The 71,783-nt window shown below is 41.9% G+C and overlaps 4 protein-coding genes and 2 long non-coding RNA genes across 6 annotated transcripts; 3 read left to right on the top strand and 3 right to left on the bottom strand.

Annotated features, from left to right (window-relative positions):
• The first annotated feature begins 5,060 nt into the window (after nucleotides 1-5,060).
• On the top strand, nucleotides 5,061-8,532 carry si:dkeyp-73b11.8 (BPTI/Kunitz domain-containing protein). The gene is made up of 6 exons (XM_062460649.1): nucleotides 5,061-5,157; nucleotides 6,426-6,617; nucleotides 7,360-7,536; nucleotides 7,629-7,673; nucleotides 7,762-7,840; nucleotides 7,981-8,532. Exons 1-6 carry the CDS (start codon nucleotides 5,094-5,096, stop codon nucleotides 8,063-8,065), a joined length of 642 nt encoding a protein of 213 aa, XP_062316633.1. The 5' UTR covers nucleotides 5,061-5,093; the 3' UTR covers nucleotides 8,066-8,532.
• Nucleotides 8,533-32,867: 24,335 nt separating this feature from the next.
• LOC134020631 (uncharacterized) lies at nucleotides 32,868-46,175 on the bottom strand. The gene is made up of 10 exons (XM_062460790.1): nucleotides 45,924-46,175; nucleotides 43,704-43,897; nucleotides 43,485-43,587; nucleotides 43,131-43,362; nucleotides 42,936-42,948; nucleotides 40,235-40,362; nucleotides 39,937-40,096; nucleotides 37,270-37,317; nucleotides 36,482-36,819; nucleotides 32,868-33,065 (listed from the first exon to the last, which is right to left on the bottom strand). The coding sequence occupies exons 2-10, from the start codon at nucleotides 43,894-43,896 to the stop codon at nucleotides 32,943-32,945; spliced, it is 1,338 nt and encodes a 445-aa protein (XP_062316774.1). The 5' UTR covers nucleotide 43,897; nucleotides 45,924-46,175; the 3' UTR covers nucleotides 32,868-32,942.
• LOC134020501 (uncharacterized) lies at nucleotides 33,980-34,851 on the top strand. The gene is made up of 3 exons (XR_009930399.1): nucleotides 33,980-34,363; nucleotides 34,520-34,699; nucleotides 34,788-34,851. It is a non-coding gene; the product is annotated as an uncharacterized LOC134020501 (long non-coding RNA).
• Nucleotides 46,176-47,991: 1,816 nt separating the features above from the next.
• On the bottom strand, nucleotides 47,992-49,883 carry LOC134020500 (uncharacterized). The gene is made up of 3 exons (XR_009930398.1): nucleotides 49,817-49,883; nucleotides 49,664-49,727; nucleotides 47,992-49,207 (listed from the first exon to the last, which is right to left on the bottom strand). It is a non-coding gene; the product is annotated as an uncharacterized LOC134020500 (long non-coding RNA).
• A 1,183-nt stretch (nucleotides 49,884-51,066) lies between these two features.
• On the bottom strand, nucleotides 51,067-52,730 carry LOC134020499 (C-X-C chemokine receptor type 4-like; the record flags this gene model as incomplete). The annotated part of the gene is made up of 3 exons (XM_062460647.1): nucleotides 51,067-51,802; nucleotides 51,962-52,245; nucleotides 52,498-52,730. Coding segments are annotated over 3 exons (1,122 nt in total), but the record flags the coding sequence as incomplete, so codon positions are not given.
• A 935-nt stretch (nucleotides 52,731-53,665) lies between these two features.
• Nucleotides 53,666-55,273, top strand: LOC134020630 (piggyBac transposable element-derived protein 4-like). Its single transcript, XM_062460789.1, has one exon. It carries the CDS (start codon nucleotides 53,666-53,668, stop codon nucleotides 55,271-55,273), a length of 1,608 nt encoding a protein of 535 aa, XP_062316773.1.
• Nucleotides 55,274-71,783: the final 16,510 nt, after the last annotated feature.

Here is a 71,783-nt window from a genome sequence, read left to right as displayed (position 1 = left end):
CTTAACCTTAGTCCCAAAGCTGACCAAACCAAATACTCTGCCCTTTCTGTTCATAAAATATCAACAGTTGGTGTGTAGCAGAGAGGATAAAGAGACTGACTTGTAACCCTATGCTCATGAGTTCAAATCTCCATTCAGCCTACTGTTGTTGGCCAACTACATTAAGTAGTTTTGCTCTCTTGTTGTCCAACTCTTGATCTTCTATAATGTACATTTTTATAATATTTTCCCATCTTGCGGAGGAACCTGCATCGCTGCTTGCAGCTATATTTGAAATGGTATTTGGTCTTCTTCATTGCCTACAAATAGAAATCTAACAATGAGTATGTTTATCTATGGAAGCAAATCGTCACCAAAATTCAAATGCAAATGCATTTCCAGAAATGCATTTGCATTTTAAGAATGTGGCTGCATTATTTGACTCATAAATGAAATTAGTAATCAATCATACTATTTGCATTTTAATTTTCTTCTTCAAGAGTGCTCAATCTTTCACTTAATTAAAATGAAAAAGAAATAGACATTTCAGATTTAATTTTCAAAACATGCCCCAGCAAATAGATACCAAAATTCAATTTGAAATGTAAAATTTGAAAATTAAAATGCATTTCCAGAAATGCATTTTCATTTTAAGAACGTGGCTGCAAAATCGTGACCACAATTCAAATTCAAATGCATTTCCAGAAATGCATTTTCATTTTCAAGAACGTGGCTGCAAAATCGTGACCACAATTCAAATTCAAATGCATTTCCAGAAATGCATTTTCATTTTAAGAACGTGGCTGCAAAATCGTGACCACAATTCAAATTCAAATGCATTTCCAGAAATGCATTTTCATTTTAAGAACGTGGCTGCAAAATCGTGACCACAATTCAAATTCAAATGCATTTGCAGAAATGCAAAATGAACGAAAAAGCATTCTGAGCGGCGCAGCAGAGTGACGTCAGTAGCCGCTCTTCTTCAGCTCCCTGCTGACCGAGCTACCCATCTTGTTTGGTAGGGGGCGGTGTGCACATCTGCATTGCATTACATTGCAAATGTGCCGGTAAATTGATTGAATTGCCGGGTTTTGCCCGTTTGATGTTTGAAATGGAAGCAGGGTTTTCAGTGCTTTAGTGGCAATCTCAGGATAGCCTTCATCCAAAACGCCGATAGAGTTGTTGTCTCAAACAGGCTTCATTGAGTGGTAACTATCACTTGTCATGTGTCAAGAGGAAGAGACGCGCATGATACCGCTCAATAAAGCCCACAAACTTGCTAAAAAATGAGTAAACACACGTCTTTGCAGAGCTTTTTTGCTCAGGGGAAAAGGCCCGCGGAGAACGAGAGAATCACGTCATTTTTCAGAATAAAACGTCTTTCAGACTCTGATAATCAATTAAAAGGAAATAATGTTATTAATTCGTTTTTGTGCGGCCCGGTATGAAATGACCCACGGACCGGTACCGGTCCGCGGACCGGTGGGCACCGGTTGGGGAACGCTGCTCTAAAGACCCGGCAATTCAATCAATTTCCCGGCACATTCGCTATGTAATGCAATGCAGATGTGCACACCGCCCCCTACCGAACAAGATGGGTAACTCGGTCAGCAGGGAGCTGAAGAAGAGCGGCTACTGACGTCACTCTGCTGCGCCGCTCAGAATGCTTTTTCGTTCATTTTGCATTTCTGCAAATGCATTTGAATTTGAATTGTGGTCACGATTTTGCAGCCACGTTCTTAAAATGAAAATGCATTTCTGGAAATGCATTTGAATTTGAATTGTGGTCACGATTTTGCAGCCACGTTCTTAAAATGAAAATGCATTTCTGGAAATGCATTTGAATTTTTTAATTTTACATTTCAAATTGAATTTTGGTATCTATTTGCTGGGGCATGTTTTGAAAATTTAATCTCAAATGTCTATTTCTTTTTCATTTTAATTAAGTGAAAGATTGAGCACTCTTGAAGAAGAAAATTTAAATGCAAATAGGATGATTGATTACATCAATCATCCTTCCATACGTCATGGAAATTTTGGAATACAGTTATAATGTGTGTGTTTCATATATGAGGAATGTGTTTTAACGGAAGTCTAAAGTTGATTAAGAGTCAACTACATTTGGTAGAGATGCCATTTGCAGTTTTATAACTAGGAGACGGGAAGTCTGGGTGACCTGAGAGAGTTCTTGTCACCTGGGGAGGAAGAGACAGTTGGTCTGGAGACAAATGTGGATTCAACTGTATTGTTATTGTGATCTGCTGCTCTGACCCTTCCTGTAGACTTGTTTGAAGTGGCCCACACAAAGGACAGTTGACCATTTGACTGGTGAACCCCTGTGGTTTTACTATCTACTGGTTTGGGGAGAGAGGCCACAATAAAGAACCGTGGGAACTTGATATGAAGTCACTGTCACTGAGCAGTGCTGACCAATCACAGAGTTCAGAATAACCATTTGATCTAAAGTTTATATAAGGCAGGGTTTTGGGGTTGTTCGGTATCACTCTGGCGAACGACCTGTGGCTAGCACCTCCTTCGTTATGACTGATCACAAAGTACTTTGTTAAATCTTGATTTGTACAAGCAAAATAAATTTATTGTAACCGCCATCTCTTGACTATTCAAATCTACACAGTGCCACTAGAATTTTTCCATTTCATTACCAATTCCATTTACGAGTCAAATAATGCAGCCACATTCTTAAAATGCAAATGCATTTCTGGAAATGCATTTGCATTTGAATTTTGGTAACGATTTGCTTCCATATTTATCGGCTATTGTTCCTACAATTTACATGATTCACCTGTGACCATGCACCGTCCTGTAACTGGTGTTTCAGCAAATCTATTTCAAGATTGTAGGCGGTCAATATTGACCAAACTACCGAAACTAATTCCCCTATGGTTTGAAGGAAGATGGGAAACTGAACAGTGTATTAACATTAACCAAATAATGCCAATACCAATGGAATTACAGTTATTTGACTCTATGGGTTCAATCAGAGCAAGAATGGTCAAAGTAAGGTTAAATAATATAATCATTGAATCATATTGCAAATGAATGAAATCAGTGAAGGTTAACTCTTACCTACTCTACCATGATTATTGTAAACCAGAGATAGAAAGCAAGAGGTGAGGAAGAAGGAGTAGGACAAGCCAGAGCTGAGGAGAAGGTCTCAGGAGATCAAGAATCCACAGATGCTTCACAATTCCTTTTATACCCAAGAACAACTAATCACACCACAATCTTGACCCTTACTTATCAACATGACTAGCAATGCTACAGTAAATTAGAGAGAGCCATCAAGCCATGTGAGAGCCATCAAGTTGAGATTCAATCCAGTAACCATAGTTTACCATATGAGAGGTGGGGGCAGGTTGATAGCCTTACAAGATCAGGCTTTATTCTTCTGCCTTAAGTACACCATCTCTTGGTCAAAATAGAAATTCAGCAAATTCAACAATTAATATTCATATAGGCTATTGTTCCTACAATTAACATCACCTGTGACCATGCATCCTCCTGTAACTATTGTTCCAGTAAATCTTTTTCAAGATTAGCCTTTATTCTTCTACCCTAAGTAGGCCTACACCATCTCTTGGTCAGTTTTTGGCACTTTCTTCATGAGGTGCAGTTTGTACAACTCATTTATTTGTAACTGGGAATACATGAGATTGCATTACATTTCACAGTTCCACATGCAGAATTCACCTGCCAAATAAAAGCATTTTCTTTTAACCTTTACAATGTGGGGGTCTGAGACAGCCCGACGGTTAAAAGAAAATGCTTCACTTTGTTTTTGTATGCGGTAAAGTTGTCACAATACGACGGTGGGTCACAATGACTGATGGGTCAGAATGACCCGAAGATAACACAAGGGTTAAATGAACATCTCACTGTATACTGCATCCATACTGCATCGTTTTATATTCATTATTCTCATAATGTCAGTGTAACTTGAGAATAATGAACAGAGCATGGATGCAGTATACAGTGAGCCTGTATACTGCATCCACACAAGCCTGTTAATAAAAGTACATGGAAGAGAACTACCAGTAGCTACTATACATAATTCTCTGCATCCATTTCTGCGGCAGCAGTCAATGTCTCTTTGTCATCTTAATCATCATCATCATCCTTTGATGAAAAGCATTCTGTTGGGGGAAACTGCTACTACAAGTTGAAATAGACACCAATTGATATTTACTTTGTATCATGTCGAATATGATTAAAACCAAGGTGACGTTGAGGCTACAATCACAAGCGTATAGCCTAAGCAAAATATGTCTTACCTGTTCGTAGTATGTTTTTATATTTAATATAACATTGAACATGCTATTTTATTAAGTCCACCACTTTTTCTCCTGTAATATTAACAGACAGTGGGTTAAATGTTCAATGTATGGACTGGCTATTACATTTAAATGTCTGCATTGACTTGGCAGTTTGTCTCTCACGCCAATTGTATACGCTGCTACAGCCGTGTTGCTTTTTTTCCGGAATATGTGCTCAGATTGACCATAAACACGAAATAAAACTTAGATTTGAAGTGTGGTGAAGTAGGACGTTTTTTGTCGCCAGGTGCCATGGTGGATCCTAGTATCGGAGCTCCATTGATGTTGGCTTTTAATAGTTCTCATGCCCGTGCTTAACTCAGAGTTTGTTAAACCCGCTACCTGGAATACCCCCCTGGCTTGCACCGTTTCTGGGGATCTGCAATAAACATACAAATCATTGCTGAGACATACCATAAGACTGCTATGGGCTTCTATAAGTGTGAAGGGACATTTTTTACTTTCCAAGTGGTTATGTTCTTTTAGGTACAAGAGATAAAGTATGTGGGTATGACAACATCAGAAATCCTTAATAATAATAATAATTAACACTGAGTTTAGAGTTTGCTGATAATTGACAATTACCACATGGATTCAGTAGCTGTCATCAGTCTGTCACCTGTACTTTAATCTGTTACTGTAAAATAACTGCAGAAGTATCCAACCTGATTGTACAGAAAACATGAGTACAAAGGTCAACAATGAGGACTCACCCACTCCTATTTTAGTTTATAACCCTTCATTCATTCTGCTGAAGGAAGCACAGACAACAGACGCAAGATGAGACAAGTTCTAGTTTTTGGTGTTGCTTTTGCCTTATTCTTCTTTGTTCAGTGTATGCCAGGTAAGTGGAAATCATACATCATTTAAAGATAACACATTTTTGTCATGCAAACACAATTATAATTTATTGTCACATTTGTCTTTTTTACATTAAGAACTATGCTTGGCTAATTTCTAAATATATACCTGCTTGGATGATTTCTAAATGTAGTAGAAAAAAAAGTTATTTTAATGTTTAATTCTTAAATTTCGACACATGCCTGAATATGGAAAGATTTATGCTCAGGGTCTTCCTTCTTCGCATATACATTACAAACTTTTACATACATTTCAACTTGAAAAACTGATATTTAAATCTAATATTTATTACATAAATACTGTCCCGATATGTATTTATCATTTATATTGTGATTATTTCAATAGAGTTCAAAGGTTCATACCTTTTATGATCCTAGTATCACTCTGACAACAAGACAGTTTCATTGACTGTTAAAGGTTTCACATTGTGTGGTTAAGTCCTGATAAAACATGGACATCATTTTGGTGTAACAAAGTGGACCTGAAGCCTGAATCTGATAAAGGGAGTGACAAATTTTCCCTGACAGATGTATTTATCATATATTTTATAACTTATTCTTTCAATAGAATACAGTCAAATTCACAAATTGTCATGTGATACCTGAATTTAAAACTCCCTCAAGCTTTTAATTATCCAGCTGACAGGCAGATGTTCAGAACACAGATGAAAAAGGCACTGTCAAAGCCGAAATCATATAGAATGTATTATTATGAGATATTTCCTTAAAAGGACCCAATAACCAATCTTTAGCTAATCATTATTAAACTGAAACTAAACTACATCCAGGGCGGCCTCCCCCACACAGAATTTAAAAAAAAAATACCCAGGCATGGAAGGGAAATGTTATGGGATCTGGATTTAATGTATTTTTTAAAATAGAGTTATTAAAACATGTAAACTAAAATCTGTAAAAGGGTGAGTGCTGAAGCCTTGCCATAAATGACACGTTTACTACAGTTATAGAGTAAGGGAGTGGGCCTCTTGGTGACAGAGCTAGTTAGACATTTGTCAAAGGAAAGATACTGCTAGATCATATGCAGAAAATCATAGAACATTGTGTATTGTAATATTTATTCCTCTGACAAATATTTTGGTCTTTAATATAGGTAGAATTGAGTCCTCATGCTGTAACTGTAGCATTTCTTTAGGATACAAATAGTTTAAAGAGTACATCTCCCATTATATGTATATTCAATACTGTTAAGTTATGTTCGTCCCTGATTTGACAGTATCTTTCTTTGATCCAACAGATTTCTGTACCATTCCCAAGAATGAGGGCACAGGCACAGACATCCAGATTGTTTTGTATTATGATGCCATCAGGGACAAGTGCTATCCTTTCAGATACACAGGAGTCGGAGGGAATGGCAATCGCTTTGTAAATGAGAGGGATTGCATGAGGAACTGCTCTGCTAACGCAGAGGATGTGTACCCTATAGATGGTGAGACAACACAAATTGTTAGTCAACTAATGCTGAAAGAAATAAGTAATGCACTATACAAAAGCAAAACTGGCCTGTCCCCATTAACTACAATGGAGTCTACAAGGAGGTGCTGTGGACATGTTATTCAGATCATTTTAGCAGAGAAATGTCAGTTTATAACAGTCATAAACCAAGGACTTTGGCCTATATCTGCAGGAAGAGGTTTTATGGCTTCATGAATGTATGAAGGGAGGCTGGCAAAGACTGACAATACACCTTATGTAGCAGTAAACACTAATAGTATGTTTTCCTAGCTGCAGTGACAGGTTGGCTTGTTTTAAAAAATAACAAAATACAACACAGCTCAGCAAATCAAATTGAGAGAGCAAAAGAGGGGTCAAAAATGCTGAGTTGACGTTTGGGCAATTTACCTCTCAGAGGCGGTGTCATATTTTGCCTGAAGAGCTAGTTCAAAGTACACTCACAGAAACAATTTTATCAGTTTAGATAGTTCCTCCCCCTTCTTTATAGTTCTTTATTAGCAAGACAACTGGTATGGCATATTCATGTACTAGGCTAGTGTGTATTATATCCTCATTACATACCTTGTAATAAATGTTTTAGTGTTAAAATACTTAAAACATTTGGGAAACTTTAGCATTACAATCTGCCACCATGTGTTGAACAAATGTAAAACCTCAAGTAGTGAAATCCTGAGAGAGAAAAAACATTAATATTGCATGAATTATTCCTTCTTTAGAAACAATATCTTGTCACTTTCCGAAGGCTACTGGTGAATGCTATGGCCACTATTTGCGTTTCTACTATGACCCCATCCATGAAAAATGCAAGTCATTCTATTATACTGGCTGTGTTGGGAATGGAAACAGATACTTAAATCCGTTCAAATGCAACGCTACATGTGCTAGTATCAAAGGTAAGGTAAGGTTAAACAACCTTTATACAATTAAAATATCTTCTTAACTAGTACATTTGTCATTGGTAATGTGTTGCATTATCTGTCAAAAGATGACGGTGATACTGATGAGGATTTAGAAACAGACACACCAATTGGTGAGTTGGGATTTAAGATTACTGGCCTAATAGCATTAAGGTTTTTAGTTTTTTAATGGTTTTGTTAAAGAAAATGTTATTTTCTCAGCATTGATTCTCGGAATTGTGTTTGGTCTCGCCGGCGCAATCATCCTCATCTTTGCTATTGTCTTAACTATGAAGAGCAAGTAAGAACCACTACACTGTTTAATGTGTTTTAGTTCATTTCTTAGAGAAGGACAAAACAATACATTTAATATTGAAAGACAGATTTTCCATTTGTTCTACTCTAGCATATCAAGTTCAGTCATAACAATTGTTTTTACAGGAATAAATCAGAAAGTGCTACAAAGAAAAGCAAAGAACTTCAATCTGAAGCACCTTTAAAAGACGAAGGCATAGAAATGGCTTAGTGGTGCCACCAGTTCATCAAATCAACGTCTTCATCCTGGCCTTACTAAGAATTGGTGGTGGGCAGTAACAAACAATGACAGTACAAAACTAAGTGTTGTTTATTGTCACTGTTTTGATCATGGGAGTGTCACAATTTGTATTTTCATATAAATACATAAATAAAAAGGCAGGTGTCCAAATAAAGTTATGTGCACACACTTTCTTACAATGACCGGACATTTGGAACCCTTGCAATGCCTATTTATCTTCCTCAACATTGCATTTTTAGGCCTAAGTAAATTCAGTTTTTGTTGCACACTATATGGCGTAGACTAGACCAACAATATGTTTAATAGCTTCCACAATGTGTTGCATTTTTTAGTGAATTCATGTTTTAGTTTCTAAAGTGTATTGTGGAATGGGTGTTGTTGGGTGCAATAAAAGGAAATAGATAAGACCTATACTTACTAATCAATATATTTTCTAACCGATTGTTTTTAAAAGTTTTTTTTTATTAAGTTTGTTAAAACTTATAAACCACTAAAACTTTCAGAAAAAAACGTTAAATGCAATTTTTATGGGGATATTCTTACACTATTCTGAAATCATTAGGCCTATTATTATGCATAGAATGTAAATACATACGTTACAAAATGTGCTTGCAATTGCCTATTCGCTCCTTGCTTGTGACTGGGTGTGGAGCTGGAATTAGCACATGCATATGCTTCCTTGTTGGGCTAACTGTGTTATGCTTGCTAGTTTAGTTTTGACCGGCAACATAGTGTTGTTGCTGGTCCACAAATGCCCTAATAATAAACGCATAGAATAGTGGTCGCTTCTCTTGCTAGGTGACCTGTTTGCCTGACTCGCATTGCCTTGTCACGGGACGTACATTGAAAATGCCTTCAGCACAGGTTGGAGGGAGGGTTACATGGCCAACCCGCAGAAAGCGCACGCTGTGATACTTCAGTTTACATCGTATTTACCAATCCTGCAGTTCATCGGGTAATCAGCGCCTTTCTCCGCCCACTATATTTAAATATACTATATTTACCGTACATTGCGAGCACTTAAAGACACAATTGAATGGGCCTGCTCTCTTTCTATCATGGATCAGCCACCAAAGTCAAAACAGCGAAAAACAAAGATTTAGTGATAACGAAATAGATGTGCTTGTTCATGAGGTAACAGGTCATTTAAATATTATACAAGGCCGGAATTCCACACCGACACAAAAAAATGCCATCTGGACCAAAATTACAAATTCCAGTAACTAATATTGCATGGTTGCTTAATCTGTAACTGTCGGAAAAATTGAAGATGTAACTTTATTCTGTATAAAATTATACTGTGTTCAGCATTCCTTGTGTGCAGAGAGGCCTACCCCCAAATCTGCACTCTGGGTAAACATACAAGACCCTTATCTTATTTTATTTATTTACTCACAATACCACTTCAGATATTACAATAATACAGTTGGGGTACAAGATCAATTGGGTAGAGTGAATGGGTCCCCCAAAGAAGCTTGGGGCCTTGAGGCCTTCATCAATCCTGTTCCAGATCTGCGGCCCCCTACAGACAACACTCATATTGGCGCGCACATGTCGGCGACATTTTCCTGATATGAGTGGTTTGATTCTCGTTTGGTATGTATGCTGGGGGCTGGAGATGGGAACAAGACTATTCAATAAGGAAGGCATTATGATATTCATTTAGCTCAGTCAGTCTTAGTAACTCAAAACGGTGGAATAGAGGTTTGGTGGGAGAGTTTATCTCTGACCAAGACAGAGCCCGTATGACTTTCTTTTGCAAGGATATACGTTTTTTTAAGATGGCTGGTGAAAGTGTTGCACCATATCACATTACAATAGTTAAGGTGTGGTTCAAAGAGTTTTATACAGCGTGAGAAGGGCAGACAGAGGAAGGAAATGTCTGATGTTATAGAACAAGCCAACATATTTGGACAGTTTGTTTACGAGATAGTCGATATGACATTTAAAGTTGAGCGATTCGTCAATGAGGACCCCGAGGAATTTAGTGGAATACACTATTTTTATCGCCTGCCCATTAATTTTAATCAGGCTGGGATCAGTGTTTATAAATTCTTTACATGATTTAAATAAAATGAAATTTGTTTTGCTGACATTTAATGACAGTTTATTGCATTTAAAACATGAGTCCACTTTGGTTAACTCTGAGTTTATTATGTCTTGTAAAATAAGTGGGTTCTTGTGTGATGTAAACAAATTTGTGTCGTCTGCAAAGATAATTTTATGAAATATTTTAGAAGAATTTATGAAATCATAAATAGAATGAATAAGAGTGTCCCTAAAATGGAACCCTGGGGGACCCCAAAGATCATGGGCTGACAAGTAGAGTTATGATCATTGACATGGACATACTGTTCCCTCTCGTATAAATAACTTCTGAACCATTTAAGTGCTAAACCTCTGATACCATAGTGATGCAATTTGTACAATAAAATATCAAAGTCAATGGTATCAAAGGCTTTTGATAAGTCAAAGAAAATACCAACACCACATTTTCCCTCTTCAAGCAGTAATTTATTTGTTCTATTGGGTCAAGTATTGCCATAGAGGTTGTACTCTTTTTTTCTAAAACCGTATTGAGAGGGAACAAGAATATCCAGTTTATGAAGACAGCCACAGAGTCTGGTGTATACTACTTTCTCCATTACTTTGGAGAAAGTGGGTAGGATTGATATGGGCCGGTAATTGCTCATATCATTTCTGTCACCCGATTTGAAAATAGGAATTATCTTAGCAATTTTTGTCATTTTAGGTACAGTGCCAGCCAGTAAGTAAAGAAAGGTTGATGCAGTGAGTGTGTGGCTCTACAATGACATTTGCAATGGCTTTCATGATCTTACTACATATTCCATCTACACCAGCGGTGTATGAGCTCCTCAAATCCAAAATTATCTTGAGGAGCTCAGTACTATCTGTCGGTATCATGAAAAAATAGTTAATGTAGCTACCAGAAAGAAAATGCTTGAAGGTGACACCCTGAGGTTGATTTATCTTCTTAGCCAGATTAACACCTATTGAGGCAAAATGATTATTAAAACTGTACAAAATCAGCTTTGGCATCACCAAAATCAGGCAGAGTAGTAGGTTTATGTCTCTTGTTGAGGACTTCATTTAACACATTCCATGACCTCCTGCAGTCCCCCTGTGAAGCTTGTAAGAGTTCAGCGTAATGGCTTCTTTTGCTCTTTCTTATGATCTGCGTTAGTTTATTTTTATAAGAAATATATTTCTCTTTATTTAAGATAGAAGGATTTCCCAGAGCCAAAAAATATTACAATGGGAAAATGGTCTGTAATGTCAGACTGCACGACTCCCGTCACCAACTTGGTATTTTGAATATTAGTAAAGATATTGTCAATAATCGTTTTGGATGTCTGTGTAACTCTAGTAAATCTATTAATGGTGGGGAAGAAAGAGGAGGAATGCAGTGTTGTCAGGGTTTTAGGGGTGACCTAGTGGTCACTGTGTTTCATGGCAGCGCTCTTTCTGTTAGCAGTTTTTTCCTTACCACCTTTTCCCTGTTTTGCGCTGATTACACCCCTTATAAATACCCTCTGTTTTCCCTCCTTCTTTGCCAAAGAGTTTTGTTTTGCTTGAGACCTGTTCTGGATCCTGCTTTATGCTTTTTCCCCAGCCACGTTGAGCTGCTGCGTTACCCCTCCCTGGACACTGGATTGCCTTCCCAATCTCGGACCCTGCCTTTCCTGACCACGTTTTTCGGATCATCGCTTTTTGCTTTCCTTCTACGGCTTGTTTTCTGTTTTGGTTTCAGAGCTTTGCTCGTGAAGTTTTCAGTTTTCCTTCAATAAACTTTCCGTTCCGCACTCCGTTTTTGGGTCTTCCTTGCAGCCAGCCGTGACATAACTCTTCGGCCAGATATGGACCCAGCGGAGACTTCTCCTGTTCGTTCTGCGCTGGAGCACCAGGGTGCAATCCTAGGCCGACACGAGGAACAGCTAAACGCTTCTCGCCGCATGACGGAGGCCCTAGTTGATCGGGTCTCGGAGCTCACCACGGAGCTCCAGCGACTTCGGCAAGACCAGGACAACATGCAGGGGACAGCCGCTGAACGTTCTATGCGTACTCCGGAGCCCCGCATTAACAATCCACCGCTGTACGCAGGAGAGACTGCCGCCTGTCGTGCATTTCTCACTCAGTGCGAGGTCATTTTCTCCCTCCAACCGGTCACATACGAGACGGGGCGCACACGGGTGGCCTACGTAATTTCTCTCCTGACGGGTCGGGCTCGTGAATGGGGGACGGCCGTCTGGGAGGCTCACCATCACTGTTGCGATGACTTTGATCTCTTCAAGACTGAGATGACCAGGATCTTTGATAGATCGGTGTTCGGTAAAGAGCCGTCCCGGCAGTTGGCCTCGCTTCGCCAGGGCCGTCGCACCGTGGCAGATTATGCCATAGAGTTCAAGACCTTGGCTGCCACGAGCGAATGGAATGCAGAGGCCCTGGTGGCACGGTTCTTAGACGGGCTGACGGCAGAAATCCAAGACGAGACCTACGCCCGTGGCCCTCCAGATCTGCTCGATGACCTGGTCCGTCTTGCCATCTGCCTTGATCAACGCTTTGACCTTCGGCGCCGGGCCCGGAGCACCACCCAGGTGCGAGCGGAGGACGTTACAAACCCTTCTCCTGGGCCGTCCTTTCCCTCCCTGCCTCCTCCGGAGCCCATGCAGATGGGCAAACTGCGCCTGTCGACAGAAGAGAAAAGCCGCAAGATGAACCTGGGCTTGTGTCTGTACTGCGCCGGAGAGGGTCATGTGGCTGCAAAGTGTCCGTTAAAAGCCCCCGCTCGCCGGTGAACAGGGGAGTCCTGGTGAGCGGTTCTTCTATCTCTCCGTCAGTCGGTTCCCGTACACTGATTTCTGTTACTCTGTCATGGGATCGTTTGTCCCTCTCCTGCTCTGCCTTGGTGGACTCGGTGCAGAGGGGAATTTCATGGACCTTGGCTGGGCCGTTAAGAACAGGGTTCCCCTTCAGGACCTCCAAGAACCTCTCACGGTACACACCATTAGCGGTGAGGAACTTACCACCATCACCCAAGTCACCGAGTCCGTGGGTCTCGTGACCTCGGGTAACCACAGAGAGAACATGTCCTTTTTTGTTCTTGAGTCTTCCTCTGTGCCCATGGTTTTGGGCCACCCCTGGCTCTCCCTCCATAACCCTCATATTAAGTGGTCGGCGTCGCCCATATTGTCTTGGAGTCCTTACTGTCATGCCCATTGTCTTGTGTCTGCCTGTCCTTCTGTGCCTGTTTCTGTTCCTGTGTTACAGGACGACATGGACCTTTCCGGGGTCCCAGCTGTGTACCATGATCTGCGGGTGGTTTTCAGTCGATCACGGGCCGCATCTCTCCCTCCTCACCGGCCCTACGATTGTGCCATTGACCTGCTCCCCGGCACTTCTCCTCCTCGGGGCCGTCTTTTCTCCCTGTCTGCCCCTGAGCGGGCAACCATGGAGAAGTACTTGGATGATTCTCTGGCAGCGGGTATCATTCGTCCCTCCACGTCTCCGGCCGGGGCGGGGTTCTTCTTTGTGAAGAAAAAGGAGGGCTCATTGCGCCCCTGTATAGACTATCGGGGGTTGAATGACATAACGATCAAGAACCGGTACCCCCTGCCGCTTATGTCATCGGCCTTCGATCTCTTGCAGGGGGCAAGGGTGTTCACAAAGTTGGATCTTCGCAACGCTTACCACCTGGTTCGGATACGTGAAGGGGACGAATGGAAGACGGCTTTTAACACTCCTGTGGGGCACTTTGAATACTTGGTTCTGCCCTTTGGGCTGACCAATGCTCCAGCCGTCTTCCAGGCGCTTGTCAATTACGTGCTAAGTGGCATGATCAACAAGCATGTGTTTGTGTACCTGGATGATATTCTCATCTTTTCTCGATCTCTCCAGGTACACATCCAGCACGTCAGGCAGGTGCTTCAGAGGCTGCTGGAGAATCAGCTTTACGTTAAAGCGGAGAAATGCGAGTTCCACGTCCAGTCAGTTCCGTTCTTGGGGTCCATCGTCTCGGTGGAGGGGATTCGCATGGATCCTGCTAAGCTGAGGGCTGTCACCGACTGGCCGCAACCTGGCTCTCGCAAGGCCCTTCAGCAGTTTTTGGGCTTTGCTAACTTTTACAGGCGATTCATTCGCAACTACAGCCAGGTTGCAGGTCCGCTGACAGCATTGACCTCCACGAAGGTTCCGTTTCTGTGGTCTCCTTCAGCCCAAGCTGCATTTGGTATGCTCAAAGCCTGTTTTACTTCGGCTCCTATCCTCATAACACCTGATCCTGCACAGCAGTTTATAGTGGAGGTTGATGCGTCAGAAGTAGGTGTCGGTGCAGTCCTCTCAAAGATCCCTTCAGGATAACAAAATGCATCCCTGTGCTTACTTCTCCCACCGTCTGTCCCCCGCAGAACGGAACTACGACATCGGCAACAGGGAGCTGCTGGCAGTACGCTTGGCCGTGGGGGAGTGGCGTCACTAGTTGGAGGGTGCGTCCGTGCCTTTCTTGGTATGGACTGACCACAAGAACCTGGAGTACATCCGGTCAGCGAAGCGCTTGAACTCCAGGCAGGCCCGCTGGGCGCTGTTCTTCGGGCGCTACGACTTCACGCTCTCGTATAGACCTGGGTCTAAGAACGTCAAGCCCGACGCGCTGTCCCGCCAATTCGCCGTCCCGGCTGACGGCTCTCCACCAGACACCGTCTTGCCTACAAGCAGGGTGGTGGGGGCCATTGTCTGGGATGTGGAGGCACGCGTCGGGCAGGCTCTTGCTGGAGTCGGGGTGCCCGAGGGGTGTCCGGAGGGTCTGCTCTTTGTTCCCGGGTCGGTGCGGGCAGATGTCCTCCAGTGGGGTCACTCTTCCAGGCTCACGTTCCATCCCGGGACGAGGAGGTCGTTGGCAGCCATCCGCCAGCGCTTTTGGTGGCCGACCATAGCCGAGGATGTCCGTCGGTTCGTGGGGGCCTGCTCGGTTTGTGCTCAAAATAAAACCTCCAATTCGCCTACCTCTGGTCTGTTACAACCCCTTCCTGTCCCTTCCCGTCCCTGGTTGCATATTGCCCTAGATTTCGTCACGGGTCTTCCTCCATCTAGTGGCAATACTGTGGTTCTCACCGTGGTGGACCGCTTTTCTAAGGCGGTTCACTTCATTCCCCTTCCCAAGCTACCCTCCGCGAAAGAGATGTCCAGGGTGGTCATCTACCACGTCTTACGGCTCCATGGCATGCCAGAGGATGTGGTCTCTGACAGGGGGCCCCAGTTCACCTCTCGCTTCTGGAGGGAATTCTGTCGACAGATGGGCGCTACCGTCAGTCTGTCGTCAGGGTTCCATCCACAGACCAACGGCCAGACCGAGCGGGCAAACCAGAATCTCGGTCGGGCACTTCGATGTATGGTGTCAGCAGCTACCGTGGGTGGAGTATGCCCACAACTCTTTGCCGGTGTCTGCAACTGGGCTTTCTCCGTTTCACTGTTGGCTGGGTTACTCACCTGCTCTCTTTCAGTCCCAGGTGGCCGAAGCGGCGGTTCCCTCGGTCCAGGCGTTTGTGCCACGGGCTCGCCGTACCTGGAGGAGAGCCAGAGAGGCGTTGCTCCGTACCAGGGACCGTACCAAACAGATGGCTGACCGACGCCGGACTAGGGCCCCATCTTACGTCAGTGGTCAGAAAGTATGGCTCTCCACTAAAGACCTGCCGCTGCGCGCTCCCTCCCGCAAGCTGGCTCCCAAGTTTATTGGGCCCTATCCCATCACCAAGGTGGTCAGTCCGGCGGCGGTCAGGCTTCGGTTGCCTCATGGGCTGCATCGCATCCATCCCGTGTTCCACGTGTCCCGTGTCAAACCCGTGTTGCGCTCTCCTCATGTCCCTCCTGTCCCGCCGCCTCCTCTTATCGTGGATGGCGTGCCTGCCCATGTTGTGCGTCAGATCCTGTCCTCTAGGAAACGTGCACGGGGGTTCCAGTACCTGGTGGACTGGGCAGGTTATGGCCCGGAGGAGAGGTGTTGGGTGCCGGCCCGTGACATTCTGGACCGCTCGCTCATCAGGGATTCCAACGTCGGAGTCAGGTACACCCCTCGGGGGCGCCGGGTGGCGCTCCTGGGGGGGGGGGGGGTACTGTCAGGGTTTGAGGGGTGACCTAGTGGTCACTGTGTTTCATGGCAGCGCTCTTTCTGTTAGCAGTTTTTTCCTTACCACCTGTTCCCTGTTTTGCGCTGATTACACCCCTTATAAATACCCTCTGTTTTCCCTCCTTCTTTGCCGAAGAGTTTTGTTTTGCTTGAGACCTGTTCTGGATCCTGCTTTACGCTTTTTCTCCAGCCACGTTGAGCCGCTGCGTTACCCCTCCCTGGACACTGGATTGCCTTCCCAATCTCGGACCCTGCCTTTCCTGACCACGTTTTTCGGATCATCGCTTTTTGCTTTCCTTCTACGGCTTGTTTTCTGTTTTGGTTCCAGAGCTTTGCTCGTGAAGTTTTCAGTTTTCCTTCAATAAACTTTCCATTCCGCACTCCGTTTTTGGGTCCTCCTTGCAGCCAGCCGTGACAAGTGTGTTCATAAAGTCATGTTTTACCCCATCTTCCTTGGAAATATCAATGTTAAAATCACCAAGGAGTATACAGTCTTTTTTTTTGCTTATTCAGTTTATGTAATATATCTTCCAGTTTACGGTAAAAAGTGTCAACAGCAGAGTCTGGTGGGCGATAAAGTACACCGACAATAAATATTTTGTCATTATTGTTAATCTCAATAAATAAAGACTCACAGTGGTCATCCTCTAAGTAAAGATCACAGGTTTTTACTTGGAGACTGTTCTTAACATAGAGGCAGACACCTCCACCTGTTCTATTAGGTCTATTCTTAATCTCGATGGGTACAATCTACACATTAAGTAAATCTGCATATGAGAAATCATTAAGCCAGGTTTCACTACACCCAATAACATCAAAATGCCAACTTGAATTAGACAGTAAAGAAACTAAATCAGAATTATGTTTGTTTAAGCTTCTGATATTTAAATGTAACAATGAATAATTATATATATTATTTAATGGTTTTAAGTTATCAGGGTCAAGAACATGCAACACGCAGTCATCGCTGCCAGCTCGCATTTTAGTCTCTTGAAGATGAAAAGAAAAAATGTCTCTCACCTCTCCGCCCTCTCGCTTGCCATCCTCGTCGCATGGATTTTGGGCAAACTATGATCTTAGGTGTTCCACGGTGGCAAGGAAGCGATGAAGGCTTCAGCCTCAGCTGCCGTGGGAAAGTGTTTCCTCCATCCCGACTCCAGCTTGACGTAAAGCCTGGCCGGGTACAGCAGGACCGGCTTGAACCCTCGCTCGTACAACTTCGACATGACCTTAAACTCATTCCACTGCTCCATAACCTCTGGAGGATAATCCTCAAACACAAGGATGGAATGATCCCGGAACTTCAGTTTACCCCTCATGGTCCGGGCATGGCGGATGATCTTGTCCTTTTCCTGGAACCTGAGAAGACGAATGATGACCGGTCTTGGTTGCTGGTTAGGTGGAGGTTTAGGTGCCAGGGCTCTATGAGCCCGTTCACACTACACAGGCAAATCGAGGACCCCTCCAAGGACCTCCTCGAGCATCCCGGCGAAGAAAGCCGTCGACCCAGGCCCCTCCATGGATTCAGGTACACCTATAACCCTGATGTTGTTGCGCCGGCTCCGTGACTCGAGGTCGACAACTTTAGTTGCTAATTTAGCATGGTCTCTCTGTAGCTTGGTGATAGCTTCCTTGGCAGCCTTCAGGCATACCTCTTGCGCGTCACCTTCACTCAAGTATTTTGAGTTTCTCCGCATGTTCTGTCACGGTAGTTAGGACACCGTCCAACTTGATCTCGAGAGCTGAGAGAGTTTGTTTAAAGTCCTCGGAGATGGCGGTACGATGAGACTCAAGCAGGTGGGTGAGGGACGCCATGGTGACCGCCTCGGTGTTTATGTTGGTCTGCACCGCTTTAGTTTTCGGCATGGTCACGGCAGCTCAATAGCAGAACAGCAAGTTAGTAAATTTACTACTTAAGGTTTAGGAGAGAGTTAGGTTACAAACGGTGAGTTTAAAGATAAACGAACATTAGCAAGAGTGCGAGACGAGTGCGAGACGCAGCATGTCTTCACCTGTTACCACATCAAGTCAGACGTGATCCCTTACAAAAAATAAGTATATTAAAGTATACTATAAGTATACTAAAATATGGATAGTACACTTTTAGTTCACTTTTGATATACTTTTAAAGAGTATACTTAGAAAATAGTTCACTTTTGATATACTTTTAAGAAGTATACTTAGATAATAGTTCACTTTTGATGTACTTTTAAGAAGTATGCTTCGAAACAGAAAATTGTATACATTTTTTCTGGAGTAGGATGTACGTTTTCTATTATTATACAGCAAAAACAGTCAAACATTTTTTTAAGTACATTACAGGTTAAATTCTTTAGATCCATCTCATTCTAATTATTCATGTCTAGGAAAATCTATTATGCATTGCACATTGAATCTTTTTTCGTACTGAAGCTGTAAGCTTAATTACTGCCAAAACATTTTGAAGCCCTATACTCTTATACTAATAATTATCAATTGGAGTATTCATGGAAAAAACGAAAAAGCTACTTGAGAAAGAAGCAGACAGAAGGCTTGCATTGTGCATTTGAAGGTTATACTGTCAAACTGACTAAAGAACGAAATAAGGACGTGAAAAAATGAAGATAGCGTGGCTCATTGTCTGTTCAATTCCCATGATGCAAGGCAGTAAATAATGTAAAAATTAGCTGATAAGTTTTCCATTTGTTCGAAATACAAATGTAACTTCATGAATTTAGTTTTTTTAATGTGTCTGCTTAGAATGTAGTGTTTTGTTGCGTGGTAATTGTCATTGTTGTGCCAGTTTACCATTGTAACCATGAGTTAAATGAGTGTTACGTTTCATAAAATGAGCTGGATTATTTCAACATTAGTCCACACACAACAATTAGCTTCTTTCAGCTAAGAATCTGTGGTGTCACTTGGCAAAGGCCCCCGTTCTCACCAAGTGACGCAAGGTCAGCGGCGTGTGAAGGGCCCCTAAACATTAAAAACTAGAGAGGGTACAATTTCTGGGGAAATTGTAGGGTGTGCTTGCTTGCGTCGGTTGTACAAGGATTTTAATGCCATTTTTACAACTGATATTTCTGTATATTTTATATTAAAATGCATAGGGCCTACTTATTATGTATAAATATTACATAGATTTAAAATAATCTTTTTTTTGGCTGCTCATTTACAACTCAAAATACGAGTGAAGTGTAGAATGAAATAGATGTCTTCTCATTTCCCCTGCAAGAGGCAGCCTCATTGTTGAATCAAAACGAATACCTTTGGCAGACCGGTGTAAAAATTGACCTAATCTCTATGATTTAAACGTCGTTTTAAGTTTTTCCCTTCTCATTATATTTTCAGGCATTTAGCCTACTCATTGCATTCATTCATTAATAAAGAACCCCCTTTGAAGATTATTCTACGACGTTACCCGGCTGTAGAAGATGGAATCGCGATTCAAACAGTACCATCTGCTAACTGAAAATATGCCCCCCAAAACGTAAATAAGCTTGACATTTATTTAGTGGAAAATCGCTCATTCATAAAAAGCTCACTGGTAGCGATCATTGTCAGTAACAACGCAAAATGCGATATAGCCCTGTGTGGAGAAGCTGCCCCGGTAAATTGTACTACTACGGTACAGTACTAGACCACTGCTGTGTTCGTCTTGGTAGCGATTGCGTTGGTTGAATTGGATTTAACGTTCCGTTGTACGGTTTAAGCTGAAATTAATTATTTTCATGAACAGATTGACAACGTTTAGGCTGTGGCAATGAAGTTCAGGTTAGTAGTTAGACTTTTGATTTAAGTAAGGGGAGTGCCGAACATGTTCTGTCGCCGTTTGACTTCCTAAACAGCTGTGTACTGTAGTGTAGATGTTTTTGTAGTGTGTCTCGCGTAAGCTACAGCGTTGCAGTGAGCTACACTGGTTTGAAACCACAGGTAATGGTCATTTCACCAACAAATCGTTTACTAATGTCAGAATAAATCCTACAACGAAAATGTATATGTGAGGAATGTTTATTTTAACGATTGAAAACAGATAACGCTACATCATAGACCACTGTAGTATGTGTTGCCCGGGCAACACAGTCTAATGTCATGATGCTAATACTTCAGTGAAATAGTAGACTACTGTTTCCGAAAGTAGATGTACTTCCTTAATAATATCAGCTTATACTGTACATTACACATCACAATTGTGTGTCATATCACAAAGTAAAATGAGTAAATAGTTATCACCCTGGCCTCTGTGCTTGTGGCGTTTCTGCAGCTGCCTTGCAGTAAAGCTATAGTTAGCCTAGCTATCCCCCAAGTTAACAGATGCGAAACGAATGTTCTGCCAAAGGTAGTCACGCGTGTTTTCGTGACGTTAGTGACGTCAGTGACTGTGGCTAGCAAATTAGCCACCATTAGCTTCACTTTTCGCCACAAAAACTTAACTTGAGCCTAAACCATGCAACGGAACGTAAATTCCAATAGAAGCAACTCAATCGCTACCAAGACGAAACTTTTGACAACTACGTTGTCTATGTAGGCCAAATATTGACTGAGTTTTAGGGGGGCAAAAAAAATAAAATAAATAATAATAATATATATGTGAGAGAACAAAGGTTGTGCTCTCGCCGAAGGCTTGAGCACACCCAATTAGTAAATCTGAGTAATTTTACATTTATTACGTTTATTTCTTGAGGTACTTACATTAATTGAAAGTGCACTTGAAAGTATTGCAAAGTATACTTTGAGGTACTTTAGGAAGTATACTTCATGAACTGAAAGTGCACTACACAGGCTACTGTACAGTATTCAAAAGTAAACCTCAAATACACTATAAGTGTACTTTAAAATGTACTTAAATACCTAAAAAGTGGGCCAATTCAGTTTACTTAGTACACAAATAGTATATAAATAAGTACACTGCTAGTACACTGCTAGTATACTCGTAAGTACCATGATAATAGTATACTTTTTATACTAAGTATACTTACAAAATAAACTTGAAGTATATTTCTTTTTTGTAAGGGATCTTGGGGCTAAGGACTAAGAAGAGGGGGGTTTGTTTGTTTATTTAAAGGAGATACTGTTTGACATAGCTAGAAGGAAGAGACTGAGGTCTGGTGACCATTAGCTTGTCACCTAGTGGGGGTAGGGTTGATGTTGTAAATGTCCATTGCAAGGGACGCACACATAAAAACACGCACGCACACACGCGCACCAGGTCTATGCAAGGGAGTCAATGAAAGAAGAGCCATAGGCCATTTGCAAGCATTGTTTTAACCAATGAGTGTCAAGAGCGGGTCTGTTTAAATAGGTAACTAGAACAACATGCTAGTGGATAAACTTTGTAGCACAATGGCGTGTGATGTTTTTGTCTCCTTGTGGGCCAGTCGCAAGCAATAAAGCTTTCTTAACTTGTTCACCTACTGACTGTGCAATGCTTGATAGATTAATATTTCTGAAAGTAATGCGTAATGATTTTGTGTTCACTCAACTGAAAAAGTGTGATCTATGTGGCAATAATCCTTTCAGCTTGTCTCCTTGGCCCATGTCTTAGTCTTGCTCGGATTACTGCTGCCATTTCACCAGGAGGCATATGCGAGAAAACCTGCATCCTAGTTTATACCTGCTTTTAAGAGGCGCAGAATTTTCACCGCAAAATAGAGGCGCACTTTCACGGGTGTTTTTTGTACATACCGTGGAATACATAATTAGGCACACTTTACGCATCCCCTCCTGTCTCTTTATGGGAAACTCCCACTTTCCCCTTGACCCTCCTGTGAATGCATATGCATGACACGGAACAGCGCAATTTGCCATTTTCAGTTCCCGCGACAGGCAGTCTGCGCTTTTACCTCAGTGCGGCATGTTTGTACATACCTCGCCATGCTTTTACGTGCACGTTGCAAAACAAATATGCCTGAAGTGGGTGCAAAAGCGTTAGTACATGAGGCCCTGAGATTACTCACTGCCGAGAGAACCCGCTCAGCACTTGCTTGCTATGTCTATGTCATGACTTGTGTAATGCGTCTGCGCTTTTACCTCAGTGCGGCATGTTTGTACATACCTCGCCATGTATTTACGCGCACGTTGCGAAACAAATACGCCTGAAGTGGGTGCAAGAGCGTTAGTACATGAGGCCCTGAGACTACTCACTGCAGAGAGAACCCGCTCAGCACTTGCTTGCTATGTCATAACTTGTGTAATGCGTGTCTCGGCCCAAACCATGCCAGGGACAGTCTGCTTGTTCTCATGTTTGACCGCTGACCGATGACTGCAGGGCCTTCTGCCTCCCCAGTATCGGTGTGGAAGGATCTCCCCGAGATCATCCTTCATGCTGCCATGTGGGTGCTTCAGAGGAAGAAGACGACCTGTGGTTCGGGGGGGTTCTGGGGACCCCCACGAAGAAGTTGTTGAAGAAAACCTTCCCTCCATGCTGAAACTTCAGAACTACATGGACCGTTTGTGGGACGCGCCCTTCTCTGGTCACGCTCCGGTGCAAGCGCTACTCCCATTTACACAAACGGAAGAGTACGCCGTACGTATAGCCCAAGGTATTCCCCCACTAGAGCCTGCACAAGCGGCTTATCTAGACATCTAAATAAGATCCAGTACCTGGGCTTCAACTAAGAACACACACCTGCCTTCTGTGCGTGATTGCCTCTCTGCCTTGCTAAGAGAGGCAATTTTCTTTTATGCTAAGCACACAGTGTGTCTATACAAATCAATTTTGATTTGATTAGATTTGTGTGCTACCGCCGCAGGCCAGGCTGCCCTGCTCTCTGGCGACTAATAAGCTGATTATTGGATGTCCCGAGGGTGGCTTTCCACCCTCCAGACCTCCTCCCACGCCTCCTCCGCTCCTACGCCTGCAGCTCCGGCTCCAGCGAGAGTGGCGTCTCTTTGACCCATGCCGCCATCATGATCCAGCCCTAAGGGGCACAGGAGGGATCGGAAATTACTTTTTTGGGTCCGAGGTTTGGTCCCCACTTCTGTGTGTTGTGTGGAATTTTGCAATAAAGAAAATGGCTAGCCGTTTACGCTACCCTTTCAGCAAAAGACAATGCTTCCATCCTTAATTCAACACTGCCTGATGTAGCTACATGTGCTTCTGATGAATCTAGTTTGCAGCAACTCGCGTCTTTTATTTTGACACGAGGCTGATACACATTTTTAGATGTCTGTACGGCAGCCCCAAATTGTCTGACAGACTGGGTTCCTTCAGGTACGAAGATGGTTGCGCCTCAAACCTCTCTGTCTCTCAACTCTGCACTGTCGACGTTTGTTCCTGAGAGAGCGGCAGTAAAGCTAGCTTGTGACTCAGAGTTGAGAGGCTCTTCCGCACTTCCCATTGCAGCCGATGCAAGGCCTGCCCCCTCTCGCCAACCTAAAGTGTGGCTGGATTCCTTCAGGTCCGCATCTCGTAGATCTGCCACTGCAATGCACTCATCTGCCCTCACTAGAGCAGTTCCTGCTTGTTTGCGGCCGCATCTTAGCGAAAGGCAATCTACTGACGGTTTTGCTCCTTGCAAGCAAGGCTGCACCTTGGGTCATGATACCCTGAGGGTGTCCGGCGGCTGGGGTGTCTCAGAGTTACAGTTGCTTCCAGCAAAGCTTTTGTTTTTTGGATTTTCAAAACCGTTTGTCCGGTACAGCGAGTCAAAGTAGTTGGGTCGTATCTCAGCAAATCTTTGATGGATTCACACCAAACTTGGTATATGTTGTGTATCGATATTCAATTAAGTTTGTTCCCTCGGGGCATCCGTAATGCCCCACTGTTAACCCGCGTTGAATGCTGGGTATCTTTGTCCTAGAAAACTTATAGTAAAAGAATACACGTTATTTCCATCACGGTCTCCTGTCCGATCATTATTTAGTTGTATTGAGTGTGCTATACAACGAAATTGGCGACGAGGATGAGATGTTCTCACGTTTGTGTTGATTATTTTCGGGAAAAGTCCGAGTTTAAAAGTTGTATTTTCGCGGTAAAACGACGCAAAGAAAATGAGGAGTTAGCTAGTGATGAATGAAGCTAGCTAGCTTCCAACGGCTCGTCAGTGAGAGTAAAAAAGGGCAGTGAGTAAAAGTGAGACGATGGCTGCACTGATTGGAAATATAGGACCATTTGAGGAATCTGTGGAACAATGGAGTTCGTACACAGAACGTTTTGAGTACTTTGTGTTAGCCAATGGAATCACAGCAGATGTGGTTGTGCCAACGTTTTTGACTGTCATGGGAGGAAAAACGTTCAATCTACTGCGCAGCCTAGTAACACCTGAAAAGCCTGGAGGTTATTATGAAATAGTGGCTATCTTAACCTGTTTACGCTCCTGTTTCGCCCGCGAGACAAAAATGCTGCCTCCCCCTTCCTCAGTTACGACGCACTAAATTCTAAAAAATATATTTTTTAGACGCTACACATGTTATACATCGTTGGAAAGCTACGATTCTTGTGCTTCCATTGAAATAAACCAATTCAAGATCAAGTCGCAATAGCAAGCAAAGTCAACATCTTTTTCCGGTGAACATTCCTTCAACAATGCCAAAGAAAAAAGTTGTACTCACCCTAAGTTGTTCAAATAGGTCCAGGTGTGCAAATCATGCCATCAAAACTTGATCTGCGTAAGTCCCAAGGGTTCAAAGTATCTAACCATGTAAAGTAATTCGTCCAAATACAATGTTTTACGTTCATGAATAGCCATTATCCTTTGTTTCATTATGCAAGTTAGCCGACGGAAGAAACAACTTGTTCACATAAAAGTGTTATTTTCTCCGATTTATCAACGGAGTATTTACAAAATGAAGGTCTCAAAATGTCCGTTGAACCCTCCCCTTTTGATTGACACCTTGTTCGACCCAATAGGAGCTTCCATGCCCCGTTGACAGCCCTCTAAAGCCAACTAGGTCTGTGCGTCCTGCCCCCCGCCCCCCCCCCCCCCACACTGGTTCTAAACAAATTTCTCGAACTGGCTTCGACTGGCTCTGAAATTAGCTCGTTAGCCTTGTAGCTGACAGCTAGCTGAAAATGCCAATACCTCATTTGTATGCGTCTGTGGAGCCTTCAAAATAACAGTCGATTGCGCAATATGGTTGACAGAATCAGTGTTCTTTGTGCGCCAATCCTTGGAATCAGATAAAGCACTCCAATGTGTTCATGCTTCAGTTTTTGTGTTTCAGTATTACTAATTAGGGATTTAGCTATTATATATGATATTTCTAAGTACCAGAGATGGGCCAGAGATAACAATTATGAAAAATAATACCTTTTTATTTGACCTTGACCTTGGTTACAAAGGGTCATTTTGGAGTCTCCAAAAGACCCTTTTAGAAAATTCCTGGATGTACTCTTATAAAAACATGTGTCAAATATGAATATATTGTGGTATTATGTTTGACTTTTGATTTGAATTGGGTAAGGCTTCAACCTGTGGTCCAATTTAGTCTTCCAGATAATACCTACCACCTCTAGGCCTATTCAGGCCTCTGTTTTCAAAACAAAATCTAGGCGGAAATAGAAATTTTCACTTTCCTTGTGTTCAAGCTTCTATTACTCAACACTAGAAGGACTGACAGGGGTCCTGACAACAGGGGACATAACTTCAGAGTGTCAGCTTTCAAAAGAGATCATTTACATGCATGTACTCCAAATGGTTCAAGAACAGCTTCCAATTTACTTTGGGTATGCTGTTTAGGCGTTTTCAGGCAAATTTAACAGGAACATGAAAAGGTTAAAAGCACACTATTCTCCCAAACCACTTATCATTGCTGAGAGATTCAGATTCCACAAGAGAAATCAAGAGGAGGGGGAATCAATCGCACAGTTTGTGGCTGTACTGAAACAGTTATCAGAACACTGTGAATTTGGACATTCTCTAAATGACACTATACGTGATAGGTTAGTGTGTGGCATTCGCAGTGGGGCAATTCAGAAACGCCTTTTGACTGAGTAACTTAACTTTGCAAAAAGCAATAGAAGTGAGTACTTCAATGGAAATGGCAAACAAAGATGCACAGCAGCTAAGTACATCAACCCAAGTACATAAGGTGTCTACGTATTTCAGACACAAAACTGTAGGTGGCAAGCCATGCTATCACTGTGGGAAAACAGGTCACCAAGCAGAGGAGTGTTGGTGCAAAGACTTAGGGCTTCATGTACGTACATTCGCAAACGTAGCGTTATTAGCGCCATGGCCAACCCGCAGATTGCGCACTCTGTGATACTTCAGTTTACGTCGTATTTACGAAACCTGCAGGTCATCAGGTAATCAGCGCCTTTCTCCGCCCACTATAGCGTACATTGCGAGCATTTAAATGCGCAATTGAATGGGCCTCCTTCTTTCTCTCTATCATGGATCAGCCACCAAAGTCAAAACAGCAATGACTGTTTGAAGTGATCCTGATGCCAATATTTGTAATGTAGCGAAGAGTTTAACAACTGCTGGAATGGAATGTGAACGCTGAGTCGGAGATTCGATGTAATCTTTGATTTCTTCCAGTAACTGTAATATTGCATGGCTGCTTAATCTGTAACGCGTAATGATTTCGTGTTCACTCAACTCAAAAAGTGTGATCCTTGTGGCAAAAATTATTTTGCCTATGTCTTCGTCTTGCTCGGGTTACGGCTGCCATTTCACTAGGAGGCATATGCGCATCCTGGTTTACGCCTGCTTTTAACAGGCGGAGAATTTTCACCGCAAAATAGAGTTGCGCTTTCACAAGCGGGTTTTGTACATACCGCGGAATACATAATTAGGCGCACTTTACGCATCCCCTCCCATCTCTTTTTGGGAAACTCCCACTTTCCCCTTGACCCTCCCGTGAATGCATATGCATGACACGGAAAAGCGCAATTTGCCATTTTCAGTTCCCGCGACAGGCACTCTGCGCTTTTACCTCAGTGCGGCATGTTTGTACATACCTCGCCATGCTTTTATGCGCAAATACGCCTGAAGTGGGCGCAAAAGCGTTAGTACATGAGGCCCTTAGACTGCAGAAGTTGTGGCAAAAAGGGTCACATTGAGCGTGTATGTAAAAACAAAAAGGGACAGTCAACCAGAAATACTGAACAAAGGAAAAGTGATTTCAGGAAGTACAAAAAGAGAGTGCACAAACTGGATCACGCAGAGGAAGACCAAAGTGACACCCCATCTGAAGGGGAAGAGTCTTTGCATGTTTTTTTTTTTTTTTCAGATGATGGGCATGGATACTGGGTTACACCGCTACTGGACGGAAAGGCAGTACGGATGCAAGTGGACACAGGAGCAGCTGTATCCTTGGTGTCTGAGGTTGTATACAAGGAGAAACTACATCACCTCACGCCACAGCCAACGAAGATCACCCTGAAAACGTACACTGGTGAGACTGTACCAGTGAGAGGAATCGTGACTGTAACAGTGAAGCTCAACAGACAGAAGGTAAAGCTACCACTCTACATTGTGAAGGGCAGTCAGCCAGCTTTGCTAGGACGCACGTGGCTGGAAAAGATCAAATTAAACTGGCAGGAAATTCATATGGTTGCAAAAGTTGAGGACATAAACCTACAAGGAATATTGAGAAAACATGCTGAAGTGTTCAAGGGAGAACTTGGAAGTATGAAGGACATAACAGTTAAATTGACAGTGAAACCAAACAGCAAGCCCAAATGCTTCAAAGCCTGGCCTGTCCCATACGCCATAAAGCCAAAAGTTGAAGCTGAACTAGACAAACTAGTCAAGAGTGAAGTACTGGACCCAGTAAGTGTTAGTGAATGGGCTACACCAGTTGTTCCAGTCATGAAGAAAGACGGATCCATCAGACTTTGTGGCGACTTCAAAGTTACGGTTAATCCTGTCTTGACAGCTGAACAATATCCATTACCCCTCATTGATGATCTGTTTGCTGGTTTAGCTGGAGGACAGAAATTCAGTAAGATTGACTTATGTCAGGCCTATCTTCAGATGCATGTTGACGAAGAGTCACAAGAACTGTTGACCATAGTGACTCACAAAGGACTGTTCAGGTACCGGAGGCTTCCCTTTGGGATCACCTCAGCCCCGGCCTTGTTCCAGAGAGCTATGGACCAGATACTGAGTGGGCTCACCGGTGTCCAGTGTTACCTCGATGACCTTCTCATCACAGGTAAAAACGAACAGGAGCACATAAGAAACCTTGACGCCGCTCTACAGAGACTGGAGGACTACGGACTGCGGGTCCGGACGGACAAATGTGAGTTTTTCCAGTCTTCAGTTGAGTACCTGGGGCACATTATCGACGGTGCTGGGCTGCACAAGGCACCATCTAAGGTAAAAGCTGTCGAGGAAGCTCCATCCCCGCAAAATGTGAGTCAGCTGCGATCATTCTTGGGACTACTGACGTACTACGCAAAGTTTGTGCCGAACCTAGCAAACATGCTAAAACCACTGCATGAACTTTTGAACAACACCACCCGGTGGAAGTGGTCAGACAGATGTGAGAAAGCTTTTAAGGAAGCTAAAAGAGCCTTAGTCCATTCAGAAGCCCTCACTCACTTCAACCCCGACTTGCCACTACAGTTAGCGTGTGACGCATCGCCTTATGGTGTTGGTGCTGTGATCTCACACATAATGCCATCAGGGGAAGAAAGGGCAATTGCTTTCGCATCACAGACTTTAAGCAAAGCAGAGAGCAATTATGCACAGATAGAGCGTGAAGCACTCTCTATAATCTTCGGAGTAAAGAAATTCCACCAGTTTCTGTTCGGAAAACGATTCACGCTGCTCACAGACCATAGACCACTAAACTCCATCTTTGGTCCCCACACTGGAATTCCATTGCTCGCAGCCAACCGCATGCAGCGATGGGCCTTACTGTTGTCTGCTCACCAGTATGACATCAAGTACAGAAGAGCTGAGCAGCACTGTAATGCAGACGGCCTCTCAAGGCTTCCCTTACCTGTCTCACACACAAAGCACTCCCAGGCTGAAATCTTCTACTTCAAGGAAGTGAGCAACGCCCCAGTTACCTCAGCCCATGTGAAGAAGTTCACCCACACTGACCCACTGATGTCTGAGGTCATGGACATTGTCACTCATGGGAGAGAAGGAGAGCTGTCAGACAGCCTAAAGCCTTACCTGGTGAGGAGGAACGAGCTCACAGTTCAGGCTGGATGCTTGTTATGGGGTTTTCGAGTCATCATCCCACCGCCACTGAGAAGGCAGGTGCTTGAGGAACTCCATTCAGGGCACTGTGACATGGTGCGAATGAAGGATATTGCGCGCAGCTACTTTTGGTGGCCAGGCTTAGACGCAGCTATCGAAGACAAGGCCAAGTCATGTTCTGCATGTCAAAAGATGAGAAACATGCCTCAGCTAGCCCCACTACACCCATGGGACTTCCCAGTGGAGCCTTGGCAGAGAGTCCACATAGACTTTGCAGGTCCACTGGAGGATCGTATGTTCTTAGTCGTAGTTGACGCACACAGCAAATGGCCAGAGGTCACCATAATGAAGAGCACTTCATCAGAGAGAACCATCGAAGAGCTAAGGTCCATCTTCAGTCGCTTTGGATTGCCCACACAACTCGTTAGCGATAATGGCCCGCAACTGGTGTCTGGAGAGTTCCAGTCATTCATGGAAGCAAACGGAATCCAGCACATCAAGGCAGCTCCCTATCATCCTGCCACAAATGGCCTAGCGGAAAGATTTGTGCAGACAATGAAGCAAGCTCTAAAATCATCACAAGGAAACGGATCACTCAACAAGCGCCTGAGCACCTTCCTGTTGACCTACAGAAACACCCCCCATGCTACAACCAAAGTGGCCCCTTCGTTGGCCATGATGAAAAGGCAACTGCGCACATGACTCGACCTTCTGAGACCACTGAAGACTAAGCAGGTCGTACAGACGCAACAAAGAGCACAGGTAGAGAGACGGAGCAAAACAAAAGACAGAAGCTTCAGAGCTGGAGAGAGAGTTCTTGCTCGGAACTACTGTAAAGGTCCAAAGTGGATACAAGCAACAGTTGTCGCACAAACAGGCCCTGTGTCCTACACAGTTCTAACGCCAGAGGACATCATCTGGAGGAGACACGTGGATCAACTGTTGCCAGGAACCAACCTCAGTGATGACTCAGGTCAAATGGCAAACCCAGAACAGCTACTGGAGCCATTCCATGGGTTTGAGCCATCATCTGAACACCCACTGCAGCAACCTAGAAAGATGGAAAGTGTTCCCTACTCACCTGAAACAGTGGGTGTGCCTACTCAGGGTACTGATGCACCCCAGTCTGGGCATACACCATCACCACTCAGACTCAGAGACAGTGGGACTGTAGACTTACCTGTACGTCGTCATAACCCCACAAGAGAACGACAACCCCCTGACAGATTGAACCTGTAGTCTAGAGACTAACCTCCAACAGTGGGGTAGAATACACCCCAAGGGTAAGTCTGGGAATTGAGGCAGTCTACCCTCTTTCCCTAGTTCAGGAAATGTTATTTTGTTAATTGGGTAAATGTTATTTTATAACATTGTTACAAGTAAAAGGGACTGTTTTATTCAAATGAAAATAAAGTTTCTTAAAGGTTTAAGACTGTAAAAGAGAATAATAAATACAGTGAATATTACTTTTACTTATGGGGATTTAAAAGTAAAGGGGGAGGAATGTTGTGTATCGATATTCAATTAAGTTTGTTCCCTCGGGGCATCCGTAATGCCCCACTGTTAACCCGCGTTGAATGCTGGGTATCTTTGTCCTAGAAAACTTATAGTAAAAGAATACACGTTATTTCCATCACGGTCTCCTGTCGGATCATTATTTAGTTGTATTGAGTATTGAGTGTGCCATACAACAGTATATGTACTCAGAACCCTGTTCGGAGGATGTCTAAAATCTCTTTGCTGCTTGCAACTATATTTGAGGGCAAAGTAGGGATGCTGCAAAGCCACCTATTGTGTTTCTACCTTATCATTATGGGTGTGCTTGCCTTTGTCGAGGCACAACTTACATTCTCTCTCATATATATTTATTTTCCCACCCGAACTCGTCCCTCAATTTCTGCAGTACATAGATGGTAGATGTCGGTGTCAAAATGTCGGTGTCCAAATGTTCATCTTGGACACGATTGCGTTGCTTGTGTCCGCACAAACGTTACGTTTGATGGTTTAGGCATAATTTAAAGGGGTGATTGACTTGGTTTTGGGGGTATTTCACACTGTTCCTTAAGGTCTCCGAATAGGGTATGTAACATTGGTTGGGCTGAAAATGGCCCTGGTGCTGTTCTATGCCCCCTGATACATCCAGTGAAATGTTCCCGGGAAAAAACACTAGGTTTCTCCTTTTATGTTATGCTCATGAATATATAGATGAGCTGCGCACTGATTGGTTGGTTTACAACGAGTGAAGCTGCGGACCAAAGACGCAACACGGCCAACAGCACTCACTGAAACAAGAAGGTGGAGACTTGAAATAAAAACATACAAATAAATCTATTGTGTCTAGACAACACTGTTTTCAACTGATTGACTAGATATCATTTGAAATAATTACGTTAGTAGTTTCCACTTCTGTTGTCGAAGCAAACAGGATCAATAAACTAGGCTAAATCATTGCCAATAAACTAGGCTAAATCATCACACATTATACCTATGCTCTTGCGTTAACAAGCTAAACTAGTTTACATGCATACAGTCTAGGTGTTTTGAAAACCTGGGACAATGTAAAGCAGGATTTGCTATGAAGCTGTTGCTGAAAAGAGGTGCGTTCCGACCTTATGTTCATCACAACCGCAAGCTGTAGTATTATTTTGTCGATAAGTTATTAGCAATGCTAACGTATCCTGTATCTAGCACCTGCCTTTCTCCAGTTCTTTCAAATTGATAATCTAGACAGGCGTTAGCAATAGGCTAGACTGCTATTTGTTTTCTGGCTATTTTTTCGGAAGCTTCCCTTCTAATGCCGACTACAGCTAGTCTAGCTAGAGTCATTTGCCAAGTAAGGTATGTTAATGTGTTTAGAAACATATTTAGCATTCTACCTATGCTAGATACAGGAGACGTTAGCATTGCTAATAGGCTAACTGTTAGCGACAAAATCATACTTACAGCTTGCGTTTGTGATGAGCATACGGTTGGAACAGCACCTCTTTTCAGCAACAGCGGCTTAGCAAATCCTTCTTTAAATTGTCCATGGTTTTCATTCAAAAATGTCCTTGGTGAAATGGTTCGAGCAAATGTGTAATTGAGGGTCGAATTGCACAGGGATCTTCTCATAGACAAACATCACAGCCCGTCGAGTGTTTGGTTCCCCCAGCTAGCAGGGAGGAATCGGCCCAGAAGCGGCCCTTTTCCGGCCAGCCAGAACTTAATGAATCGGCCCAGAATCGGCTGTCGGACTCGGGCCGGAATCAAAATGAATGACTGCCCAGAATTGGCCCATGTAAATCGGGCCGATTCCGTGTACCGGAATATAACCGACAATGCCAGCATCTCACCAGAATCCCCCCAGAAGCGGCCCGATGGACATTTAACTAAATTTAAATGACCCAAATGTGGATTTTTATATAAAATATTACGCTACTATTATTCATTTGACACACAGGCCTACAAATTCATCCCAATCCACAACGTTTTTAACGCTGATCAATTGCCTTTCACAAAGTATCGATAATACTAGGCTACTTAAAAAGGAAAAACTCATAGGCCTAGCCTAATTGAATAAAACATTTTTGGGGGGGTTTACAATCTATTTTGTAAAGCTGTGCCAGGTATTCTGGGATGTGCATCACTCTTCGGTCTGGTCACTTCTCCCTCGCTCTCTCCTTTTTCTTCCTCCATCTCTGTCTGGGGATAGCTGCATCCATCGCTTGATGTACTTTTCTATTTCCGCATCAGGAACTCCGGGGGCCTGTACTACGAATCAAGATCAACATGCTCTGGATCACTTTCAGTTCCCGGCTACGCGAAGCGTAACAATCGCAATCACGATAAGTGGTATCACGACGGCGGTTATCATCTCTCTAACGCTGCGTTCACACTGCAGCGTTTTTTAACGCTCTGCATCGCTTGCCTTCCCACAGTACACCACGCTCGGGGGCGTGTTAGACAAGTTAATACAGAGTTGTAGTTCTCTAAGGTCACTGTTGTAGTCATGGCCAAGCGTGCAGATTTGGGTTCATGTACTCACAATATCGATCAAAATACCACTTTTACACAACATTTATGTAAGTGCAAGATTTTACTAGTGCAAGATTACAGTAGAATACATGTTACGCCACCGGTCACTCAACCAGTCGTTTGTAGGCTGGGCTAGCGAGCTAGCAGTGGCACAGAACAGTCACGTAATGTGACGAGACTGAATTTAAAAGTAGGCTATAAAAACACACTAGGAACACTGACGACATCGGCAACCATGCACCATGCATTATTAGTTTAATGTAATCTTTAAATTCAGGCTCGTCACATTAGTAACTTTGTTCTGAACAGAACTGGGTGTGCAGACACATACGAAAAGTTTCTCCTCCATCTTGAAATTGTGAAACCTAGAAATGTTTATCATGACCAACGGTTGCTACGTTACAAGAAACAAGAAACCAATCCGATTGGCCAACGCTAGCGTTTTCACGCTCCTCGTTTACATAAAGTTGAGAAAATCCAACTTGCAACGCTCCGCTCCGCTCGCCTTCCCACAATGCCCTACGCGAGCGTCAACGCCTGGTTTCATTGAAAATGAATTGGAAGCCGACGCCCCGCGCCGCCCGCTCCGCTGCAGTGTGAACGCACTATTACTCAACCCAGATCTTTCCAATCTAGAGACGTGCGCGTTCACATAAAAGGGCGGTGTTTTCACCGTATGTCCAATCGCAAATATGTACAGAACAAGAGCCGCATATTTTACTCAGGAGGAGCAAACGATAATTATGGAAACTTATCAAACGCACAAACATACAATACAGGCAAAGAGTAACACCGTCGCGGCTGCCAAGTCAAGGAGAGAAAGCTGGCAGAAAATTGCCGACGCTGTTAATGCGTACGTTACATGACTTATTGATATCACTGGCCCAGGCACAAGATGTTACCTAATTACACTTGTGCGTTCCATAACGTTAAACTTAAGTTGCTGTAATATTTTAGTTGCAACCCTGCCAGTGCTAAACGGTCCTGGGAGCAAATAAAAAAACAAATATAAAAACATCATTCAAACCGGTAAGTAGCAGTAGGCAATACTTGCACATATGTTAAGGCCAACAAGTACAAGGCTGAGTTGCCTGAGTCAGTCCCTTTTGTAGGATATTGGTATAAGAGCGTCTGCTAAAAGACTAAATGTACAAAGGGCCTATAGAACAATTAAATCGCTTGCAGCCAACAGGAAGAAAAGTGAGGTGAGGAAAACTGGAGGGGGCCCTCCTCCACAGGACTTCACTCCTGCCGAGGAGCTGGCCCTCTCCAGCAATCAGGGTCGCCCCATAATGGAAGGAATGGAAGGGGGCATCTCTTCAGACCCTGGTGGCAGCAGATCAGACACCCAGGCATGTATACAGGGTATGTTTCAAGTAATCTATGTGACCATGTTCATTCAACAATTATTTATGAATATTGTAGGAGTGAAATGTATTACTGTTCTCTGTAGTGAAAGGAAATACAGTGGTGTTGCTGCCACCACCCACTGTCATCCCACGGTGCCATACAGAGGTAACAGTGAAACTAATAGTCATACGCCAGTATGTATGCCATATGTGGTTGCTGAATATTGATCAAATATGACATTCACTTTCTCAGTGTGGAGGCCCTAGATGAGAACGCCTGCTCAGAGAATGCTTTGGGGGTACGCTTTTCAGTTTTTTACCACTTCCAACACAGATGCTGAGAGTGCGTGAACGTGTGGCTGTGATTGAAGTGTCTGTAATGACTTGCTAAAGGTGGTGGTCAGAACATGAGACACAAGTCCTTAAATTGCTCATTTCAAATATGACTCAATTGATTAAATTGCTTTGGTGTTAAACTCAGCAGGAAGAGGAACTTTTTCCTCCCCCTGAGCCTAGGGCCTCCACCTAGGGCCTCACCTTGGTCAAGCCAAAGACATGGGGTAAGCAATGAACCTTGAAACACAGTAGTCAAATGGACACCTTCAACTTTCTCCAAGTGTGCATTGCAAAGGGACAATGCTCTTTATTTGTTTCAGGTTGGAGCAGACAATGTGAGGGCCCTCTACAAGAGGACCCTGGAGCTCGATATTGAGCATAAGACTCTATTAATAAAAAAAACAAGGCTGGAGATTGAGAAACTTCAGTATGAGAAGAAGGTAGTACATGACTGAATGTATGAATGACTTACAATCAACTTACAGTTACACTGACATTCTTTTTCTGTGTTCCTAGGAAAGGGAGAACGCATGAGGAGGATGCATTTTGTTTTCTATGTTTTGGACTTTTTATACCTTTTTTGTGGCTTGTCCCCAAAGATTTATTTTGTGCCTTAGTCCTTTGAGGGGTTTTTCAACATTTCTTTCTTTCAATGTTCTATTTATTGTTTGTGAAAATTGAAATAAATGTAAAAAAACATCAAAATTCAATGAATGTAGTGAAATCATTTATTTAACTTGTGAAGAGCATTGCATGGTACCATACACGTTGTTCTTTTTGGTTTGAAATGTTTCGGTTGAAAGAAACCCCAATTTCTGATATGGAAATTATTAGAAAATGGGTCAAAGCAACCCAAATAAAAAAGGGTTAAGGGGAGACACCCCAGTGAATAGGGTTAACATATCAACATGAAACCTGCCCAGTTGATAACTAATATTAGGTCAAATATTGTTTTCAATACTAGTGTCCTGTAAATGTATGTTTCAATGAGCAAATGATGCATTAAGTTGTAAAATATAATATAATTTGCATACATTTCCAGCACGGAAATCAGAACATTGGATGAAGACAGAATGCAAATCCTTGTTTCATTTTGTCACCATATTAAGAGTCCAAAGTTTCTACATAGGGCACTCTGGATATCTTTCATCACTCCATAATCCGAATATGGTGGCAACATTAAATACATTTATATTTAGTCATTTAGCAGACGCTCTTATCCAGAGCGACTTACAGTAAGTACAGGGACATTCCCCCAGGGCAAGTAGGGTGAAGTGCCTTGTCCAAGGACACAAATAAAATCTACATAGCTCAAATGCTATGGAACCAAAATAGCCCAACTGAAAAGTAAAAGGTAAAGAATGCCGCTACATGACTAAATGTAAAGAAAAATGGCTACAGAAAAATGGCTTAGCCTGTCTCCCCTTAAACAAAAAAACTGCCGCGTTATAGCGTCTCTCACAGCCCTGCCAGTAGGGTAGTCGAGGGTGATGGGGTCTACTACATCTGGGGGTTGCTGGCTGACAGGTGGGGCTCTCTCCCTTCTTATGGAGGCCACATTGTGGAGCACGACACAGGCTGTCACCACTTGACAAGCCCGGTCTGGGGCCACTCGGAGGCCACGCAGGCAGTTGAAGCGTGCTTTCAGGATCCCAAAGGTCATCTCTATCTCGACCCTTGTTCGGTTGAGGGCCACATTAAAATAATTCTGTGGCCGTGTGTTGGGGTCCGGATAGGGGGTCATCAAAAAGGGCTGACAGGCGTACCCTCGGTCCCCTACCAGCAATCCACTGAAGAGCCCTGAAGAAAATTAATATTAGCATAATCGGTATAACAAAATGCAATACAAAATGTTAGTTACAATTGCCATACCTTGCTCTAGTCTGTGGCACAGTGCAGACTCCCTAAATATCCGGGAGTCACGGACTGACCCAGGCCACTTTGCCTCAATGCTGGTCACCAAGCACTGATGGTCACAAGTCATCTGCAAAATAATCTTGTGTTAGAATCCATCCACATAACAGCATTAACGTGAAGGAAACATCAATGTGCATTAGAAGGACTCCTCCTTTACCAGTATGACCAAACATGTGTAGCCTGTCCTGCAGCAATGGGGATATGGGTGCAATCGATTGCCCCAATCACCCTTGGGAAGCCTAAAGAGTTTGATGAATTTCAATATTATTATATATATATATTTCATATGCAAGATTATTTATAGATGAAGTTTAAATTTAAGGGAATATTTACCTGCTATTTCATAAAAGCCCTCTTTTATTGTCTGCGTGGGCAGGTGCCCTGGGAACACAACAAATGTGTCCACATGTGCCGTTAGAGCAAGCACCACCTTGCGAATAGCGCGGCAGAACGTGTTTTTACTAAAGGCCGATTTATACTTCTCCGTTTTTACGGATACGGACACAGGGAACGCCCTCTCCGACGAGGATATCCCTCTCCGTGCCCTCTCCGAGCCCCTCGAAGAGCTCTACGTGCACCTCCTGATTTTCCTGACTATCCGTCTGTCCGTCCGTCATTTTACGGATACCCCTTGGCTGTGATTGGTCCGTATTAAGAACCGCTTGCGTCAGGGGCGGGGTTGCCGTGATGGCCGTGATAAACAGGACGAACAGAATCCTTTGACCGCCATTGCTGTAAGTTTTTACAATTCATATTTCAGCTAAACAGTACATGTAAATCAGCATCTGAATTCAAATGTGACGAGAAATGGGCAGTGTAGTTGCTGAAAATGTGCGTATTTTATTGATGAAACGGCTAATTTGTACATTTGCTCCGACTTCTCGATAACCTAGGTAAATACACACTCGATGACGACTTACAAAAAACCGTTGCGCCACCTACTCTTCTGGCGGTGAATTGTTTTCAGCACCCACAGCCTTCGGAGTACTATAAATTCAATCAATCCGTCCGACTCCGTCCGTCCGTCTGTCCGTAACGGAGTCGGAGAAGTATAATTCGGCCTTAAGGTTCTCCGCATCACCCACACTGTACATGAAAGTACCCGTTGCGAAATACCGCAACGCTACGCATACAGTGTGTGGGACTGTGAGCGCACGGCTTCGATGTGTCGCATTTGCAACATACGGCTCAAGAAGCTGGCAAAGATAGGTCATTCCCTCAGCTGAAAATCTATATCTTTCATAAAGATGGTCATCATGGAATGCCAACGGGTTTTGCCGGTCTCTAAAAGTTCTGGCTCTTCTGAGCGCACCTCTCACTATCCGCGCACCAAGCTCCACGGGGTTTTCCACGAACGGTGACGCCATTATCCTCTCAAGAATGAGTTAGTGGGCAGGGTTTTTATACCGGTTGATCTCTGATCTCCAACTTAACCTGCTCCCGACCAGGTTAGCCGTTCAGCATGTGTTACCATGGCGATCTACCCCGGTAACAAGTGATCCTCCGTCGTAGTACAGAAAACCCTGGGTTGAACCTGAAGTTACCTCGCTAACTCCAAATCTTGATTCGTAGTACAGGCCCCGGAATGGTTACGACGCACAGAACCTTATTAGAAAGAGAGAACATTTAACATGTATTCAAATAGTCCCTGAAATATTACTACTCATAGTCAATGGATATCCCTTATTATAATTTTTTTTATCAAGGGCCCTTTGTAAAATATATCCCATTCATTATATTCTTTCTTCCACAGAAACTGTGTTGTCATATAAACTGTGTTGTTATTATGAATTTCCTTTGCTGACAATCAAAACATCAGCCTGTTCGATTTAAAGATCCTGTAAGGTGGAATTAAAAACGAGTTTCAAGTTCACCACACCACAGAATAATGTGTTATTAACTACCCATCCAAATTCGAATGAAATAAAAACGCTGACAAGTATGTTAAATTAGGCTTTGAAATCGTAAGAAAATCATCAGTCTTCTCTGTTCGAGACTGGGGGGGCGTGTCGCCTGAAGGAGCTGAAGCTCGGCCCCCTCGCTGGAAGGCACCGCCTCTCTCAAGTAAGCTACCTACGACCCAGATAATGGACGCTACGTCAAGCCGAACAAAACAGTAGAGAATTAGAATGTATTTGTTCAATGAGACATGAAACATACAGATGCATATAAATGAAATATTCCCCCGAGCTGTAACACAGGAGTAAACATTTACAGCAGAGACAGCAGACAGTGAGCTCTCCAACTACTTCTAGCACATTAGTTACCATTTCACCAAAATACCATCATTCTACACCGAGTAGCCTAATATCAAGTTAGCGGTTTGCACTAATTAGTGATGAACTGCTGGCGGCGGTGGATGGTCTAGGTGCGACCGGAGGATGAACGGCCGGGGGGGCGATGCTCGGTACAGCTCTGCGCTGCAAGAGAAGCCGTGTGTTTGTGAACCCCGTCTGTCTCTGGTCCATGTTAAAACTGTCCGCCGTGAAATGGTCAGTGGCGCAGAGGCGGCTGTTGGAGTTTATCCAAAGCTTTCCATGAGCGTGGCTCTTCACAAAATCTATCCACCTATTTTTCCTTTCATTATCAACAGGGAACTTAAATGGCGTTGCAGCGCAGCTGGAGTTCTTGCATCCAGGGAAGATGCAGTTGCGGGTGGTGGGAGACATCCTGAAGCTAGCTAGCTAGCTGATGTAAGCAGTACAGCAGGAGGAGCCATTCAGTGATCTGACGTAGATGGGGCGAAATGACGTAGATAGGGCATTTTTTGGCTCCGCCCATTAAAACCTGATCTGTAAACGGAAGAGAAACTGTTCTTCGGTTTAACTCCACATTTCAGTGCGACAAAGTTTTAACGCTTTGCACATACTTTCAGGAACTAATTTCACACGTATATAATGTTCTTAGAAGCAAAACATGGAATTTACTTTACAGGATCTTTAAATAAACATTTCTGTGACGTTGTGCGTCTGCACCAGCCAATGGTCATGAAAGTCTTACCGATGACAACACTTTTTAAGGCAAGAGGTTCAAAGGCCTGTTTCCCATTGGCCCCTCTCCAATTAATTTTCATGGCCAGGGCATTTGTAAGGAGCTTTCCGAGGATTCTCCACACATTCTCCTTGGTGGTCATCCCTCCAGACAGTCCCAAATATGCGGTCTGAAAAACAAAAAATGTATATGATGATTAGATCACCAATTTGAAGAAAGCTTATGAATTGTAGCCTACTCAGTCAGATTGTGGGTTGATTACTTTTCATCAATACATGTGACAGTTTATAATGTTTTGGCTACATACCAAGTTCTTTTTTATGCCTTGGTCTGAAAGTTGTCCCTCAACTCTCTTCAAATCTTCGAGCGAGGACATTGGAAGTCGAAGGTCGGTCAAATCTGGAACTTCATCCAAATTTGAATCTGGAGCTTTTCCTGGTGGGGTAAGGGATAACTTATTACGCTTGTATATAATGCTATATACAATTAATGGCACAGGCATACTGTGCTGCCTTCCTTCGTTTAATTTGTTTGGGTTGAAACTATGATGTTATTAATTGGGTGAGCTTTGCCTTCGGCAAGGGCACAACCTTTGTTCTCTCACATATATATTATTATTGGGTGTGCTTTGCCTTCGGCAAGGGCACAACCTTTGTTCTCTCACATATATATTATTATTATTATTATTTTTGCCCCCCTAAAACTCAGTCAATATTTGGCCTACATAGACAACGTAGGTGTCAAAAGTTTCGTCTTGGTAGCGATTGAGTTGCTTGTATTTTTATTTACGTTCCGTTGCATGGTTTAGGCTCAAGTTAAGCTTTTGTGGCGAAAAGTGAAGCTAACGGTGGCTAATTTGCTAGCCACAGTCACTGACGTTACTGACGTCACTAACGTCACGAAAACACGCGTGACTACCTGTAGCAGAACATTCGTTTCGCATCTGTTAACTTGGGGGATAGCTAGGCTAACTATAGCTTTACTGCAAGGCAGCTGCAGAAACGCCACAAGCAAAGAGGCCAGGGTGATAACTATTTACTCATTTCACTTTGTGATGTGAAACACAATTGTGAAATGTAATGTACAATATTAGCTGATATTATTAAGGAAGTAGGCCCACATCTACTTTCGGAAACGGTAGTCTACTATTTCACTGAAGCATTAGCATCATGACATTAGCCTCTGTTGCCCGGGAAACACATACTACAGTGGTCTATGATGCATCTGTTTTCAATCGTTAAAATAAACATTCCTCACAAATACATTTTCGTTGTAGGATTTACTATGCTATTACATTACAAGTAAACGATTTGTTGGTGAAATTATCATTACCTGTGGTTTCAAACCAGTGTTGCTCACTGCAACGCTGCCTAGGCGAGGCACACTACAAAAACATCTACACAGCTGTTTAGGAAGTCAAACGGCGACAGAACATGTTCGGCACTCCCCTTACTTAAATCAAAAGTCTTTCAATAGGTGAAACTATCTGACTACTAACCTGAACTTCATTTCCACAGCCTAAACTTTGTCAATCTGTTCATGAAAATAATTAATTTCAGCCTAAACCGTACAACGGAACGTTGAATCGAATTCAACCAACGCAATCGCTACCAAGACGAACACAGCAGTAGTCTAGTACTGTACTGTAGTAGTAGAATTTACGGGGCAGCTTCTCCACACAGGGCTATATCGCATTTTGCGTTGTTACTGACAATGATCGCTACCAGTGAGCTTTTTATGAATGAGCGATTTTCCACTAAATAAATGTCAAACTTATTTTGGGGGCATATTTTCAGTTAGCAGATGGTACTGTTTGAATCGCGATTCCATCTTCTACTGCCGGTAACGTCGTTGAATAGTCTTCAAAGGGGGTTCTTTATTAATGAATGAATGCAATATGAGTAGGCTAAATGCCTAAAAATATCACGAGAAGGGAAAAACTTAAAATGATGTTTAAGTCATAGAGATTAGGTCAATTTTTACACCGGTCTGCCAAATGTATTCGTTTTGATTCAACGATGATGCTGCCTCTTGCAGGGGAAATGAGAAGACATCTATTTCATTCTACACTTCACTCGTATTTTCAGTTGTAAATGAGCAGCAAAAAAATGCTTTTAAATCTATGTTATCTTTATAAATAATAAGTATGCATTTTTATATAAAATACAGAAATATCAGTTGTAAAAATGTCATTAAAAAACTGACCCCTGTGCAACCGACGCAAGCAAGCACACCCTACAATTTCCCCAGAAATTGTACCCTCTCTAGTTTAGGTTGTTTTGCATTGAGGTACATTGTGTATATCGCCCCCTATGGGATTTCTTTGGTACCTAGCATGCACACGCGGGAAAAGGAAAAACTTCTCCAGTTGAAAGCAAGATGCGCAGCTGAACTCACGTTGTTGTAGTTATTGTCTTGTTACGTTTTTGCCTTGGACACTATTTTGTAAGTACATGTACAGTATGGATAATTGGTGTAAACTTTATATTATATTTGCAGGAAATGTGTTTTGGAACATTATTTCTGTCGATAATGTGTTTGTCAGGACACGCTCCAAGCAGCTAGGTTAGCATTTCGTAGCTAGCTCTCTGTATAGGCTTATTATTTACATTTAGTCATTTAGCAGACGCTCTTTTCCAGAGCTACTTACAGTAAGTACAGGGACATTAACATCGAGGCAAGCAGGGTGAACTGGCAACCTTCAGATTACTAGCCCGATTCCCTAACCGCTCAGCCACCTGACTCCTCCATATTATCGAATGTGAGAGAGTGCTTCTCTTTTACATACATTCGCAGTAAGCTGTTTCTTCATGTTCCTTTGATAGCATGTCTCATTGTGTTTGTGTACTAATGTATGCTTCCATTCCTGTTTGTATTTTCAGTTTTACAAAAATATCAAGAACCTTCAGTAAACATCTAAAGTCAAGCCTTGTGATTACTTGAGATCTTGAGTGTTAGCTACCTGTCTAGCTCTGCATAGAAGCGCACCGCAAGGGCAGAATACATACCGAGGGAAGATGTCTGCTAAGGTAATAGTTATCTCGAGTCAAACAGAGTTAACTGCCAATCAGAAAACATCACCAGCGGTAATCTAAAGACCACCCAGTGGTAATCTAAAGCCAAACTTTTGATACAATTTAAGATCCCTGAATTATGTTCCAGTGGGTCAGGGGAATACAATTTTCGCACCACCAGTTTCAGACCTCTGGTGGGAGCCACAAGTAACACTTACGATCGCATAGCTGCTGTTGAATGTTTGGCTCAGTCCTTGTTTGTGTATTGGAGGTCCCAGGTGTCTCTCTTCTGTCCTCTGGAGGTCTAATGACAGGTGCAGGTGGCAAACCTTTAGAGGTGACTGACCGGTCCTTCCGTGGAAACTTGGCACTTGGTTCATCCTCACTTTCAGTGTCACTGAATATTTGCGTATTTCTGCCCCTGATGTTCAAAATATAAGGTTATTGAACTTGTAAGGATGACCAGTGAAGTACATTCATGTTGATATTTAGCCTATCCACTGAAAGGTTTTTCTTATCAAATTAAGTTGTTAGTTGATATACCTTCCTTTTCTCTTCATGTATGCAGGATGGTCATCCTCTTCTGTCTGCAGATCAGATTGAACCACAGCCATAGGAAGCTTATGGCGAGCCTCTTCATATGTGTCTGTTAGAGAATATTTTAATAACGTGCTGTGTTTAGAATGCAGATGCATATTGTCTCAGTAGGTTGATGTCACTTATAAGTACCGGTAGTTGACTGGAAATATAAGTTTAACTCACCTCTTGTGTACCTGATGTTCACATCAAACAGACCCCATGTTTTGTCAGGTGTTTCTTGACGTTTCACTGCCCTTGTGCAGCGTTCTGTGGAGGAATAAGGCGGCCAGTAGCTCATGCCATCCTGGACCCATGATGAAGGCACAACTTCGGTTTCCTTCTTCTCCGCAGAGATAAAGTCCACAATGTGAAACATGCTGTGTACATTGAGAATGAATTAGCATATTTATTAACCCCACAATTAGCTCACTAGATTGTGTAGGATGTGGTAGGTGAAAACATGTACCTATGTGTTTTATGATTATTTGAAAGACATGTTTTACTTTCCCATGCTTGTTGGTGACTTATGTATAGGCTAATCAAAGGTTTGCAGTGTAGATCCCTTCAATATGACATGAATGACTTTTGACACACTCATGCACCTTTGTAAAGACACATTTGTATTTATAATAGTTAAACACCAATTTCACACAAATATTGTTGTAGTATTTGTAAACACTATTCACAAACTTTAAAAACATTTGGGTAAGGTCTGGTTCCCATATTACCAAAAAAAAATGTTCTGGCATCCAAAATGTTTTACATATAATAGTAAAATACAATCAAGTATCTGCCAATATCTATTGGACTACCGGTACAGATTTCATCTGTTAACCTTCCACTAAGTGAAGAAGTGGCATGCCCACAAATTTGTTTTTAAATGGCAAGAGCACATACTTTACACGGCTTTCATCTACCTTGACACATTTCAAGTTTGAAGACATATCTGACAAAAGAAAGACTCCCAACTGTGAGGATTTAACTGGGTAGTCAAAAAAGTCTGTGACAGAAGTGAACTCATTATACACAACACAGTGGTCCCCTTCTATGCAAATTATATTTCTAACTAAACCTATACTGTCTTTGCTTTTGATGCTAGGTCTCCAGTGACAACCTTGATGCAGAAATTGGCAAGATATATTTCCTTGTATTCACTGACTGTACTGGTAACATGTTGTGGGATAGGACCATCATTGTGATATTTTTTCACCTTAGGGTGAGAAATGTCACTACAACAATCAGAGGTCGAATTTTCCAACTCTGATATCCGTCTTATAACTTGTGCCACAGGAAAGTGTGGACTTCTAACCATTTTTTTTATTTGACCTAAGAAGTTTTCAAAAGGGAAACCCGAGATATTATCAAGATGACTGTGTTGTTGCACATCATCACTTAGATGTATCAGACCATGCACATTGTATACCAAATTTTTGTCCCCATAAAGCTGGCCAAAGTGTTCTACAAAAGACACTAACAAAGTTTTAGCAAAACAGCACATCTGAACAGATAGTGAAGGACTAGCAAGAATTGATATTGCGACTGAAAGGAGCATGAAATTATTGTACACTGGTTCACTCAAAAGGTTGTACAGCACAACCGGCCCGGTGTATAACAAAAATTGTCTGAATTCAGTAGCCTTCCACCTGTGTCTTTCAGCAACAACCCTAGGCTTTCTTGCAACCTCAGAGGGAATATAGCTTTTTAAAGAAAGTAGATGTTGAGACAACTGAGTGACCCTCTGAGATGATAACCGGGATTGAAGTGGACCAATGCTGCCAGTCCATAGCTCTAACAGTTTTCTTGTCACTCCAAGACATACAAGCTGCATGTAGTCATGGGGAAATGCTGTTACCATACCAAAATTAAGTATGCTTAGTGGGGATGTCTCCTTGTGATGTTCCTCATCTGACTGTGCATTGAAGCTACTATCGGTTCTCAGGGGACATTTGGTCTCAGGAAAAGTCATTCTACCTTGAAAATGCACACCATATACTGTACATTTATCACACCCAGCATAGCCTGAGTGTGACTTGATACCTTTGATGAAAGCCCGTGCAGGGGCATCACACATTACAGAACTAATTGTAATAAAGAGTTGTTTTCCTTTAAATGTAAAGCCAGAGTGCAGTTGTTTAGCTTCTTTCACCAAATCTTTTATATACTCTGCCAATGAATTAGGTTTAGATGTTCCACCAAAAAGTGCAATCATAAAGGGTTTCTTAATGTTAAATCCTTGGATCAGTCCCAATATGGGCCACAGTTGCATAGAGGAACTTTTAAAAAGAGGAAGCCCATCAAAATTTAGTTGTAATTTCAACGTATACCTATTTGTGAGTTTCTGCCAAAGTTTGTCGAGTGTGCTAGATATTGAACTTAAAATACCAAAGTAAAAAAAAGTGCCACCAGCAATCCTGTCAATTATGTAGCCTCTGTTGGTATTAAGGAGAGTCCTTGCATCTTTTGGCAAGGTTGGATGATGGAACCTCAGAATCGAAAGCAGGGCTGTTAATGCAACTAATGTTATTCCATATTCAAGAGCCCAATTGACCAAGTAGCCTTTAAAACGGTCTGTTGGACTTTCAACCTCCTCGTCAACCATCTCCTCAACATCTTCAACCTCATCATCAACCATCTCCTCAACATCTTCACCCTCATTATCAATCTCATCATCAACTTCACCCTGCTGTCCACCTTCTTCTAAACCTGCACTGTCCATTGATGCATCAACAAACAGTTGTTTGTTGATGTTGTTGTCCAGTTCTCAAAGTCTTGATCACTGGACATTTCCTCTGAAGCCTCATTAGATTGAAGAATAACGGTATCTTCTTCAGTAGACTGCTTGTGTTGGATGGATGTCAGAAATCAGAAAGCCACGTTTGCAGTACACCTTCGCCGGATGTTTGAAGTCACACTATATTCTGAATACTCTTCAGCCATTATTGACAAATGCCAAGAGTTCTAAAACACACAGTGGAAGTGAATCACTAAAGGGCAGTGACATGTATAGTGTAGTTGGTACTGACCAAGTCATTTGATTGGACACTAAGAAGCCTTCACATTTAAACATTTAACTATGTATAACTTATTTTTAAAGAACCTTTATCACCTTAATTGAGTGAATAGCTGTCTGGCTGCAGGAGGAAGAGCGGGGACGTCTGCCGATATTACAGAAAGTTGACAGTCTAGAGAAACAGCAGATATGTATCAAAGTAAATGCATTAGCACTAACATTCTGGTTGATTAATTAGAAGTAAAAGTACTAATAGTAACAGTATGTAAATATATTATTGTAGGCTGCATTATATCTCGCAATTGCGTTTTTTATACAATAAGCTCTGACCAAGTAATTTAATAGCACTGTAACTGCAGGCAGTGTTTTCCTGCTCTGTCAAGTTTTATGTGTAATTCAGTCTTTTACCTCAAGGTGGACTCTCGTACTATTTTTTGTAAATGTACCTGTTGCTTTATTTCTTTGTCTTATTCGTTGTTTTTATCCGGAAGTTGTTCCGAAGCTAGCGATGCAGCGGCAGACAAGCCACGTTGTTATTTGTTAAGGTTTATTGCCAAGATTTCCTCCAAGCAAGATTTTCGTTTAACCCCATTGGTACAAGCAGGCAAAGTGGTCAGTATTGTGTATTTGTTTCATTTTAATTTGCTGTGAAGAACTTATGTGCTCTTAGATAATTGTATTAGTATTAAGCTAATTTCATGTCTACCACCAGTTCTACGGTGTGATGATGTCTACAAGACTGCGACATTAAAGCATCAGTAAAAGGATCCGGAGTCTCGTGTAATCAATGGGCGTTACAAGCACATGAAAAGTGATCTTTGGTTAAGTGTATAATACTTTCATACAAGAGAATCATTGTTATTTATTTTACTTTTATGTAATCATTAAGTAATTAGAATTAAACATTAAAGTAGTTAAATGTAAATGCAGTGAATATTGTTTTCGTGTGTGAACACAGTCATCATGGATCGGAAGGGGTTAATTACGTAAACAACGCGACAATTGTTTACTGCACTCTTTAAATCCAGCCACTTCTGTCGACACCAATGAGGAATGAATTTGAACGAGAGCAGTCATTCGGGATGAGCACGCGTGAATGGTAAGTTGTTTCTCACATAAGGCTATGTTAGTAGCTAGATTTATGTTTTTATTGTTGCATTAATATTCATCTATCAGTTATGATATTGTATTCGAAAGGTTACTGTCAGTATCGTAAGATAAGGTATGTTAACATTGACAGCTGGCTAGCTTTAGTTGATTAGCTCGCGCAATCCGTTTGATTTTAGCAGTTAGCTCCGAGGTTATTTCAACTGTCACATTAGCATAGGCAACCTGACCTTACCAAATGGTTATAATAGGAAAAATGTAATTCCTAACTTAAGTTAATTTACACATTAACCGTAAATACTTAACGTAATAACATCGCATACACCCGTGTAGGATAGCTCTACTCACCTGGCAATTGGTGTCGATTGGTGTTGGTCAGTTGTCAGTTGGTCACTGTACAGTACTGTACAGGAATTGCAAGCTAGGCCGTAGCAACTAACTTGGACTAGCTAAAATATTGAGTATACTCAACTAACGCTAGACCTAAATACAAAACCTACAATAAAACTACTGTACAGAACACTGATACTATAAAACAATTGATTAGTCTACGCTAAATATACAAAACACTACTGTAAACTACACTATTATAAGCTACGCTAAAGATTACACAACAAACCTACAGTAGAGCTATGTCGGAACACTAGCTAAACAAGAACTATCAAAAACTTTAGAGCTATATAAAATATTTAACAACTATACTACAGTAAAACTACAATTCTAACAATGCCTTAATCTTTCTGTCTTGTCTCGCTGAAAACCACCAAAAACTGCAAAGAAAGACGTTAGCATTTTGAATCTGTTGGTAAACCATCCACGAGACGTCCCGGCCCGTGAGCTCAGTCTTTGGCTGTGGTGGTACGATCTGCCACATTTTTTGGTGTGTTAAACTTCTGTAGCCTACCCAATATGAACAGAGACATTAAAACAAGTGATCTAATGTATATATACCATAACCAACATGATCAGATAAGAGAAAACAGCACTGAGTAGGATGAATCAGTCAATTTTGTAAGAGTAGCCTACAACTGTTCAGGATTTACAAGATGTATGTTCAGGATTTACAAGATGTATAACACTTGTTTTGTAACTAAGAGGGATTATGATGTGCCCATTGCTGTTACGATGATTTTATTTACATGATGGCACTGCAGTGTATTTTACATTGGGAAAATCTATATTGTAGGCCTGTATTTTTATGCCATGCGTGTTATATAATCCAGTACTGTGTCACAAGTAGCACAGGGGATATTTTACAAACATGCACAAGTATTTGTTTTCCACTCATGGACTCTGTCACTAATAGTCTATAATGTTTACATGTATTCTCAAGTACTTTGGACCACAATCATTCTTACTGTAGAGATATTGATCTACTGTAAAACTAGTATTAGCCTAATAAAATGTATATTTATGTTTCCAGTTTCAAGTTCCGGGGTGTCCACATCTCTGAGGAGCTCTCCTGGTCTTCCTGAGGAGAGCCTGCAGAGGACCCTAACCACTGGCTGGTTGCCACCTAATCTTGGGAGGCAGTACAGGACTCTTTGCTCCTTCACCAACAGTCACAGACCTGCCACACACAAAATTACACACAAACCACATCCCTAGTCACTTTTTATTTACATTATAAACATATATTTACATTTAGTCATTTAGCAGACACTCTTATTCAGAGCGACTTACAGTAAGTACAGGGACATTCCCCCGAGGCAAGTAGGGTGAAGTGCCTTGCCCAAGGACACAACGTCATCTGGCACGGCCGGGAATCGAACTGGCAACCTTCTGATTACAAGCCCGCTTCCCTAACCGCTCTGCCACCTGACTCCCTATCCATATATATATAAATTATATTCATATTCTGCACTGCACATAATTGTGTACTTACAGTATATGTATATTGGTATGCAAACCATATGTATAATACTGCACATACTGTAACATCTATGCAATTCTGGTCTGAATTACTTAATTAATTCTTTAATGTTTTGGTACTTTATTAATGGAGCAAGCTATCATAATTACTCACTTGTTCATATACTCTCCTTTAGTCAAGTTGTAGAAACCTGATGCCATGGTTGTAGAAAGCAAGCCTATGAGAAATGATCTTGTATTAGAATACACAAAATTCACATATGTAGAATTGGCTGCAAATGATAATTTGTGTGGTTCATGCTTTTACCTGGTCTCTGAGCAGTAAGGGGAGAGCACCAAGATCCTTGAAAGAGATGGTATGGACAGGAAAGAACCCACTGGTCCAGAACAGAGCCATAGAAAAAGAGAGTTGCGACACGCTTTGATCTCACCGACACGTGATCACGTGGTTCATGTAGCTCGCTGTAGTTCCAAAAAAAACCACTGCTGTCAACCGGTTTGAATGGTTTTCAATGAAGCTGGCCAACGGAAGTCGCTTCCTCAGGCAAATGATGAATGAAACAGGCTCGGTTAAAGAAATCCGATATTCTGGCTATCTTCAGCAGACTCGTATCTACAAAAGGCAGTCCTCCCTGACGTGTTTGGTGTAGAATGGAGTGAAATACAACATTGTGAACACTCACTGCCAGTGAAACACAGGAAAAAAAGCTAGAGCTTTTTTGTCACGTGGTTCCGGTAGCTCCCTGTAGATAACCCTTGTGCTACCTTAGGGTCGTTTTGACCCATAGGTATGTTTTACTAACTTTTCATGCTGAAAAAACAAATTGAAACATTTTCTCTATCCTTTGCGTGGTATCGGGGTCGTTTTGACCACAGGTATTTTGTGCTAACTTTTCATGCTAAAAAAACTAAGTGAAACATTTTCTCTATCCTCCGCGCAGTATCGGGGTCGTTTCGACCCACAGCTATGTTTTGCTAACTTTTCATGCTAAAAAGACAAAGTGAAACATTTTCTCTATCCTTCGCGAGGTATCGGGGTCATCTTGACCACAGCTATGTTGTGCTAACTTTTCATGCAAAAAAAACTAAGTGAAACATTTTCTCTATCCTTCGCACGGTTTTTGTCTGTTCCCACACTGTACTCCTCTAGGAGCATTGTGTGGGGGTTGCCTTTTTCTCTCCTCTCTCCTCATGTTATGCTGTAACTTTCTAGTTGGCGCTAGAAAGCCACTAGTCTGAAACCTAGTTTCATTCTCAATATAATGTTTCAGTGCTTTTGACATGCGTTTGTTTAGAACCATCATGAGTCATAGTTGGTGTGTGTGATGATGATGACAGTGATATAGACACATCCAAGACTACCAGCACTAACTGGGATGGAGGGAGGAGTGAACACCTCCAAAATAATTGAAACTAACACACACACAACCACACACACACACATACTGACAACTCTGAGAGACAGGAAGAGTAAGACAAAAAGTGAGAACATTTCATTTCGAAATTTTATTGTATATAAACAAACTTAAAAACAACAACATCAGTGACCCACAAACCCTATTTACAGAAACGTTTATCTTTCAGACAAGGGACAAAGTCATGGATCAGCAGACTACCCTCTTCCCATATATAGGACAAAGCATTTACACCCTCATCCAACCCACACCTACATCCACACCCATATTCTGTTAGCTGGAGTGTAGACTAAATGACTCAGACTCTGTGGTAGTAGAGGTTCCTGGGCGTCTAGGAGGTGGACTCGTCATGCTGGAGACGAGGCGACCGAGTGTTGAGTCCTCCCGTCTGGCGGACCTCTTGAAGTCCGCCCCCAGAAAGGCGTACAGCAGCGGGTTTAGACAGCAGTGGGCAAATGCCATGGGTTCAGCCACCGCCAGCCACACACTCAGCACCACCTCCAGACTGCAGCCCCTGGGAAGGACCTGTAGGCGCATGAGGGCATCCACAGTGATGCCAGCACCATACGGGAGCCAACACAGGAAGAAGCAGAGGATCAACGCCACAGTGGTCCTGACAGCTCTGCGCTTCTGTCTCTGCCCCTGCAGAAGGCCGCTGCGGGTCAGCCTGGACACGATGACACAGTAACACGCCAGCAAAACTAGGCCCGGTACCAGCAAGCCCACCAACACCAGCTGCAGGTGGAACACTGACACCCAGAGAGGAGCGTTGTCAGCTGGGTATAAGCGCTGGCACACAATCGTCCCATCTCCTGCTTCCCGAGTCCTGGCAAACACTATGTCTGACACTGCCAAGAGAGCCGCAGGCGACCAGGCTCCTGGAAAAGGAGAGGGGGTGAGGGGAGACAAAGAGGAGATTCGGTGGTTAGATCAGGAGATGGAGAATACAAGTGAAGATGTACCTCTGTACATACATCTGAGGCATGGGCACGTTGTGAGATAGAGAGATCAGGGATGAGGCTAGAGACGTAGCTCACCTACAAACACCAGTCTCCGTTCCAGTAGCTGTCTCGTGCGTGAGGTGTGCGCGTCTGTTGCTTTGACCACGGCTAGGTAGCGGTCCAGACTGACGAAGGCCAGGATGAGCACACTCCCATACAGGTTCACCGTGTAGATGACGTGCACGGCCACACAGGTGCCTAATCCGAAACGCCAGTCCGTCAGTGCGGCATCCGCTGCCCAGAACGGGAGCGTCAGCACAAAGAGAAGATCGGCAGCAGAGAGGTGCAGCCGGTAGCGGTCTGTCAGACTCAATTTTGACCTGGGGACAATCAGATAAAACCACTCTGTGTGTCATCTTCTACATCAGAATCAGAATGTGTTTTATCCGCCATGTAATGTGTTGTAACACAAACAAGGAATTTACTGTGACAGGAAGGTGCATACAATAAACGAATGTACGGATCTTTCGTTCTTTCTTTTTCAAAAGATTAAAATGTACAAAGTGACTAACTAAACTTACTAAAGGACTAAACTAATATAACATCTTTGTCATCGTCTTCTTTATTCTCACCTGCGCTTGCAGCCAAGCACCATCAACACCAGGCCGTTCCCAGTGATGCCCAGGACAAAGATGAAGCCGTAGACCACAGGGAGGAACACTCTCTGGAGGTCAGGGGTTATAACTTGATCCAGGTCACACGGATCCTCCAGGGCCAGCCCCAAGTCGCCAGAACCAGTGTCGTTTATGTCATAGTCAAACACAATATGCTGTAGGGAGGAAGAGAGAGACAGAGCGACAGATAGGAGGGGCAACAGTCATGAGATACATAGAAAGACACTAGTAGATGAAGTGAGAGAGAATAAGCAGTTTCACAAGCCACCATAACTTGCCTTGGTAAAAAAGGATGACATGATGACTGTTCAAAACTGAAAAGATTCTTGACCAAACATATATATATATATTATTTTTTTAAGATGCACAATACTCTTTCTATTTGCTGAGACCAACTTTCCAGACTATAATGATCCTTTATACTTTTTATAAATATCCTTTATCTAAAGATAGATTTCAAAGACCCCAAAGAACTAGACAGGCCTGCCACATTGTGACTGTGGGACCTTCCATTGGGGAGCAGTTGTAAAATGCCCTTCAATGTACACCTACAAATCATAGATACGTAAATACAACAACAAAGCTGAATAAGACCTTGCCGCATACCTCATAGTAGGACATGTGGAGCCTGTGTCTCTGTCTCCTCTGCTGAGCGGAGCTGAGTACACTTCTCCCTTCAGTGGAGTTTAATATCTCTCCCATTCACCCCCAGAGCCCATACAAGTCTTGGTAGGAGGACTACACTTCCTCGTCTCAGTTGGAGAAATACACTGCCTCGTCTCTGTTGGAGCACTTTTCATCCCGGTTGGAAGAATAGACTTCCTCATCTCGGTCGGACAAATGAGTTTCCTTCCCCCCCATCGTCTCTGTTGGAGTAATGCACTTTCTCATCCCGGTTGGAAGAATAGACTTCCTCATCTCGGTCGGACAAATGAGCGCCCATCCCCCCCCCACCATCTCTGTCGGAGGAAATGAGCGCCCACCCCCCACCCCTGCAACTAAATGAGCGAATACTGAGCGCTTGGACATTGAGTGCGTGAGGAGGTTGTCTGGGAAAGTGCTACTACTTACATACATTCAGTGGGTTAGGGTCAGGCCAGCAGCCGTCGTCTAGAGTCACACAGCTATGGCTGATGATTTTACTGCGCTACAAGTTCTACAGCAGATGTTTGCAAATGTCGAGCAGGTTGACTCTGAAGAGGAGGCAGAGGATGTGTCAGAAGAAGAAGACGCGGAAGAGCGCCATGCAGAGAATGTGTCAGAAGAAGAAGGCGATGAAGAGCGCAACGCAGAGAATGTGTCAGAAGAAGAAGGCGATGAAGAGCGCCATGCAGAGAATGTGTCAGAAGAAGAAGAAGGCGGAGAAGACGGAGAAGAGCGCAACGCAGAACGCCGCGACCTGTCGGCGTCCGAAGAAGACAAAGACGACAGTGATCCTCACGAGGACCAAGTCTCAGATACTTTCGTGTCAAAAAACGGCAAAATCAAATGGTCTTCGGTTCCGTGTGTGACTGCGCCGCGGCCGCCGCCGCAGCGTAAAAACACAGAGAGGCCCCCCGGACCCACAGCTTACGCCGTTTCCCACGCTCATGACATGGTCTCCACGTTTTTACTCTTTGTCACGCCACAAATCGAAAGAGTGATCTTGGACGAGACAAATCGCGAAGGCTATCTGAAACGCGGAGAGGAGTGGAAATTCATGGACGCCACTGACCTACGCGCCTACATAGGGCTGCTAATCCTGGCGGGGGTGTACAAGTCCCGAGGCGAAGCGGCCGCTAGTCTATGGGATGCGCAAAGCGGCAGAGTGATTTTCCGCGCTACGATGCCGCTCAAACTCTTTTACACTTACTCGTCAACGCTACGATTTGACGACCGTGGGACACGAGCGGCGAGACGTGCCACGGACAAGTTGGCGGCGATACGAGAGGTCTGGGATATGTGGGTAGAGAGATTACCCCGCCTCTACGACCCAGGGCCCGAAGTGACCGTGGATGAACAACTGCCTTTCAGGCAGTTGTACATGCCGAGTAAACTGGCAAAGTATGGGATCAAGTCGTGGGTCGCGTGCGATGCAAAATCAAGCTACGCTTGGAAGATGCAAGTGTACACCGGGAAGTCGATCAACGGAGCCCCGGAGAGGAACCTGGGGATGCGCGTCGTGCTCGATATGACAGAGGGCCTGAAGGATCGCAATGTCACGTGTGACAACTTATTCACCTCTTACGAACACGGACGAGAGCTCATGACGACGAGAAACATAACCATGGTTGGCACGGTCCGAAAGAACAGGTCCGAGCTCCCGTCTGAGCTGCTCACGACAAACAGGCGACGGGTGCTGTCGTCGCAGTTTGCCGTCACGCCCACCACCACTCTAGCTTCCTACCTCGCCAAGAAAAAAAAGAATGTTTTACTCATGAGCACACGCCACACAGACGCCGAAATCAGCGACAGAGACGACGGGAAACCTACCATCATCCTAGATTACAACCGCAACAAAGGAGGGGTTGACAATCTGGACAAGGTCGTCACTTACTACAGCTGTAAAAGGAAGACTGCCCGCTGGCCCCTCGTCATCTTCGACAATATGATTGACGTCTCCACCTACAACGCCTTTGTGATATGGAGAGAGATCAACCCCAACTGGATGCCTGGCAAGCGCAACAAGAGGAGGTTTTTCCTCGAGCAGCTTGGCAGGGCACTCGTGAATCCGCTGATCGAAAGAAGAACATGAGTTTTGACTCATGAACACTTACATGTAAAAACATAACAGCGGCTATGAAGCCTGAGTCTACCTGTCAACAGAAACCGAAGATGAAATGCAGTCAGAAGAAGGGAATACATGGTGAGTATGCAACAGCCAAAAGGCAAAGGCAAATACTGCTATAATACATTATTGATTGATTATTCTATTTTATAACCTACAGCTTTATATCATTTATAGTATAGTATCACCTAATGGAACCTTTTGGAAAGAAACCCTGCAAAGATTGTTCAAAACACCCTACAGGATGCAGGGAGTTTGCTGACAGAGTTATTTCAAACTTAAACATAATATGTATTAGCAACAAATATACTCAATATACATTTGATGCCTCAATGATTTTTCCATTACTTCAGAACAGGAGACCACATCATTGCCTAAGCTCTACATGAAAGATTACTACAGAGTGCAACTACACAGCTTTGTGTTGACTCAAGACCTGGGAACAGCGCAGTACAAAGAAACAGATCATATAAGCTACTATACAGCTGTTGCATGATGGCCAAAATAATACTATGTAACTTTGCTAATTGTATATTCTCAACCACTGCTGCCATGAAAGAAGATGTTCCACTCTCCACTTCTTGAATTGACTTGTTTATCACATCAACAATGTATACATCAAGACTACAGTAAGATTATGTGATTACTATTTTTCAAGATTGTCAGTCTAACATTTGTCGTTTTGTGTTTGTTAATGTTATGGCAGTTTTTGACATAGTTACAATATCTATGTTTCTTTAAGCGGTAAAAAGTAAGTTCCTTTGTTATAGACAGACGAATGTTAGAAACTGAGGCTCTGTGGTGTGGTTTACTCTGTAGAATGGACACTCAGATTGTCTTAACCCTCGTGCTGCCTTCGGGTCACATGACCCAAAGGTTCATAACGAACCATCGTTGTGTTTACCCAATTTTACCCAATACAAAAACAAATAAAAATAATTTACTTTTAACCTTCGCAATGTGGGGGGTCTGAGACAGCCCAACGGTTAAAAGAAAATGCTTCACTTTGTTTTTGTATGCGGTAAAGTTGTCGCAATACGACGGTGGGTCACAATGACTGATGGGTCAGAACGACCCGAAGATAACACAAGGGTTAAGGTATTTATGGTGTTGTTTTATGATACCTAACTAAGAGCCAGAGGGTCTTAGTTAGGTCTGGGGGTTGGGGGAGATTGTTATCTCAGTTGAGCGAGCTGACCTAACCTTTTGGCCAAGGAGATTGTGTCCTGTGTCCTGTTTGTGTATCATTAACCATCTCCTTCTTTAGAGAGGGAGCTGGGGCATCAAAGAACTGTGGGACACTTGATGTGGAGTCAAACTGTCACTGAGCAGTGCTGACCAATCACAGAGACCGCTGTATTGATGGATTGACCATCAGAAGAACCATTTGTTCTAAGTTTATATAAGGCAGGGTTTTAGGGTTGTTCTTCACCACTCTCTCGGACGACCTGTAGGTTACATCTGCATGTCTTTCGCTATGACCGGTCCAGAGTACACTGTTAATTCTTAAATTGTACAAACTAAATAAATCATATTGAAACCGCCATCTTGACTATTCAGATCTACACAGTGCCACTAGAATTTTTCCACGTCATTATATAAATACATTTGGCCTCACAAAAGTTATCTGATGGATTTTTTAAATTGTTTGTCAGTTACAGCAAATCTAATTTGGAATCACCTTGGTGTATCGAACAATATATTTGACCAAAGCCACGAAGCGAATAAAGTTACTGCACGTTATAAGTACAGGCCAAGTGTAACTCCCACACCACAAAGGACCCATATTCGACCGTAGGTGGTTCTACAGGTCACAGCCACTTTTTTTTTATTTTTTATTCATGATAGCTTTTTCGGAGCAGAAACAGATATTTCAAACGAACTGGGTGTGTCACATGAGTGCAATAGCTCGTTGTGACCTGCTTGTTGCAAAAGTGCCATGGAGGCCATGTCCTGCTCTGGACTGCTTGGCCCCTCCATTGCTTGGGAGTCAGATGGCTGAGCGGTGAGGGAGTCGGGCTAGTAATCTGAAGGTTGCCAGTTTGATTCCCAGCCGTGCCAAATAACGTGTCCTTGAGCAAGACACTTCACCCTACTTGCTTCGGGGAGATGTCCCTGTACTTACTGTAAGTCGCTCTGGATAAGAGCGTCTGCTAAATGACTAAATGTAAATGTAAATTGCTGCTTGCAGCTATATTTATTATTATTATTCTTCCGCCATGGGTTCCTATGGCAGGCCCTAGAAGCGCTTGGTCGAAAGTTGTGACATTTGGAACACTCACTGGGGACAGTCCCCTGGTCCAATTCACAAAGTTTCATGTCTCATACTTGGGCACTCTAGCGCCACCAACGGATCAAAGTTTGAAGCGCATGTCCGATTATCAAAAATGAGGTACCTTTGGATTCCTTGGATCAAGCCGAGTTCAGCGCACACCATGGCGTCAATTTCCGGTTATATAGATTTTCCGCCATTTCCGGTTTTATCTAAACTCGTAACCTCATTCTGAGGATGTCTTCCAAAAGTATTAAAATAGGGTCTGGCTCTATCTGAACCTCCAAGATCACAGAAAAAAAAGAAATACGAATCAAATGTGGGCCTTTTTTGGCAAAGATCCGGTGCTCTCAGCAATGTGTATCAGCATGTGAGCCTAAAGTGTCCCACATGTTAAACAGCGAATGTGGCCCAAATATCACAAATCAAATGTGGACCTTTTTTGGCAAAGATGCGGTGCTCTCAGCAATGTGTATCAGCATGTGAGCCTAAAGTGGCCCACATGTTAAACAGCGAATGTGGCCCAAATATCACAAATCAAATGTGGGCCATTTTTGGCCTGGTCCGTAAAATCAAGTGCATTGAACTAGTACACTGACTCAAATCAACTCTATATCATCTAATCCACATACTACTGACAAGAGTTAGCCATTAGATTCCGATTTTGAGACTTTCGGTTTTTTATTGCTTTAAAGTGCTTTTCAGCTCCTGAATAGCGTTTTTAATGCATTTGCATGGTTTTGTATGAAACTTGTGGGTGAATGTTTTCCCATCACTATGACTATTCTACCATGTTAATCTTGGTGGTTTATACATGACAAAAGGGTTTTGGCATTGAAATTGAGTGTTACTAGTCAGTAATATCATGTTTACTTCTGACAGGACCTTCAGACAAGATTTTGGCTTCAGAATCCGTTTTGGAGACTTTCAGTTTAGTATTGCTTTAAAGTGCTTTTCAGCTCCCGAATAGCGTTTTCAATGCATTTGCAATGTTTTGTATGAAACTTCTGGGTGAATGGTTTCCCATCACTATTCTACCATGTTAATATTGGTGGTGTATACATGAGAAAGGGTTTTGGCATTGAAATTGAGTGTTACTAGTCAGTAATATCATGTTTACTTCTGACAAGATCTTCAGACAAGATTTTGGCTTGAGATTCCGTTTTGAAGACTTTCTGTTTTGTATTGCTTTAAAGTGCTTTTCAGTTCCCGAATGGCGTTTTCAATGCATTTGCAATGTTTTGTATGAAACTTCTGGGTGAATGGTTTACCATCACTATGACTATTCTACCATGTTAATCTTGGTGGTTTATACAGACAAGATTTTGGCTTCAGAATCCGTTTTGGAGACTTTCAGTTTTGTATTGCTTTCTAGTGCTGTTCAGCTCCCAATAGCGTTTTCAATGCATTTGCAATGTTTTGTATGAAACTTCTGGGTGAATGGTCTCCCATCACTATGACTATTCTACCATGTTAATCTTGGTGGTTTATACATGAGAAAAGGGTTTTGGCACATCATGTTTACTTCTGACAAGATCTTCAGACAAGATTTTGGCTTCAGAAGCCTTTTTGGAGACTTTCAGTTTTGTATTGCTTAAAGTGCTTTTCAGTTCCCGAATGGCGTTTTCAATGCATTTGCAATGTTTTGTATGAAACTTCTGGGTGAATGGTTTCCCATGACTATGACTATTCTACCATGTTAATCTTGGTGGTTTATATAGACAAGATTTTGGCTTCAGAATCCGTTTTGCAGACTTTCAGTTTTGTATTGCTTTCTAGTGCTGTTCAGCTCCCAATAGCGTTTTCAATGCATTTGCAATGTTTTGTATGAAACTTCTGGGTGAATGGTCTCCCATCACTAGGAGTATTCTACCATGTTAATCTTGGTGGTTTATACATGAGAAAAGGGTTTTGGCACATCATGTTTACTTCTGACAAGATCTTCAGACAAGATTTTGGCTTCAGAAGCCTTTTTAGAGACTTTCAGTTTTGTATTGCTTAAAGTGCTTTTCAGTTCCCGAATGGCGTTTTCAATGCATTTGCAATGTTTTGTATGAAACTTCTGGGTGAATGGTTTCCCATGACTATGACTATTCTACCATGTTAATCTTGGTGGTTTATATAGAAAAGATTTTGGCTTCAGAATCCGTTTTGCAGACTTTCAGTTTTGTATTGCTTTCTAGTGCTGTTCAGCTCCCAATAGCGTTTTCAATGCATTTGCAATGTTTTGTATGAAACTTCTGGGTGAATGGTCTCCCATCACTAGGAGTATTCTACCATGTTAATCTTGGTGGTTTATACATGAGAAAAGGGTTTTGGCACATCATGTTTACTTCTGACAAGATCTTCAGACAAGATTTTGGCTTCAGAAGCCTTTTTGGAGACTTTCAGTTTTGTATTGCTTAAAGTGCTTTTCAGTTCCCGAATGGCGTTTTCAATGCATTTGCAATGTTTTGTATGAAACTTCTGGGTGAATGGTTTCCCATGACTATGACTATTCTACCATGTTAATCTTGGTGGTTTATATAGAAAAGATTTTGGCTTCAGAATCCGTTTTGCAGACTTTCAGTTTTGTATTGCTTTCTAGTGCTGTTCAGCTCCCAATAGCGTTTTCAATGCATTTGCAATGTTTTGTATGAAACTTCTGGGTGAATGGTCTCCCATCACTATGACTATTCTACCATGTTAATCTTGGTGGTTTATACATGAGAAAAGGGTTTTGGCACATCATGTTTACTTCTGACAAGATCTTTAGACAAGATTTTGGCTTCAAAAGCCTTTTTGGAGACTTTCAGTTTTGTATTGCTTAAAGTGCTTTTCAGTTCCCGAATGGCGTTTTCAATGCATTTGCAAAGTTTTGTATGAAACTTCTGGGTGAATGGTTTCCCATGACTATTCTACCATGTTAATCTAGGTGGTTTATACATGAGAAAAGGATTTTGGCATTGAATTGACTAGTCAGTAATGTTGTGTTTACTTCTGACAAGATCTTCAGACAAGATTTTGGCTTCAGAATCCGTTTTGGAGACTTTCAGTTTTGTATTGCTTTCTAGTGCATTTCAGCTCCCAATAGCGTTTTCAATGCATTTGCAATGTTTTGTATGAAACTTCTGGGTGAATGGTTTCCCATGACTATGACTATTCTACCATGTTAATCTTGGTGGTTTATATAGACAAGATTTTGGCTTCAGAATCCGTTTTGCAGACTTTCAGTTTTGTATTGCTTTCTAGTGCTGTTCAGCTCCCAATAGCGTTTTCAATGCATTTGCAATGTTTTGTATGAAACTTCTGGGTGAATGGTCTCCCATCACTAGGAGTATTCTACCATGTTAATCTTGGTGGTTTATACATGAGAAAAGGGTTTTGGCACATCATGTTTACTTCTGACAAGATCTTCAGACAAGATTTTGGCTTCAGAAGCCTTTTTAGAGACTTTCAGTTTTGTATTGCTTAAAGTGCTTTTCAGTTCCCGAATGGCGTTTTCAATGCATTTGCAATGTTTTGTATGAAACTTCTGGGTGAATGGTTTCCCATGACTATGACTATTCTACCATGTTAATCTTGGTGGTTTATATAGAAAAGATTTTGGCTTCAGAATCCGTTTTGCAGACTTTCAGTTTTGTATTGCTTTCTAGTGCTGTTCAGCTCCCAATAGCGTTTTCAATGCATTTGCAATGTTTTGTATGAAACTTCTGGGTGAATGGTCTCCCATCACTAGGAGTATTCTACCATGTTAATCTTGGTGGTTTATACATGAGAAAAGGGTTTTGGCACATCATGTTTACTTCTGACAAGATCTTCAGACAAGATTTTGGCTTCAGAAGCCTTTTTGGAGACTTTCAGTTTTGTATTGCTTAAAGTGCTTTTCAGTTCCCGAATGGCGTTTTCAATGCATTTGCAATGTTTTGTATGAAACTTCTGGGTGAATGGTTTCCCATGACTATGACTATTCTACCATGTTAATCTTGGTGGTTTATATAGAAAAGATTTTGGCTTCAGAATCCGTTTTGCAGACTTTCAGTTTTGTATTGCTTTCTAGTGCTGTTCAGCTCCCAATAGCGTTTTCAATGCATTTGCAATGTTTTGTATGAAACTTCTGGGTGAATGGTCTCCCATCACTATGACTATTCTACCATGTTAATCTTGGTGGTTTATACATGAGAAAAGGGTTTTGGCACATCATGTTTACTTCTGACAAGATCTTTAGACAAGATTTTGGCTTCAAAAGCCTTTTTGGAGACTTTCAGTTTTGTATTGCTTAAAGTGCTTTTCAGTTCCCGAATGGCGTTTTCAATGCATTTGCAAAGTTTTGTATGAAACTTCTGGGTGAATGGTTTCCCATGACTATTCTACCATGTTAATCTAGGTGGTTTATACATGAGAAAAGGATTTTGGCATTGAATTGACTAGTCAGTAATGTTGTGTTTACTTCTGACAAGATCTTCAGACAAGATTTTGGCTTCAGAATCCGTTTTGGAGACTTTCAGTTTTGTATTGCTTTCTAGTGCATTTCAGCTCCCAATAGCGTTTTCAATGCATTTGCAATGTTTTGTATGAAACTTCTGGGTGAATGGTTTACCATCACTATGACTATTCTACCATGTTAATCTTGGTGGTTTATACAGACAAGATTTTGGCTTCAGAATCCGTTTTGGAGACTTTCAGTTTTGTATTGCTTTCTAGTGCTGTTCAGCTCCCAATAGCGTTTTCAATGCATTTGCAATGTTTTGTATGAAACTTCTGGGTGAATGGTCTCCCATCACTATGACTATTCTACCATGTTAATCTTGGTGGTTTATACATGAGAAAAGGGTTTTGGCACATCATGTTTACTTCTGACAAGATCTTCAGACAAGATTTTGGCTTCAGAAGCCTTTTTGGAGACTTTCAGCTTTGTATTGCTTAAAGTGCTTTTCAGTTCCCGAATGGCGTTTTCAATGCATTTGCAATGTTTTGTATGAAACTTCTGGGTGAATGGTTTCCCATGACTATGACTATTCTACCATGTTAATCTTGGTGGCTTATACAGACAAGATTTTGGCTTCAGAATCCGTTTTGGAGACTTTCAGTTTTGTATTGCTTTCTAGTGCTGTTCAGCTCCCAATAGCGTTTTCAATGCATTTGCAATGTTTTGTATGAAACTTCTGGGTGAATGGTCTCCCATCACTATGACTATTCTACCATGTTAATCTTGGTGGTTTATACATAAGAAAAGGGTTTTGGCACATCATGTTTACTTCTGACAAGATCTTCAGACAAGATTTTGGCTTCAGAAGCCTTTTTGGAGACTTTCAGTTTTGTATTGCTTTCTAGTGCATTTCAGCTCCCAATAGCGTTTTCAATGCATTTGCAATGTTTTGTATGAAACTCATGGGTGAAAGGTTTCCCATGACTATGACTATTCTACCATGTTAATCTTGGTGGTTTATACATGAGAAAAGGGTTTTGGCACATCATGTTTACTTCTGACAAGATCTTCAGTCAAGATTTTGGCTTCAGAAGCCGTTTTGGAGACTTCAGTTTTGTATTGCTTCAAAGTGCTTTTCAGCTCCTGAATAGCGTTTTCAATGCATTTGCAATGTTTTGTATGAAACTTCTGGGTGAATGGTTTCCCATGACTATGCTACCATGTTAATCTTGGTGGTTTATACATGAGAAAAGGGTTTTGGCATATCATGTTTACTTCTGACAAGATCTTCAGAAAAGATTTTGGCTTCAGATTCCGTTTTGGAGACTTTCAGTTTTGTATTGCTTAAAGTGCTTTTCAGTTCCCGAATGGCGTTTTCAATGCATTTGCAATGTTTTGTATGAAACTTCTGGGTGAATGGTTTACCATCACTATGACTATTCTACCATGTTAATCTTGGTGGTTTATACAGACAAGATTTTGGCTTCAGAATCCGTTTTGGAGACTTTCAGTTTTGTATTGCTTTCTAGTGCTGTTCAGCTCCCAATAGCGTTTTCAATGCATTTGCAATGTTTTGTATGAAACTTCTGGGTGAATGGTCTCCCATCACTATGACTATTCTACCATGTTAATCTTGGTGGTTTATACATGAGAAAAGGGTTTTGGCACATCATGTTTACTTCTGACAAGATCTTCAGACAAGATTTTGGCTTCAGAAGCCTTTTTGGAGACTTTCAGTTTTGTATTGCTTAACCTGTTTACGCTCCTGTTTCGCTCGCGAGACAAAAATGCTGCCTCCCCCTTCCTCAGTTACGACGCACTAAATTCTAAAAAATATATTTTTTAGACGCTACACATGTTATACATCGTTGGAAAGCTACGATTCTTGTGCTTCCATTGAAATAAACCAATTCAAGATCAAGTCGCAATAGCAAGCAAAGTCAACGTCTTTTTCCGGTGAACATTCCTTCAACAATGCCAAAGAAAAAAGTTGTACTCACCCTAAGTTGTTCAAATAGGTCCAGGTGTGCAAATTATGCCATCAAAACTTGATCTGCGTAAGTCCCAAGGGTTCAAAGTATCTAACCATGTAAAGTAATTCGTCCAAATACAATGTTTTACGTTCATGAATAGCCATTATCCTTTGTTTCATTATGCAAGTTAGCCGACGGAAGAAACAACTTGTTCACATAAAAGTGTTATTTTCTCAGATTTATCAACAGAGTATTTACAAAATGAAGGTCTCAAAATGTCCGTTGAACCCTCCCCTTTTGATTGACACCTTGTTCGACCCAATAGGAGCTTCCATGCCCCGTTGACAGCCCTCTAAAGCCAACTAGGTCTGTGCGTCCTGCCCCCCCCCCGCCCCCCCCCCCACACTCGTTCTAAACAAATTTCTCGAACTGGCTTCGACTGGCTCTGAAATTAGCTCGTTAGCCTTGTAGCTGACAGCTAGCTGAAAATGCCAATACCTCATTTGTATGCGTCTGTGGAGCCTTCAAAATAACAGTCGATTGCGCAATATGGTTGACAGAATCAGTGTTCTTTGTGCGCCAATCCTTGGAATCAGATAAAGCACTCCAATGTGTTCATGCTTCAGTTTTTGTGTTTCAGTATTACTAATTAGGGATTTAGCTATTATATATGATATTTCTAAGTACCAGAGATGGGCCAGAGATAACAATTATGAAAAATAATACCTTTTTATTTGACCTTGACCTTGGTTACAAAGGGTCATTTTGGAGTCTCCAAAAGACCCTTTTAGAAAATTCCTGGATGTACTCTTATAAAAACATGTGTCAAATATGAATATATTGTGGTATTATGTTTGACTTTTGATTTGAATTGGGTAAGGCTTCAACCTGTGGTCCAATTTAGTCTTCCAGATAATACCTACCACCTCTAGGCCTCTTCAGGCCTCTGTTTTCAAAACAAAATCTAGGCGGAAATAGAAATTTTCACTTTCCTTGTGTTCAAGCTTCTATTACTCAACACTAGAAGGACTGACAGGGGTCCTGACAACAGGGGACATAACTTCAGAGTGTCAGCTTTCAAAAGAGATCATTTACATGCATGTACTCCAAATGGTTCAAGAACAGCTTCCAATTTACTTTGGGTATGCTGTTTAGGCGTTTTCAGGCAAATTTAACAGGAACATGAAAAGGTTAAAGTGCTTTTCAGTTCCCGAATGGCGTTTTCAATGCATTTGCAATGTTTTGTATGAAACTTCTGGGTGAATGGTTTCCCATGACTATGACTATTCTACCATGTTAATCTTGGTGGTTTATATAGACAAGATTTTGGCTTCAGAATCCGTTTTGCAGACTTTCAGTTTTGTATTGCTTTCTAGTGCTGTTCAGCTCCCAATAGCGTTTTCAATGCATTTGCAATGTTTTGTATGAAACTTCTGGGTGAATGGTCTCCCATCACTAGGAGTATTCTACCATGTTAATCTTGGTGGTTTATACATGAGAAAAGGGTTTTGGCACATCATGTTTACTTCTGACAAGATCTTCAGACAAGATTTTGGCTTCAGAAGCCTTTTTGGAGACTTTCAGTTTTGTATTGCTTAAAGTGCTTTTCAGTTCCCGAATGGCGTTTTCAATGCATTTGCAAAGTTTTGTATGAAACTTCTGGGTGAATGGTTTCCCATGACTATTCTACCATGTTAATCTAGGTGGTTTATACATGAGAAAAGGGTTTTGGCATTGAATTTACTAGTCAGTAATGTTGTGTTTACTTCTGACAAGATCTTCAGACAAGATTTTGGCTTCAGAATCCGTTTTGGAGACTTTCAGTTTTGTATTGCTTTCTAGTGCATTTCAGCTCCCAATAGCGTTTTCAATGCATTTGCAATGTTTTGTATGAAACTTCTGGGTGAATGGTTTACCATCACTATGACTATTCTACCATGTTAATCTTGGTGGTTTATACAGACAAGATTTTGGCTTCAGAATCCGTTTTGGAGACTTTCAGTTTTGTATTGCTTTCTAGTGCTGTTCAGCTCCCAATAGCGTTTTCAATGCATTTGCAATGTTTTGTATGAAACTTCTGGGTGAATGGTCTCCCATCACTATGACTATTCTACCATGTTAATCTTGGTGGTTTATACATGAGAAAAGGGTTTTGGCACATCATGTTTACTTCTGACAAGATCTTCAGACAAGATTTTGGCTTCAGAAGCCTTTTTGGAGACTTTCAGCTTTGTATTGCTTAAAGTGCTTTTCAGTTCCCGAATGGCGTTTTCAATGCATTTGCAATGTTTTGTATGAAACTTCTGGGTGAATGGTTTCCCATGACTATGACTATTCTACCATGTTAATCTTGGTGGCTTATACAGACAAGATTTTGGCTTCAGAATCCGTTTTGGAGACTTTCAGTTTTGTATTGCTTTCTAGTGCTGTTCAGCTCCCAATAGCGTTTTCAATGCATTTGCAATGTTTTGTATGAAACTTCTGGGTGAATGGTCTCCCATCACTATGACTATTCTACCATGTTAATCTTGGTGGTTTATACATAAGAAAAGGGTTTTGGCACATCATGTTTACTTCTGACAAGATCTTCAGACAAGATTTTGGCTTCAGAAGCCTTTTTGGAGACTTTCAGTTTTGTATTGCTTTCTAGTGCATTTCAGCTCCCAATAGCGTTTTCAATGCATTTGCAATGTTTTGTATGAAACTCATGGGTGAAAGGTTTCCCATGACTATGACTATTCTACCATGTTAATCTTGGTGGTTTATACATGATAAAAGGGTTTTGGCACATCATGTTTACTTCTGACAAGATCTTCAGACAAGATTTTGGCTTCAGAAGCCTTTTTGGAGACTTTCAGTTTTGTATTGCTTAAAGTGCTTTTCAGTTCCCGAATGGCGTTTTCAATGCATTTGCAATGTTTTGTATGAAACTTCTGGGTGAATGGTTTCCCATGACTATGACTATTCTACCATGTTAATCTTGGTGGTTTATATAGACAAGATTTTGGCTTCAGAATCCGTTTTGCAGACTTTCAGTTTTGTATTGCTTTCTAGTGCTGTTCAGCTCCCAATAGCGTTTTCAATGCATTTGCAATGTTTTGTATGAAACTTCTGGGTGAATGGTCTCCCATCACTAGGAGTATTCTACCATGTTAATCTTGGTGGTTTATACATGAGAAAAGGGTTTTGGCACATCATGTTTACTTCTGACAAGATCTTCAGACAAGATTTTGGCTTCAGAAGCCTTTTTGGAGACTTTCAGTTTTGTATTGCTTAAAGTGCTTTTCAGTTCCCGAATGGCGTTTTCAATGCATTTGCAAAGTTTTGTATGAAACTTCTGGGTGAATGGTTTCCCATGACTATTCTACCATGTTAATCTAGGTGGTTTATACATGAGAAAAGGGTTTTGGCATTGAATTTACTAGTCAGTAATGTTGTGTTTACTTCTGACAAGATCTTCAGACAAGATTTTGGCTTCAGAATCCGTTTTGGAGACTTTCAGTTTTGTATTGCTTTCTAGTGCATTTCAGCTCCCAATAGCGTTTTCAATGCATTTGCAATGTTTTGTATGAAACTTCTGGGTGAATGGTTTACCATCACTATGACTATTCTACCATGTTAATCTTGGTGGTTTATACAGACAAGATTTTGGCTTCAGAATCCGTTTTGGAGACTTTCAGTTTTGTATTGCTTTCTAGTGCTGTTCAGCTCCCAATAGCGTTTTCAATGCATTTGCAATGTTTTGTATGAAACTTCTGGGTGAATGGTCTCCCATCACTATGACTATTCTACCATGTTAATCTTGGTGGTTTATACATGAGAAAAGGGTTTTGGCACATCATGTTTACTTCTGACAAGATCTTCAGACAAGATTTTGGCTTCAGAAGCCTTTTTGGAGACTTTCAGCTTTGTATTGCTTAAAGTGCTTTTCAGTTCCCGAATGGCGTTTTCAATGCATTTGCAATGTTTTGTATGAAACTTCTGGGTGAATGGTTTCCCATGACTATGACTATTCTACCATGTTAATCTTGGTGGCTTATACAGACAAGATTTTGGCTTCAGAATCCGTTTTGGAGACTTTCAGTTTTGTATTGCTTTCTAGTGCTGTTCAGCTCCCAATAGCGTTTTCAATGCATTTGCAATGTTTTGTATGAAACTTCTGGGTGAATGGTCTCCCATCACTATGACTATTCTACCATGTTAATCTTGGTGGTTTATACATAAGAAAAGGGTTTTGGCACATCATGTTTACTTCTGACAAGATCTTCAGACAAGATTTTGGCTTCAGAAGCCTTTTTGGAGACTTTCAGTTTTGTATTGCTTTCTAGTGCATTTCAGCTCCCAATAGCGTTTTCAATGCATTTGCAATGTTTTGTATGAAACTCATGGGTGAAAGGTTTCCCATGACTATGACTATTCTACCATGTTAATCTTGGTGGTTTATACATGAGAAAAGGGTTTTGGCACATCATGTTTACTTCTGACAAGATCTTCAGTCAAGATTTTGGCTTCAGAAGCCGTTTTGGAGACTTCAGTTTTGTATTGCTTCAAAGTGCTTTTCAGCTCCTGAATAGCGTTTTCAATGCATTTGCAATGTTTTGTATGAAACTTCTGGGTGAATGGTTTCCCATGACTATGCTACCATGTTAATCTTGGTGGTTTATACATGAGAAAAGGGTTTTGGCATATCATGTTTACTTCTGACAAGATCTTCAGAAAAGATTTTGGCTTCAGATTCCGTTTTGGAGACTTTCAGTTTTGTATTGCTTAAAGTGCTTTTCAGTTCCCGAATGGCGTTTTCAATGCATTTGCAATGTTTTGTATGAAACTTCTGGGTGAATGGTTTACCATCACTATGACTATTCTACCATGTTAATCTTGGTGGTTTATACAGACAAGATTTTGGCTTCAGAATCCGTTTTGGAGACTTTCAGTTTTGTATTGCTTTCTAGTGCTGTTCAGCTCCCAATAGCGTTTTCAATGCATTTGCAATGTTTTGTATGAAACTTCTGGGTGAATGGTCTCCCATCACTATGACTATTCTACCATGTTAATCTTGGTGGTTTATACATGAGAAAAGGGTTTTGGCACATCATGTTTACTTCTGACAAGATCTTCAGACAAGATTTTGGCTTCAGAAGCCTTTTTGGAGACTTTCAGTTTTGTATTGCTTAAAGTGCTTTTCAGTTCCCGAATGGCGTTTTCAATGCATTTGCAATGTTTTGTATGAAACTTCTGGGTGAATGGTTTCCCATGACTATGACTATTCTACCATGTTAATCTTGGTGGTTTATATAGACAAGATTTTGGCTTCAGAATCCGTTTTGCAGACTTTCAGTTTTGTATTGCTTTCTAGTGCTGTTCAGCTCCCAATAGCGTTTTCAATGCATTTGCAATGTTTTGTATGAAACTTCTGGGTGAATGGTCTCCCATCACTAGGAGTATTCTACCATGTTAATCTTGGTGGTTTATACATGAGAAAAGGGTTTTGGCACATCATGTTTACTTCTGACAAGATCTTCAGACAAGATTTTGGCTTCAGAAGCCTTTTTGGAGACTTTCAGTTTTGTATTGCTTAAAGTGCTTTTCAGTTCCCGAATGGCGTTTTCAATGCATTTGCAAAGTTTTGTATGAAACTTCTGGGTGAATGGTTTCCCATGACTATTCTACCATGTTAATCTAGGTGGTTTATACATGAGAAAAGGGTTTTGGCATTGAATTTACTAGTCAGTAATGTTGTGTTTACTTCTGACAAGATCTTCAGACAAGATTTTGGCTTCAGAATCCGTTTTGGAGACTTTCAGTTTTGTATTGCTTTCTAGTGCATTTCAGCTCCCAATAGCGTTTTCAATGCATTTGCAATGTTTTGTATGAAACTTCTGGGTGAATGGTTTACCATCACTATGACTATTCTACCATGTTAATCTTGGTGGTTTATACAGACAAGATTTTGGCTTCAGAATCCGTTTTGGAGACTTTCAGTTTTGTATTGCTTTCTAGTGCTGTTCAGCTCCCAATAGCGTTTTCAATGCATTTGCAATGTTTTGTATGAAACTTCTGGGTGAATGGTCTCCCATCACTATGACTATTCTACCATGTTAATCTTGGTGGTTTATACATGAGAAAAGGGTTTTGGCACATCATGTTTACTTCTGACAAGATCTTCAGACAAGATTTTGGCTTCAGAAGCCTTTTTGGAGACTTTCAGCTTTGTATTGCTTAAAGTGCTTTTCAGTTCCCGAATGGCGTTTTCAATGCATTTGCAATGTTTTGTATGAAACTTCTGGGTGAATGGTTTCCCATGACTATGACTATTCTACCATGTTAATCTTGGTGGCTTATACAGACAAGATTTTGGCTTCAGAATCCGTTTTGGAGACTTTCAGTTTTGTATTGCTTTCTAGTGCTGTTCAGCTCCCAATAGCGTTTTCAATGCATTTGCAATGTTTTGTATGAAACTTCTGGGTGAATGGTCTCCCATCACTATGACTATTCTACCATGTTAATCTTGGTGGTTTATACATAAGAAAAGGGTTTTGGCACATCATGTTTACTTCTGACAAGATCTTCAGACAAGATTTTGGCTTCAGAAGCCTTTTTGGAGACTTTCAGTTTTGTATTGCTTTCTAGTGCATTTCAGCTCCCAATAGCGTTTTCAATGCATTTGCAATGTTTTGTATGAAACTCATGGGTGAAAGGTTTCCCATGACTATGACTATTCTACCATGTTAATCTTGGTGGTTTATACATGATAAAAGGGTTTTGGCACATCATGTTTACTTCTGACAAGATCTTCAGACAAGATTTTGGCTTCAGAAGCCGTTTTGGAGACTTCAGTTTTGTATTGCTTCAAAGTGCTTTTCAGTTCCCGAATGGCGTTTTCAATGCATTTGCAAAGTTTTGTATGAAACTTCTGGGTGAATGGTTTCCCATGACTATTCTACCATGTTAATCTAGGTGGTTTATACATGAGAAAAGGGTTTTGGCATTGAATTTACTAGTCAGTAATGTTGTGTTTACTTCTGACAAGATCTTCAGACAAGATTTTGGCTTCAGAATCCGTTTTGGAGACTTTCAGTTTTGTATTGCTTTCTAGTGCATTTCAGCTCCCAATAGCGTTTTCAATGCATTTGCAATGTTTTGTATGAAACTTCTGGGTGAATGGTTTACCATCACTATGACTATTCTACCATGTTAATCTTGGTGGTTTATACAGACAAGATTTTGGCTTCAGAATCCGTTTTGGAGACTTTCAGTTTTGTATTGCTTTCTAGTGCTGTTCAGCTCCCAATAGCGTTTTCAATGCATTTGCAATGTTTTGTATGAAACTTCTGGGTGAATGGTCTCCCATCACTATGACTATTCTACCATGTTAATCTTGGTGGTTTATACATAAGAAAAGGGTTTTGGCACATCATGTTTACTTCTGACAAGATCTTCAGACAAGATTTTGGCTTCAGAAGCCTTTTTGGAGACTTTCAGCTTTGTATTGCTTAAAGTGCTTTTCAGTTCCCGAATGGCGTTTTCAATGCATTTGCAATGTTTTGTATGAAACTTCTGGGTGAATGGTTTCCCATGACTATGACTATTCTACCATGTTAATCTTGGTGGCTTATACAGACAAGATTTTGGCTTCAGAATCCGTTTTGGAGACTTTCAGTTTTGTATTGCTTTCTAGTGCTGTTCAGCTCCCAATAGCGTTTTCAATGCATTTGCAATGTTTTGTATGAAACTTCTGGGTGAATGGTCTCCCATCACTATGACTATTCTACCATGTTAATCTTGGTGGTTTATACATAAGAAAAGGGTTTTGGCACATCATGT

Source organism: Osmerus eperlanus, chromosome 5 (assembly GCF_963692335.1).
Source record: "Osmerus eperlanus chromosome 5, fOsmEpe2.1, whole genome shotgun sequence".
Classification (NCBI taxonomy): domain Eukaryota; kingdom Metazoa; phylum Chordata; class Actinopteri; order Osmeriformes; family Osmeridae; genus Osmerus; species Osmerus eperlanus.
Note: the sequence above shows the minus strand (reverse complement) of the source record. Positions and strands in the feature narration are given on the sequence as shown.

Bases quoted from the DNA above. Each gene is read 5' to 3' on its own strand.
- si:dkeyp-73b11.8 (XM_062460649.1), top strand. From the start codon at position 5,094: ATGAGACAAGTTCTAGTTTTTGGTGTTGCTTTTGCCTTATTCTTCTTT. The intron at 7,537-7,628 runs GTAAGGTAAGGT...ATCTGTCAAAAG, and splicing joins TACATGTGCTAGTATCAAAG to ATGACGGTGATACTGATGAG. The intron at 7,674-7,761 runs GTGAGTTGGGAT...TTATTTTCTCAG, and splicing joins AGAAACAGACACACCAATTG to CATTGATTCTCGGAATTGTG.
- LOC134020631 (XM_062460790.1), bottom strand. From the start codon at position 43,896: ATGTTTCACATTGTGGACTTTATCTCTGCGGAGAAGAAGGAAACCGAA. The intron at 43,588-43,703 runs GTGAGTTAAACT...ATTCTCTAACAG, and splicing joins GAACATCAGGTACACAAGAG to ACACATATGAAGAGGCTCGC. The intron at 43,363-43,484 runs GTATATCAACTA...TTTGAACATCAG, and splicing joins TACATGAAGAGAAAAGGAAG to GGGCAGAAATACGCAAATAT.
- LOC134020630 (XM_062460789.1), top strand. From the start codon at position 53,666: ATGGCTGATGATTTTACTGCGCTACAAGTTCTACAGCAGATGTTTGCA.